Genomic DNA, 56,695 nt, shown 5'->3' with positions numbered 1-56,695 from the left:
CTTCAAGACCCTGTTGGAGGGAGTTAAGTGCCTGGACTCCCTTTTTAAAGGAGATCCATCTAAAGGAAGGTTAATTACTTAAAATGTTCAGATAGATTCATCAGTGTCATTCAAAACAATAAAACTAATTAGGTAAACTATACTACAGCTCATTATATGGGGTTTTCCCACACATTCTCATTTACTGGTCTCAACAGACAAAAAAATAATAATAGAAGGGTAAAAACTATATTGATCTAGGATGCAGTTTGGAGAAGGTGGGTGCATATATGTGGCTCCAACCTGCAGAGAAGATGTTTAAACAGATGGTAGAGATAGATGACTTGGATCCATAAAATAATACACAGACCAAACCATTGTAACTTTCTTAATTTTGCCAAGCCAAATTAAGTGTTCTATTAAATTTAGAAAAAACACAAGATAAATGGAATGCGGATAATCTTGTCCATTCACCTTCTTAGTCACAAAAGTCTTCGGAAGGAAATTCTCTTGAATTGTCCTCACAACCACTTAAATGAAGTTGGCCAAGTAGGAATGACCTTTTTGGATTACTATCATCTGAGCTGTATGACTAGTTCCCCCTCTTGTGATGATGACAGTTTAATGTCACTTTTACATTCAACTGGTATTCTTCTTGGAATTAACCTCAAATTTCAGAGGAATAGCCATATTAATTTGTTGATGTAAAAAATAATCAAGAATCATGGTAATCTGCAATTTATCTAACACCAGAGGCATCTGTATACTATCTGGAAAGGTATCCTATTAGCACTTTAGGGCATGGTGAAGAATTTGTGATCCTTCCAATGCTACTGAATCTCAGTTCCCAACAGTCAGCACTGTCAATCGTGAAGAATGCAAGGATTTATTATTCAGCAACAAGGTTCCTTACCCCTTAGAAAATGGATGTTTTTTATTGCCAAGCTTTTCCCACTTAGATGCCTTCAGTTGGCTTTGGCCATGCTGTTTGGAGAATTCTGGGAGGTTCACACATCACATTAACTTTTAATGTCCTATGTTTGGTTTGAGCTTACATGTATGAACTGAACTATTACGGTAATTACCTCTACTTTATAGTTGTGTCATGTGTGAACCCAGCTGCTGAATTATGCTGTGCGCATATCCAGAAGAATTTGTGACCAGGTTATCTTAAATTCTAAGATAGGATTTTGAAGGAATATGTTTCTGGGAACAGTACGCTCAATTACTAGATCCATTGTATCCTTTCACACATTGCACGGATGAACTGTTTAATAATCAAGTGGACTTAGCTCAATAACGGGATTTCTTTATTTTTACACTGTATATCCTGTGTGATGAAATTATCTCACTAGTGATTTTTTTGTACTAGAAAGAGTATCTTTCATTCATTCTCAAGACACGTGAATTTGCCTGAATCAGCTAGGGCTGAGCTAAGTTTCTTTGTTATATTATAGCAGAGGATTTGAGTCAGCTTTAAACAAGCTGATTTTCTCTGTGTGGGTGATGAATGAAATTGGTATGAAGGATCATTTCTAATGCCTATTCACAAAAGAAGCAATTAACAATTTTATTCAGCAGAGACCTTATTTAAGATTGAAGCCATTATAGATGAAGCTATTAATAAAGATGTTTGCTGATGGCAGAAAGTGCTGGAATTATGATGGCAGAAAGTCATAGGGATGAATTAATATTGAACTCAACCACAAGCCTGCATTTGGTTTCCTTTGTAGGTACTTGTTTCAGCCTCTTTTCTCCATGGCAACGAAACCATCTCCAAAAAACAATCCAAACTCACGACATGGGGACGCACTTTTGGTAAGGAAGGAGCATTTCACTAATACTTGAAAAGGGGCCAGTTAAGTGTTGGGAGAGTATTATGGTCTCCTGCATAATCCTAGGCATGGAATTAAGTCCCATTGAATTCATAACTGAAGGCAGAACAGCACTGTCGTCTCAGTAAAGATAAGCAGATTCGAAGGTGGTTCTGCTTCTTTTGAATAGGCTCCACTTGAAATACAGACTTACTCTCCTAAATAGATAAATTAAAACAAGAGCTAAGAACTGGAGCTATGGCAAGCCATAAAAGGAACACGCTCTAATTTGGAATGCCACATGCAAATAAACTAAATTAAGTTCTTGGGTGATTCATTAAATGTTTCCAGTTAACTATGAGTTCATTTAGAACAAACATTGAAATTGTCCCTTAACTCTGCTATATATAAACCCACAGTCACCATCAAGCCAGCCTATTCCTTTTGGTAAAAAAACCCAGACCAAACCAAAACCTTCCCTGAACCTTCCTTGGGCAAAGGGATCTTGCTGAAGGAAACCATACCGTTTCCCCAAAGCTACAAATATTTTCTTTTCATGTTTCCAGAAAGTGTTGTTGCCACCAGGTTCTATAGGTTCTCACATTTGAATCAGTGTATCAAAATAGACATTTGCAGTTTTTCCTGAAAACAGCATGACCACACGTTTGGCATTTACTCACAGTAAGAACTTATTTCACTTGCTATTTTTGGCCTACCATCCAGACAAAAGAATTTCACAGGAGAAGACTTAAACATTACGTTTCCCTATTTGGTCCTTTAAGAATATTATCCATGCTCTCTCTTACCTGGAATATACTGGGTCTCTACATTCCTTCACCTCCTTTGGGGCTCATCTTCTGGTTCCTAAATGTGGCATTTGTTCCAATTACATTTTTAAAAAAAAAATTGGGATTACTAATTTTAATTCTTAAATTTGGTATTTCTCTTTCCCAATACATATAAAGAGATTACTCTAGATTAAATACAGCCACCAGAAATGTCTGATTCACCAGTAGTTATTTTTCTTCTATCTTTATGTATCTGCAAAATTTTTATACTGCCCCAATTAATCAACTTTTGGTGGTTCATAAAAAACTAGAATAAACAATCTATAACTCAACCCCCTTGAACTAAGCATGATACAACTTATAGGTGATTAGGGTCAGAGCTTTCCAGAATGGCAAGGATGAAGCTTTATTTTTAAATTTGGGACATGTGTTTATACAGTTTAAGTATTTGAAAAATTATGTGGGAAGCCAAGATTGTTAAGTGTTAATCTGGTTAAAGTTGCTTAGCAACCTTGGAGAAAATATTAGTTATGAACAAACAGCATAAAAGGAATACAAGCTTTGATGATAACAAGCCATGCATATGGTAATAGTCACAAGTTCTGCAAGGCATAAATTCTAACCATCCATTTCCAAACTATAAACAAGTCCTAATGCTTGAAACAGAATAGAAAGAGTATTGGCGCTTATGAACTTTGGTGTTGGAGACAACTCCTGAGAATACCACTGGTAGCCAAGAAAACAAATCAATGGATTATTGGACAATTCAACCCAGAATTTTCACTCAAGCACACATGACCAGGCTCAAATTAAGATACTTTGGGCATATGCGAAGACCCAGCTCTTTGGAGAAGGCTCTAATGCTGGGAAAGGTGGAAGGAAAGTGAAAAGAGAATGACCAGCAACAAGGTGGATGGACTCTGTTACAGTGGCAATGAGTGCACCATTGGAAGACCTGAAGGACCAGGTTAGGGACAGATCATCCTGGAGAAGATCTATCTACGTTGTTGCTAAGAGTCAGCGTCAACCTGATGGCACATAATCAATCAAATGTTTGAACAAACTGCTTCAGTCCTCAGGTGGTGTTGATCATTCTCATAAAGGGAAAATTTATGAAAGCTGGCTGGGTGACCTTGGGCCAGTCACACTCTGTCAGCCCAACTGACCTCACAGGGTTGCTGTTGTGAGGAAAATAGGAGGAGGAAGGAGCATTAGGTATGTTCGCCTTGAGTTATTTATAAAAATAATAAAGGCAGGTTAAAAATTAAATAACTAAATAAATAAATAGAAATTCAAAGAATAATAAACATTCTGGGGTAGGGTCTCCCAAACTGCAAGGTGTACCTCCCCTAGGGAGTCCAGGGGACCTGTGAAGAATCCTTTAGATCAGGGTTCTTCAACCTTGGCTACTCTAAGCTGTGCTCTAAGCAAAGCCGGCTGGGGAATTGAAGTTGAAGTCCGCACAGCTTAGAGTAGCCAAGGTTGAGGAACCCTGCTTTAAATTGTTACAATAAATCCACCTTTCCCAAAGTCTCTGTCCTAACAACCAGGAAACACACTGAGACAAGGAACTGGTCTCTAATATTTATTGCTAGTACTTAACAGGAATCCTAACAAACTGAAGAAGCGTGGGAAAACCCAGACATATAACCCCCAAGGGTTAAGGCGGTCCCGATCTGTGTCTCTTTGAATGGCTGACCAATTCATCAGTGCTACGCATGCGCTTGACAGTCTGGATGGGAGCCCCCTGCTCGCCATCCTTACTCATGACAGTCTCACTATATTGTCTTCATTGCTCAGTTGTGTTCATTTTGGTGTTTTTCAGGGGAGGTGTTTAGGGGAGGATTTTCAGTGGAGTTCTGTACCTTAAGATTACAGTAAAAGGAGGTGTGATGGCAAAACGTTTAGGAACCCGTTTTAGAGCAAGGATTTTCAATTTTTTCCAAGACATTGTTAATTAAAAACAACAATCCTGGAACCCCTGATCAAGAGGTAAAACCTTAGCGATAGAAAACTGGCTGGCGTCGGGTGAACTTTTCCATTTTGGCCACGGCCTCTGCTAAAGGTTCCCTCAGGGCTCCCAGATTCCTCCCTCGGGCTCCACGTCTTTTCAAGACGCCATGAGCGCTTGTCGCCTTCTTTTTTTAAGTGAGCCCTTTGTAAAGCAGCCCCCTAAGCTCTGTCCTCAGGCGGAAGCTCCCCTGCTTTTAACGGACATTGCATTCCGGCAATATCCCCACGTGCTAAACTGGCTTCTCCTTGGAATAAGCGCAATCCAATTTTCTCCGCGCTCAATCACGCGCATGCGCACCGGCGCCTTCTCGCAGCGCCCTTTTATCATCTTCGCGCAGCTCCAGTTTCTCCCTCGCCGCCTAGCTCCGGCGAGGTAATTTGAGGTCAGGAGGGCCGGCCTAGGACGCCTGCGCGAGAGGCCCGTTCCCGTAACGTTTCGGCAGCGCACGCGCACCGCACTCCTTGTCCTCACTCGGCTCTTGACGAAAGGGAATCACCCTCGGCAGCTTGGGCTGGAGTAGGAGCCCATCGCGCATGCTTAGTAGCCACCAGGGACGTACAAGGGGAGGGGGGCTCGCCGGATCGGGCTCCTCGCTCGCTCCCGCTGCGGGTTGCCAGGAGCGCACGCGCAGAAGGGGAAGCTTTCCCAGGCTTGGCGGCGGCGGCGGCTACTGTTTTGCCGGTAAGCGCCAGGGTGGCGCATGCGCGGTAGCTGGAAGGTCGCTGCTAAGGCCTGGGGTACCGCCGCCGTCGCTCCTGCTGCTGAGGAAACGAGGGCAAGTCGTCTTTTGGATGGTGGGAGGCTGCACCCCGCAGCCCCGCAGCCTGAGGAACCAGGGGCAGAGTGAGGAGACCCGCGCGCGGCCGGCAGGGCGGGGCGGAGGGGAGACAGTTGCTGCTGCTGCCGCCGACACCCCTCTAGACCAGCAGCATCCTCATCCTCCACGGCGAGGGCGGGCGGACGGGTTTCCGCGGCGAGCGGGCTGAGGTAAACTTTGACAGGCGGGTTGGCGCAGGGCTATGATCTCAGGCGCCCTCCCCAAGGCCTCAGATGACCCGCAGTGGACGCCGCTCAGGCCCTCTGGGGGGAGCCCTTCCCTTCCCTCTGCTACCCAACCCGGCCACTCCCGTCCTCGCCGCTTGGGCTCCGTGGCGAGGCGGGGACGGGGGAGCCCTGGAGTTTCATAACGGAGACCTAAGCCGACGGCAGCCTAGCCTTCCCTTCCCTTCCCCTGGCTGGGGCTGCAGAGGTGCCCGGTTGCCGTCGCCGGGCTTCCCGGCGTGGGCACGTGCGCGCGAGGGGATCCCGTGCGCCTCCCTTCGCCCGTCCGCCGTGTGGCGTGGTGGGGTTGCCCCGACACGCCCTCCAAGTCCGGTCGCCCTTTTTTTGCTTCAACGGCGTCCCCGGGATACGGGCGGGGAGGGGTTTTCTCGTTTTCCCGCTTGTGGAGGGGCGGCTGAATTCTCCAAGGGTGGCTTGAGGACCCACACCCTCAGGGGCTTCGCGAAGTCAAATAAATACATATTTTGAAATGTCTCAGTTTTAATTTCTAACACAGTAAATATCGATGGGTATAACCCACATAAACCAAAGCTCTTGGGGGATCCCGGATCATTTTTAAGAAGGTAAAACGGTCCTGAGACCAAAATGCTTGGGAACCGCTGACCTAGGGCATTGGGTCAGCCTGAAGTGGGCACCAATTCCTTAGCTCCCCCCCCCCTGCCCCGCAGTTAGGACCCATCCCTGCCCTCTCTTCTGCAAGGGGGTAGCTTGATATGGGTACTGTCAGCAATAGTAACTTCTTGGTGCCATTGTGTTCGTTTAATAATTGGGCCCTATCTCTGCTCCTCCTCTAATCTTGCTGTGCTTTTATGTGTATATGTCTAAATTTGCCTACAGTGGAAAATCGGTGTAGAATAACTGACTCCTTCATGTTGAATGGTTAGGAAGCTGGGAACACCTTAAGTAAATGCTATGGAATTCAGCCACACACTGTTTGCCTATACAATATATGGGTTCACAGAGCACCAGCTATCACGCAACACTGTGTCTCTTGCTTAAAAGTATCTTTTAAGTGTTCCTGCTTAAGTGAGAACCTATTTGTATTTGAGTGTGCAGTTTTGATTGTCTTGAATCTTCAGCTGTAGTTTTGTGTATGCTTTCAAAAATCCTTAAGATGAGAATAGCTTGAAGATTAATAAAATGTCAGTTGTATGGTTTTGCTGTCCTGTTACAACAGAGCCAAGATCTTGTACCACTTTTATCTCACCAAGCTCAGTTAAGTTCATATATATGTTCCAGTGGTCTCCCATGCAGGTATGACCAAGTTCATAGAAGGCTAGTTTCAAACATTCAAGGACATGATAACAAATTACTGGACACCATTGTCAGTATATGTTAAAATGTTTTCATATCTCATAAAGCAAAACAGAACACTATCTTGTTTCATTTGTGATAAGGAAGACTTTTTGAGTTCCAGTACCTAGTACTTTGAGTTATAAGACATAATAGTCAGGATTAAAAGCAGTTTTCAAGCAGTGCAAGTAAGAACTAGAACAGAAATACTCTATTTCTCTCAGCCTCATAAGGACTGATGCCATCATTTCTCTTCTGTGTGCTCTGTTTTGCTGTAAGCCTTGGTGAAATTCAAGGTTGGTCACATTACAAATCTTCATATTGTTTTGAACAGACAATATTGTTTAATGAGGATTAAAAGCTGGATGCCCAATTTTTCCTGCACCAAGGGCCACACTTGCTATTTGCCATGTTGGAGGTCACATTTCAAAAAATTGTGTATAAGACAAAGACAAAAAGTAAAATTGATTTCTTTTAATTTATGTTTAAATTTAAGTAATGTAATACTTAAATTAAGTGTTTAATATTTTTCCCTTTCTATCATATTAAAGATTAGAACTTGGTACCTATGGGCATTTGTGGGGCTGCAGGTTATGCACATCTAAATGTAGTTTATTCCAGCATTCACTGTAATAAAGTAGAAGATGTTAGGAACTTTTAGCTGTGTAACATAACTGGTTTATTTACTGTGGCCATTTTATTTATCGTGAGTGTGTTTGCATAAAGGAGGGGGAGAATAGGAAACATTCTGAACATACTGTATTGCATTCAAAGTTCCTGGAGAGGGTTGAGAATTTATGTCAAGCTTTTATTTAACAGCACTGCTACCACATATCATTACAACTGCTCACATTTTTCTGTCAAAAGTTTGGAAATTATTTTTTATATCTTTTTAATGATATAATCTGAATCACTAAAACCAATCTGAATCACTAAAACCAATATCACTGCAGTATTTTCTGTTATTTTTTATTTTATTTATTCATCAAATTTTGCCACCGCCCATCTCCCGCCAGAGAGTATCTTATGTTTAGCACAGTTAACACTGTGAATTTTCAAGGATAATAGCTACTCTGATAATGTAATGAATATAATGTGGTTATTTAAGTAATTATAAAAAATAAGCATTAGGCTGGGCCAGAACAATGGTTCAGTAAGATCAGAATTGTTTGTTCTGTTACTAGTTGATCATCTATTGTATACGGTAAAAAATGAAACACTCAATTGGAGTAGAATTGCAATATTCTTTAGTATTAGTCTCCAGAGTATTCTTTAATATTAGTCTCCGGCATCTTGTACATGGAGGTTGTAATGCTGATCATATTGAATATCAGTATTGACTCATTAGTTTTCCCATGTATTCATTTGCAACTTTTTTAATTGAATTAATTTAAATTAAATTTTTAAATTTAGACAGCCAGTTTGGTCTAATGGTTAAGGCAATGGGCTAGAAACCAGAAGACTGTGGGTTCTAGTCCTGCCTTGGGCATGAAAGCTGGCTGGGTGACATGGGGCCAGTCACTCTCTCTCAGCCCAACTCACCTCACAGGTGAGTTGGTGAGTTGTTATGGGGAAAATAGGAGGAGGAAGGTGTATTAGGTATGTTTGCTGCCTTGAGTTATTTATAGAAATAATAAAGGGATAGAAAAAAAAAACCAGTTCCAACAGCAGTCCTAAGATCAGGAATAACTATCACTGAATTCAATGGGACTTACCTCCAAACAAATATATTCAGCTTGATACATATATTATAAAAAATGTGTTAATTCTGCCATCAGTTATTTTAGCTGAATTGTACTACACTTTTATATTTTGAGCATATGTGCAGATTTCTTTCAAATTACTTTTATCCCACTCATAATTTGTACATCCCATCAGGTTCTGTGGCTTTCTTCATAAACATAAAAAAAGCAAAACAAATCCCCCATACTGAATTGGTTTGTTCTGCACAATGTTAGTTTTATTATACCATTTTAAGATGGAACCCTCTGGAATTGTTTTTTAATATTCTGTTGTAAATAATCATTTAATGCAGTATTGGAGTATTTTCTTTTTTGCATTATCTAAAGCATCTTGGTTTTATCTGCAAAGTGTCCAATATATATTAATTTTATGAGGTTATTTTAATAATATTTATTTTGAGAACATATATGTAGCATTGTGAAGGGATAGGTTATTTGTAGGTGACTGGGACAAAGCATTCACCCTCTATCACTGAACTATTAGTTTTTATTTGTACTGCATGATGATTTATGTCTGGCTTCCTTTATTTAACTATAGTTTCTCCTCCTTTCAGATTAGATTCTATAACCCTATCTGGAATAAAAGATCTGAGTATCTTTTTCATACTCAGTATAGGAAGCCAGCCTGCTCCTTGGTGCATGCCCTTACAGGATAAGGTTGCAGGATTATGCAGGTGGGCAAAGTATGTTAAGAACAACAGGATTGGATTTAGGTTTATGTATTCATTTAAAGAGTAAAAGTGAGGAGTATGTATGCTTTTCAATTAAATTTTGATAACTTCAAATAAAAAAAAGGAAGTCTTGTCTACCATGATCAAATTAGAACGCCAAAGAAACTCAAAGTATTATGGAGGATGCAGAGTAATTGGCAAATCGTTGATGTATGTGTCCATGAGCTGTTTCTGTGGGTATTTATGATATTGCTTAGGTTTGTATAATTTGACTTCTTCATTTCTCCGAATGCTTAAAATACTGTACATAAGCAGCTTTTGACCAGACTGTCTCTCCCTTTACAAGAATTCAGTAAGTTTTTTCTTAGATCTAGCAAATTAGTTTGTTGCTATGGTCACATCGATTTGTGAAATTCCTCTCTATTCTTACCAGATAGAAACTTGAGAACTAAAGCTGCTGGCAAACACAAATAGAAAAGCTGCAAATCTCTGAAGAAGTTGAATAGATCTCATGCTTGGGAGAGGAAATTAGTGTTTTAACTTTTATTTATTTATTTTTATTGAAATACAAGGGAGAAATGCATATTTAGTGCAGTATTATGCAGTATATGAAAACAGATGAAGCTTTCTCTTTCATTTCCTATCTGATACCCATGTAATTATCCATTCCTCTATTACATACTGTCCATTAAGCCATATCTATTGTGAGCAATTATCACTTCTTTGTCCATTCAATTTTAGAGTTGAAAGTGACTATGAAACATCAAATTTGATTCCCATTTTTAAATCAGAGTTGTTAGATATTTATAGGACAAGCCAGGATAATAAAGTCTATTTCTCTAGGTGTTTACAACAATGTTTCGGTGACCATTGGCTACCTTTAATATTATAGGGGGTCCTGATGGGGTGATGTGATGATGTAAAGTGGATGGAGCAATGATGCAAAGTGGCTTGAGAAATATATTTGGAGTTTTTTTCCCTTAAATACATAAATCTTCTTTTATAAATACAGCATATTTTCTATACTGTCCATCTGTACACCCACACTACCAGTTTCTGCTAACTCTACAACCAAAGTTCAGCAGAATAATTGGTGGCAGATTTTTGGTTGCAGTTTGCCTTTCTTTGATTGAAAGCCATTTTTACATTATAAATTCTTCTAGTAGTCCTATGCGTCTTTACACATCTAAAAGCACAGACAAATACATGTTGTGCTAAGTGTCATGAGTGAGGATGGCGAGCAGGGGGCTCCCATCCAGACTGTAAAGCGCATGCGTAGCACTGAGGAATTGGGCAGCCATTCAAAGAGAGACAGATCGGGACCACCTTAACCTTTGGGGTTTATATGGCTGGGTTTTTCCCACGCTTCTTCAGTTTGTTAGGATTCCTGTTATGTACAAGCAATAAAACATTAGAGACCAGTTCCTTGTCTCAGCGTGTTTCCTGGCAGTTAGGACACTAAGCCATAATATGGGTTATCTGGTTTATCCTAGAGTAATGTGTGAATACAGCTATTATATAATCTCTATTTCCATATGTATTGTTCCCTCCCCCCCCCCCAATCATTCTGCCAAAGGCCATTTTGGCAGCATGATTTTGACGATTTTGGGGGAGGAGGTTAAGATTGTCCTTCTTCTAGTCCCTTTCTTTCTTATTTATTTATACATTTTAAAGAGAAATCTTGTCAATAAAACTTGAGCATTGTTGCTGGCATGATCTCAGGAAGCTGGGAGATGACATCTCTGGCTCTCATATTTCACAGCTGGTAGGATTCCTGCAAAGTATATGCAGTGGAAAAAATGGTGTTAGATAAGGCAAATAAATTACCTCTTCCCAAATCTACTTTCCCAGGGAAATAAACTTTAATCTCAGCCATAAAACACTTAGAAGGGCAAGAAATGTTGATAGAGCTAAAAGGTACTGATCGGTGAGCAAAGTCCCTGGGAAGCAAGGTCAATATAAGATAAACCTGTAAAGGTAACTCTCTAGAAACAAAACATGCTCATGAAATACTGCCCCTTTGTTCTCTCAAATACACCATTGTCTGTATAAAAAGGCCCTCATTAGCTCATATTATTTGCCCTAACTACCTCACTGACCTCACTAAACACATGATGAACTGCTGTATCCAGTCAAATACTTTGCTGATCTATCTGTATGTGTATCTTCTAATTTCCATAACTCTGTATAGAGGGGTTGCATTCCTGTCCTTTTTTAGGTTAGCCTCTGCTCCATCCATTACTGTGATAAACCATTTATATTCAATAGTAGAGTATGTTTGATCCCCATTAGAAAACTCTCAGGAGAAATTTCTCCTACATATGCATATACATTTGTTTTTTTAACAAACCTATATATGTCTATTCGGAGTTAAGCATATTGAGTTCAAGAGTACTTCTGTATAAGTGTAAACAGGTATATATTCTTTTCTTTTATATCAAAATATGGAATAAGTACGTACAAGTAGAAGCATTTTGTTTTGTTTTATATCCCGCCTTTATTATTTTTATAAATAACTCAAGGTGGGGAACATACCTAATACTCCCTCCTCCTCCTCTTTTCCCCACAACAACAACCCTGTGAGGTGGGTTGGGCTAAGAGAGAGGGACTGGCCCAAGGTCACCCAGCCGGCATTCATGCCTAAGGCGGAACTGGAACTCTCAGTCTCCTGGTTTCTAGCCTGTTGCCTTAACCACTAGACCAAGCTAGCCATGCAATTATATAAAACATAGAATTGCAGTTCTCTAAGAAGATGCATCAAATTCCATGAAGTATATATTAACTATACCAGCATTTCTTGTCCTGTTGCCTTCCTGACTTTTTGAGCTATAAAACCTACCATAGTAAATGATCTATGATGAGGATTATAAGCACCTGTAGGGAACCACTTTAGAGACAGCTTAATTAGATTTTGTGGAAATGTTACTTTTGTTTTAAAATGTAAAAATGACATAATGTAGCATAAGTTATTTGATAAATTGTAACAAAATCTAATTATAGGTTTTAAATTATGGATATATCTGAATACAGCTTTTAAAATTAATCCTTCTAATTTCAGTAATCTTGGTATAAAAAGCTAAATAAGTAGTGTCGAAGTTATTGAGAACATTATCAGATGGTATTAATTAACAAGTTGGTATCATGTCAACGCGGTGGCGCTGCGGGTTAAACCACTGAGCTGCCGATCGGAAGGTCGGCGGTTCGAAACCGCGCGGTGGGGTGAGCTCCCGTTGCTCGTCCCAGCTCCTGCTCACCTAGCAGTTCGAAAACATGCAAATGTGAGTAGATCAATAGGTACCGCTTCGGCGGGAAGGTAACGGCGTTCCGTGTCATGCTGGCCACATGACCCGGAAGTGTCTATGACAACGCCGGCTCTAAGGCTTAGAAACGGAGATGAGCACCGCCCCCTAGAGTCGGACACGACTGGACTTTACGTCGAGGGAAACCTTACCTCTACTATCATGTCAAAGACTAATAATACTGGTTTTTGAATACTTTAGTAGATTGTGCAGCAGTTTGAATTTGATTTAGAATAAGGGCTTCAGAATTTGCAGGAGTTGATAGAGGTGGAAGTAGTCCGAGTTTAAGTAATTACTGTTTCAAACAAAATAACTTATTTTTCCCAAGCCTTAGTTTAGTAATTTCTCTCTTGCTCATGTGCATTTGTGTTGATTAGTGAGACTTGTCCCCAAAAAGACAAAATGAAACAGCAAAGTTAATGGTAAAATATCCACAGTTTTTGAAATATTTTTTGAGACTGAACTTTATTTGCAAAGAAAAATGTATTGCATTCTCCAGATTCATAAATTGTACTCTCAGTATTTTTTAAGAATAGTAAATTGGCAAATGATACTACAGGCTGTTGACAGCTGTTTGTATAGAACCTTTAGAACCAGTATCAGTACCTCTAGTCTGTAAGCGCTGGTTTTAGTTTTTAATTTTTTTCACTTGTTACTGTTTTTCTACACCAGAATCTGCAACTTGAGCTGAAGAATGCTAATATACCCAGGAACCAAGCTGTCAGTTTTGCCACACATGCATGTTTTTGGTTCCTTTGTCTGATCTGAAAAAAGCTAAACTGAATGGCACCTGGTTAATACTTAAGTGAGAAACAACCAGGAAATCTGTGAATTTTTGGAATTTTGGTTAACAGTACTGCAGAGTTAACTTCATGGGATAACAGGTATCAAGTTGGACTAACAGGAGTCTTTATCTTGTGCTATAGACTCATAAAACAAACAAGCAAATACATGGAAGTATTGCTTCACATAATCATAATTAATATATGTTATTCAGTGTTAAAAGGTATTATGCAAAATGCATTTGCTTCAGGTAGGGAACACATCAAATGTATGTTGTTATTCTACTCTGTTAGTGAACATCTTTTCATAGAACCATGCCTTCAGCTCTGATTTATGATGACAAAGCTGGTTTTGTAGAATTGAGGACCCTGTGGGTTGAAAATAAACAAAGATATATTGCTAATCAAGTTCACTAGTATGTGCCACTGTGGGTTGGCTTTTCCTTCCTTAGTGGCTTAGTGTTTGAGTAGGAATCCTGTGCTATTAATAAGTGCATGAAAATGAATTCTGATAAGACTGTAAGGGTTACAAGAATTGAAATTCTTTATTTTTAAATAGCTGTTAAATTCCTGAAAAATGAGACATTACTTGCTCTTTTGAGGCTGCATTGATGAAAATAATAGTAAAATATTTTACAATAATTGTGCCATTGTATTTTACTTAGTAGTTTGATAAATAATATGGTAAATCTAAAGTGCTTCAGGAATTTATTAGGAATTGAATACAAATATTCAGAAGTAAAGACTTCCCATTATTACATATTTCTAAGAAATGGAATAATTCTTCATTTGTATTTTTGACAAGGAATCATTGACACATGTTTTTACTTATAGTGTTATGTTAAATTTATCACTACAGACTTAAAATTTAATGAGTTTTTTAAAAGATTATATATATATATATATATTGTTTTAAATACTACACTTTAATTTTAAATTATAAAGTAAATGTGCAGGTTGAATACAAAAATAGATTATGATTTGGAACCAGTTCACAGGCTTAGTTCAGATCTTCCATTATTTCTTGAAAGCAATGGGAAAAAACTAGTAATAGTCTTCTTGGAGCTTTTTTTGGAATGACCCTGTTTGACTTTGGAAGTATTGTTTAGGATTAATAGTTTTAAAATTATGAATTGTAAAAAAAAATGAATGTTTTTGGAGTTAGACGTGCAGAGTAGTGGAAATGAAGGTACATTTCTGATATCCTACAATAAGTAGGCATAATCTTTAAAAATAATTTGCCTAGCTAATGAGTTTTAAAATATCACCAGATATGTAGTGTAGTGTCTGATAAAGGCTGTACATTTGTTTACTAATACCACCAGATGTGTAAATATACTGTAGTAGGTTCAACTAAGCAAGCCTCATGTGGTGCAGGGTGGTAGGCGGCAGTATTGCAACGGAAACTCTCCCCATGACCCGAGTTCGATCCTAGCTGAAGCTCGATTCTTGGGTAGCGGGCTCAGGTCAACTCAACCTTTTATCCTTCCGAAGTCGGTAAAATGAGTACCCAGATTGCTGGGAAAGGTGACGACTGGGGAAGGCAATGGCAAACCACCCCGCTATAGTCTGCCAAGAAAACGTTGCAAAAGCGGCGTCCCCCCAAAGGGTCAGACATGACTCGGTGCTTGCACAGGGGACCTTTCACACACAGGTTCAACTAAAATTGTGAATCTTGTCACTTGTAGCTTGACTTATATTAATTAGAATAAGGATGTTAACTATCACCTCTCTAGTTGACCAGTTTTAAGATATTCTTCTAGCCTGCAGAAAATGTAATTTCATTTCATTCTGTTTTTATTTAGTATATTTGATTTATTGATTGATTATTTGCCACCAAGTGAGCATTGACTCTTAGTGACCACAAATATTTTCTTCATTCTGTTCTGTCCCTAACCTGGTCCTTCAGGTCTTCCAGCATTGCACCCATCGTCATTGTAACTGAGTCCATCCACCTTGCTGCTTGGATGTCCTCTTTTTCACTTTCACTCCACTTTTCCCAGCATTAGAGCCTTCTCCAAAGAGCTAGGTCTTCTCATAATGTGCCTGAAGTAACTTTGAACCTGGTCATGCGTGCCTTGAGTCAGAACTCTGTGTTGATTTGTTTAATGATCTATTTGTCTGTTCTCTTGGCCATCCATGGTATTCTCAGGAGTATTCACAAACACCAAAGTTCAAAAGCATTGATACTCTTTCTGTCCTGCTTCTTCAAGGCCCAGCTTTTGCTTCCATAGACTGCCACAGGAAATACCATTGCTTGCACTTTTCTGATCTTTGTTAGAACATTTGCATGTTGTCATTTAGTTTCACCTTTTCTGAGACAGCTCACAAAGTTCATAAGAATAATGCCAGCAGAAAACTTAATTTCAGAACAAAAAAATAAAATTAAACTTTGAAATCAGGTTTTTCAAAACTGAAAAAGCAAAAGAACAAAAAAGCAGAAGAACATTCTAGGGCAGATTAATAACATTCCTCAAAATCCTGGAAAAATAATTTTTTAGCTGAAATTAGAGATAACCAAAGTGCCATTTGATTATCCTAAGCTTATTTGCAGGAAATAAAATAATAAAACAATTTGTAACTTTTAGTGTTGTATGTATAGTTCAGTTGCTGTTAACATTTATTATCCATTTTTAACTTCATTCTTCAATCAATCAATCAATCAAATCTTTATTAGAGTCATAGACCAGAATAACATTTTTAATAAATTGTCACTGATGACAGTTTTTAAAATATATGTATGTATATATTAAAAAAGAAAATATATGGATAAAATTTTAAAAAGAAACTGTTTAAAACTATAGAATATGTAGGATATAATTGTCACCTCAGACCTGATTTAAATTCTGTACTGAGATAGCATATATGTGAGGTTTGCAGGATTTTTCTACCTGGCAAAGCACTTTATGCACAATATAAGTTTATGTTGCTTGGAATATTGCAGTGAAATTTTGCGTTCCTATAGAATTGGTTTCAGTTCTGAAGAACTTCATACTCTTCTGTCTGGGTTTGGAAACTTCGGTTTTGTTCTGTCATATGGTTGCTTCCTCAAGTTGCTTAGCAGATGATTTTAAACTATAGTTACTGTCCAAAAATAGTCTGTCATATGGCATGAGAGCGTGATGTAAAAAAGTAAACAAAATCACATACCAAAATAAACAAAGTCCTAATGGTTTAGAGCAGTTCCTGTTTGTTCTGCACTGACAGGTTGCCAATATAGTCCTATCTCTTTATTTAGAGGGAAAGCTTCACTGTGCTTATTGGAGTTTATTACCTATATGTTTTTCACTTGTGTTTTCTAGTAGGTAAAAATTTGGTTTGCAAGGACAAATCCAGAAATATTTGTTCTGGCTTTGTTGTAGTGACATTTCTTGAGAGACAATTGTGTGGTTTCCCGGTAGCAGCTCTCGTTCCTGGAAGAAATCAAATTACTCACCAAGACAGTGAGAGAAAGAGAGAGTTACCATGCTAGCTCCTACGCAATGATATCATAGAATAAAATCTTCCTTTAAAACAGGGATACACAACTTTTTCAGGGGAAGGAGTACATTTCATCTAAGAGTGGTGTGCAAAGCTGGTGGTTGAGGCTAGAAAATACACAGACAGAATAATAAATAAATTCGTGCATGAATAAGTCTAAATAAATAAATGATTGGCAGATGGTTTTTATAGACTGCAAGACCCACTAATTATCTTTCAAAACTAATTCTGGGCTTTGTTTGCTGCTCTGTCTGCACAAGTCTGCTGCAAGCTTGCCCAGGCAAAGCAAGAGGGAGTTTTTACAGCACTTCCGCTTTGCCTGTACAAACCTGTGGGAGCGCTGTTTTGATAAATTCATGAATAAGTTGACAGTACCCCTGCAGATGTGCTCAGGCAAAGTGGGGTTGCTGTCAAAACTCAGGCTGGCCTTTTCTCTGTGTTTTGCTTGCACAAGCCGGTTGCTGGATGCCCAGGCAAAGCAGGCTCAAAGTAGGACAATAAAGTCCCTAGTAAGTTTTGATAGTGCTCCCACTGCAGAGTTGCCTAGACAAAGCAGGAGCAAGTTTTGACTCCCATTTTAGCTGTGCAAGCGTCCTCAGTGGCTTATGCCCCGTTCCTGGGGTTTCTGACCCACAATTTAAGAATCAGTGATATATGCTATTAATTAAGAACAAAGAATATAATTAAACTAATAGATTATAAAATAACAAGATTCTTGTTAAGTAACTTTTAACACACATACTTATATTCATACTTTTTCTCATATGCATGTGTCAGGTGTTGCCAAATTGAACCCAATAAATAAATAAATGTTGAACAAAATTGTAAAAGAGCTCTTCCTGGTGGGGGGAACTCTTATCTATCTATCTATCTATCTATCTATCTATCTATCTATCTATCTATCGCCCATCTCCCCCAAAAGAGGGACTCTGGGTGGTATCTCTAGTTTCCATCAATGAAAAACCATGGTGGGAGACACATGGAGAGTGGGAATCCGTCCTCTGGCTGTCCTAGGAAAGCTGAGAAAGAAGGATGGGTTCAGGCCACTGGGTTGCTCAGGAGATGAGGTGGTCCCAACTTTGGGTTTCCCAGGACTCCTTCCTTCAGTATGCTCTCCAGTCTAAATAAATGCCATCCTTCAATTTCCCCCTGGAAACTTATCCCTTCCAACAAATGGTGCTGTAGTTTAAATTCCTCCTGCTCAGTCAAGAAAATATGCTCTTATAAGGTTGTGGGTGAGAAAGGGAGATGATAATGTTAGAATGGGAGAGCGCAGAGTTTGGATACTTTTTACTACCATCAGCAGTCATGAGTCAGATCATGGGAAGAGGAGGGGAAGAAGTCAAATGAGGGCATAGAGAGGGGGCTTGTGGCATCAGTGGTGTGAATGAGCAAAGAAGAAAAGAAACTAGGGACTGGGAACTTCTGTAGCCTCTAAGTGTTCAGGAATAAACAGAATGAGTAAACAAGCAGGATGGAGAGTGATGGTGGTTAGAGCAGAGAGATGACTTTAGGACCATAGGCAGCAGGAAGTTCATCTTGGCTTTAAAGAATCGAGAAACATTATAAATTTCCTATTGAAAATTAAGCAAATTGATGAAAGAGAAGGCTGACAGATCAAACCAAAAAGACTCCCCAGGCAAGTAAAAGAATGCCCTCCTGCTGGGAATTATACTCAGTCGCTCCCCTATCCTGCTTCTAGGAAAGGAGGCAAGATCTTCTTTAGCCTGAACTTTTCAGTTTGAATTATTTAGTAATGATTTTAATTGTTTATATGAGATTGTAGCTGTTCATTTTTTATTGTTAGTTGTCTCGACTGTCCTCTGGGCAGAAAGGAAAATATAACTTGTATGAATAATAACAAGTGTATTTTCCTTTTTAAGGAGGCCCATAGGGTCCCTTTGCTGCTATCCTTAGTTGCAGTTACTGAATTAGATCAATGTTTTACTTTTCCTCAATTTGATTATTTCCTATTTATATTTTATTTTATTTTATTTTTAAAAAATGAGTGGTTGTAAAACAGGACTAGGAATGCTCATTGTATAAAAATGCTGCTTAAGAAAGCATCAGCCAAGTTTTCCAAGTAGCAAGTCTGTAGTATACTGCCACAGTTATATTACTTGTTTCTCATTCCCCTCTATATTTACATCTATCCATACTATTCAGTTGTTAATTTTAATGCATGAGTTCCATTCTGCTGTCAATAGGGTATATCGTATCATATTTGTTATTCTTTTGAGTTCAGAGGCCAGGAGCCAAAGAACAGTGGAGGATACCCAAAGTAGCTTTTGATTTATGTTTCCCAAATACCTGCTTCCCCTCAATCTTAAAGCTTTTGGAAAACCTCTTTTTAAACTGTTGAGAGTCAAGAGGCAGCTGCTATTAGGTAGTGGAAAGGATAAATGATGCTTATGGGATAGCATGAACCATTAGGCATACCTGCGATAATAGTCTAAAGTTCTAAGCATGATATCAGTACATGCATAAAGTGATAGCTAAACATAGCTCTAAAATAGGGTGTGCAATTTAATTTCTGTCACAGTTCAAAATGTGGATAGACTGAATAGAACAAAGAAGTGGACAGTTAATATGATTACTTCTCATAACTTTCCTTTTTCTGTCACATTTAAAACGACAATTTGATGGCAAAGTTTGAAAGAGTTTGAAAGCTATATCCAAGGTGTGGAGTTAAATGAGTTTCAGTCCTGCTGTAAAGACTGATGCTAGATGTAATACTGACATCACACATTTTTTTTTCTGAAGTTATATCATATTTGACGAAACATTCATACTGTTTTTTCAGAGCTTTAAAAAACAAGCTTCATGCCCTATTCAAGGTGCTAGTCGTGATGTTTAAAGCCCTATATAGCATAGGACCGATTATTTTATTTATTTATTTATTTATTATTTTAAGATTACTAGAGGGGCTGCCTTCTCCCAAGAACATCTGTCCACCCCACATGCTCCTACAGGTACAGCATACTCCAGGTTTATTCTTTTAAATGTTGTCAACTTATGGGACCTAAGAAGTGTGCCTTTTCTGTGGTTGCCCTTTTTCTTTGGAACAATCCTCCACCCAATATATGACAAGTCTGGGGTCTATTTGTCTAAGAAAGCTGTTAAGACCTGGCTCTTCCCCTAGGCATTAGGGGTCAGTTGAGTGAGAGTCACCTTTTGGTTCTATTATATTGCTTGGTCATCATTTTATATTTTGTATTTTATATTTGTATATTGTATATGCTTAATGTCATACGGTTGTGTGGGTTGGTTTTTTGTTTTGTTTTTTATGCTGTATGCTGCCCAGAGTCACACTGTTTGACTGGGCAGCATACACCTTATACACCTTGTTGATAAATAAATAATGAATAAATAAATGTAACAATGACTGTATTCTAGATTTTATCATGTTTCTTTGTGCATATTTGTAGATACACCGATTGACCAAAAGAAAGAATTCTATTCAAACAGGCAATAAGGGCTTAATTCCTATAACAGAAAAAATAAGTCAATAGGACAGTAAACTATTGGACTGGAAAGATATCAGCACCTCCACCCCCAGATTGTTTCATTTTCCTGTGTTTAATTTATACCAATTCACTTCTTTTTAAAAAAATAATACTGTTGTTTGGCTACTCCTATTGGTAGAAGGATATAGTAAATGAAAGTTAAACATTCTCCTGTTTTGTTTCTTAAAAGGGAGCTCAAAATTGCGGTTTAGTGTTTGAACAGCAGTGGTAATGAAGAGGTCTTTCATTTTAAAAATAATCAGAGCTATGAGGAATAAGGTAATTGAATAAAACAACAGTTATTGAAGAGGAAACTGGCAAGGTGGGAAGTAGGATGTCTAGGAATAGAGACAGCTGTTTTGTAAACAGGTTGATCATTATTAGAATAATTGTATCTGTGATAAGCTTTACTGCTCTATCCATACCTTGTCCTTGGCTTCCCATAAAAACTCCATAGTGGGGATTGGAGCTCAGAGGTTTATGCAATAGTCTGTGCTGCCTTGTGAAGTATATCAATTGGAATAAATGAATGAATCAATTGGAATAAAAGAGGGCAACATAATTTTCATGCATCTAATGTTTTGAGGGACGCGGTGGCGCTGCGGAGGGACGCGGTGGCGCTGCGGGTTAAACCGCTGAGCTGTCGATCGGAAGGTCGGCGGTTCGAAACCGCGCGGCGGGGTGACCTCCCGTTGTTAATCCCAGCTCCTGCTCACCTAGCAGTTCGAAAACATGCAAATGTGAGTAGATCAATAGGTACCGCTTCGGCGGGAAGGTAACGGCGTTCCGAGTCGTCATGCTGGCCACATGACCCGGAAGTGTCTATGACAACGCCGGCTCCAAGGCTTAGAAACGGAGATGAGCACCGCCCCCTAGAGTCGGATTCGACTGGACTTTACGTCAAGGGAAACCTTTACCTTTACCTAATGTTTTGAGGTGTTTTATATGCTGATGGCAGCCAAATATTCAGCCCCCAGAAGTTTTCCTGTTGTCTGTAACTGTGAAATGTAGAAAGTAGTACCCTGTTCACTTTGTGTTATGTGTTAAGTAATGTTGGGCTGGATGCATTCTGTGAGTCCAGCATGGAAATAAATCATGCTGCATATTTTTAAAAGAGTGAATGATATGAGAAAATAACATGAAGATACTAGTACCAGAGGTGCATATTGATAAAGTGAAATTCACATGTTAGCTGCATGAGTACCTCAGTGTGTATCAATATTAGTCCAGAATTGCTGTGCCATGTGGGGCTTTGAAGGTAGTAAGTATTTTGAATTGGGCAGCAAGCTCAAGGTCAGTAGTATCGTACAGTGGTGGTGGGGCTGCCCTGCTAGCAGTCTGGCCACTGAATTGTGGACCAATTGCAGCTTCCAAGTGATCCCCAAAGACTGCTTTGCATAGAGTGCATTGTACTCATCCAACCGCATGGTGATTAGGACATGAGTTACCACTTTCTGGGCATCCTGGACCAGGTAGGCTCACAGTTGGCATACTGGCCAAAGCTGGGAAAAGCATCACTGGCAACCATCTCCTCCTTCTGCTTGTTTAAATAGAAGCCTTGTGTCCCAGAAGACTCCTAGATTGCACCTAGACTGCCTCAGTGTTTATTGATGAAAAGCAAGTCAGTATTGGTTGGGTTTAATTTTAGTTTGTTTCACCCCATCCAGACTCTGACAGCTTCCAGTCACCGTTTCAGGCTTTCTACAGCATGTCTGGCTCCATCCAGGGTGATAGTATATGGGTTTCATTGGCATACTAATGACACTTCACCCCAAGCCATCAGATGATCTCTCCCAGCTGCTTCAAATAGATGTTAAATAAACATAGGAGAGAGCCCTGATCCCTGTAGCATCCCACACAGGAGCAACCAAGGATTCAAGGTCTGCTTCTCCGTGATTACTGACTGGAACTGCTGACTCAGGTAGGAATGGAACCACTGTAAAATTGTGCCCCTGAATCCCAATCCTTGTAGCCAGTCCAGCAAGATACCATGGTCAGGGGTGCTCAGTGATGCCAAGATGTCCAATAGGACCAAGAAGGTACGCTCTAATTAATTAGAGCTAAGCAACAGCATCTACCTGGGCACCATCTTAAAATAACTGTATAGATAGTAATATAGTTAGCCAATATATAGGAACTTATATAGCAACTTTGAAGTGAACCTTCTCAAGAAATTTCATCTTGTTAGGTGGGCCTTTCTGTTCATTAGTTTATGAAAAAGAATAAATCAAAATGGTCATGAGGTTGGTATGATTTCTCTGTTGGGGGAAATATTTGAGGCTTTTATATGTAGGAGAAAAATAAATGGGATGGGTATGTATAAAATTATATATATGATATAAAATTCTTCATGGTGTGGAAAAGGTAGATAAAAAAGAATTTCTCTCCATTTTAGAATATGAGATCAAATGAAATTTAGAGGCAAAGGAAGACATTTCTTCCCAGACTACACAGTTAAGCTGTGCAATTCCCCTTCACAAGGTTTAGTTATGGCCATCAATTTTGGTGACTTTTACATTTTTAAAGTGGTATTAAGATTGAAAGTGAATGCCATTTGCTGGGGGAATATAAGTAGTGCTTCTGCATCTGATTGGTCACTAGAAGGACAAATGCTGGATTAAATAGTCCTTTGGTCTGATCCAGCAGGCTTTTCTTACGTTATTAAATATATTTTACTAGTGTTATTACCAGTACTATGATTAATATTGGGTGTTCCTCCTTTGGATTAAAAAAATTAACTTTTTTCTTTTTCTTTTTAATAGTAATAAGCTAGAACTTAACAGAACTTCTATGGGCAATCCAATCTGAAGACACCTGTATTTCAAAAATTGGCCCTTCTGAAATCAGTCTTTCTAGAATCTCACCATTTATCATCCAGAAAGGAATACACGGTAAAATATTGGTAGTTTAAATTTGAATAATTATGATATGTATCATTTATAGAAACTGGGTGCAGGAATCTAGGCTAGAAAATGTTAAGGCATCATTAATGGGATTTTTGAGCCTTTTTAAAATAGCAAACTTTGATGTCTTGAAAGAAGTTGCTTTCTTCTTGGCTTTTATGGCGGCACATCATCAGGCATTGTGAGAAAGGGAGCTGTATTGAAGATACTGAAGCCAAAAGGCTCTTGACTGTTTGGAGCTGGTTGCATGGCTCGTTGTAATCCATCAGAAAACAAGTAATAATTGTGAATTCCATTCCCTTTTATTTCCATTTACCTACAGATCAGAATTACAAATGTCTACCACAAGACTAAAGTGTGATGTGTTATGTTCTTTACCATAAGCACCCATAAAATGAGCTCCATTGCAGACAGGTAAGTTATTTCCTAGTTTTTAATTTTAAGTTCAACATTTATATTCTTAATAGTTACCCATGTTCTAAATCAGAATTTCAAAGTAGGGCAGGTGAAAGATTTATCTTCAATTTGTTACAAATTAGAATTAAAGTTTCACGTTGTTCCAAGACATGACTGAGACATGAGTGTGGACTAAGGAAGAAGCTTGGTAGGATGTGGAGGATGTATCTCTTTTTGAATTGTTAATGCAGCTGCATCATTTGTAAGACTCATGTAGCTGCTTCTGAAGCAGCTTCTGGCTATCTCTGCATGAACAGCACTATTCTGTGCAAGGTTACTGTTCTCTAAAACCTGTTTTTTTTTCCCCAGAGATGATGGCAGCATTTTCGATGGTCTTGTGGAAGAAGATGACAAGGATAAAGCAAAGAGGTATGTTTTGTGAAATAGCTAGCATGAAACCTTTTATTTGTGATCAGGGTGTGTAGTTTATGCACTGAAATTGTATTCTGTACTGTACAGAGATAGCTTCTTGATGCAGTTTCTTGCAAGGTGGGGAGATGTATTGCTGAAGATTGTATTGGGATATGGAAAGTAAATGGATTGACTGGAAATATTACCTTTTCATCTTCCCCTCCTATTGTGGACAGTGTGGAAGTGGTGATATCTGTTTTTCCAGAAAGTCTTACATTGAATAGTAATTGATTTTTTTTGAAAAATTACTGTAAGGTAAATGCTAAGCAAATAACATTTTTTTCATTTTGCACTCTCAAGGAGATTCCAGGTTTCTACTTCTTTTTTTTTTTTTTACTCTAGTGTTTCCATACTGCACAACTATTTGGAAAGAAACCAGTTTTAAAAAAAATCAGAGTGGACATATCAAAGCAACTGGTGTGTCTAAAGCAAACATTTCAGCTCCAGTAAAAAAAAAATTACACTGCTAAGGTTTTCACATAATTATTTCATTTTTTAAAACCCATTATACTCTGCCTTTCAGTCTGAGAAGCTCCCAGAACAGTTTACATAATAACTAAGATCACAAACACTACTTACAGATTTAAAAAACACAGCATGCATGGAGAGATGGATGGGGAGGGCAAAAGAAAAGGAAGTGGCTAGAGCACCAATTCATAGGCTACAGTGGAAGTAGGCTGCTCAGAGATGACGACATCACCTCAATTGTTAACCCTCAACACCAACTGGATCTTGTCCAGCTGGCTTCTATTTAGAGGGAGGTGTTCAACAAAGATCTTGGATTCCCACTGAATGCTCTCACTACAGGTTGGTGGTCCTGATGATGCCTTCGAGAAAGGAGAGGAATCCCCAGCCCAGTTTGTCACAGCAACAGTGAAGGAAGATGACAATTCCTTGCAGTTTATGTCTTCTTGATTCCAAAATACCTTATCTTGATGAATGGTCCTAGAATTTTTTCCTAGACTTTTTCTATATATTTTAAAATAAACAATTAGAGGAGAAAATAGGTTTGCTGAATCGAGGCTTAGTCACACTTTTGTTTGTTTATCAATTTGTATGTATGTTCTCATGAAATCAATAGGAGGATCTTTTTAGTGGTGAGCATGGTGGGCGTGGAATGCTTTGTGATTACTTCTGAAACAGGAGATGCAGGATTTTCAAATGGAAATGTATACTTCCTTCTTTCTTACCAACTAACGGTTGGGAAAGAGCTGTGTCAGGTTGTGGCTAATGTACTTTGGAACATGTGGAGATATGTAAAGGGACTAAGGGGACTTCAGAAGGCGTAGATTCATGACTGCTCTGATATTTTCCCCTGAAATAATCAATTTCCAGTCCTATTGCTGATAGGATTGAGTACTTTTTTTTACCCACGAAGCTTTCCATGGGATTTATTGTGGGATATCCATCTGGCCAGCATGGCTCGTCTCCACTATATTCATCATTCAGCTAGCCTGTGGCAAGACCTTGGATTCTTCTGTTAGTCACGATAGAGTTAAATTTTACTGACTTCAGTGTGGCTGTAACATGTCTTCATCAGGATCCACTGCAATTAACCATCAAGAATTTGTATAACCCCCTTTTTTCTTATGGTAGTTATATATTTTTTTAAACAGAGTATCAAGAAACAAGTCTGAAAAGAAACGCAGAGATCAATTTAATATACTCATCAAAGAGCTGGGATCCATGCTTCCAGGCAATGCTCGAAAGATGGATAAATCCACTGTATTGCAGAAGAGCATTGACTTTTTAAGGAAGCACAAAGGTAATTATTAGAAGTTACATGAAAGCTATGAAAGCTATTTTTTTTCAATCTACAGAAGTACTAACATTCTATTGTCCTTTAAGCCTCTGTGCAGCTCCAAGGGAAATTCCTCTCAAATAATGGTACTACAGAATCTAGTATATAACGTTTTAGACAGCCTGGCAGATGAGTAATTGAGAAGCCACTGAAACTCATGCTTTAAATGGGTAGACCATAAGCAACAACCACCACCAGAAAATTTCTAGCCTTTTCAAAAATGAAAAATAATAGGCCTGTGCAAATCCTTTGAAAGAGGTACTTCACAAGGTGTAAGAATACATGAAAAGCGCTCCTCTCTGAATTTTTAAAGCAGCCACATCTTTTTTCCAAGCTTGCATAGCTGCTTTGTAAGTAGCTTCTGACTTTCTCCACATACATCTGTATGCATAGCCTCTTTGCTTCACTTTTTTCTAGACAAAATGGTTATGCATGTACATAGACAGTCAGGATCAGCTTACAAAGCAGGTGGGTAAATCTGGAAAAGGATATGGCAATTTTAATGACTGAAAGAGAGGTGTAGCAAAGCACCTCTTTTCAAGGGATTTCACAACCCTAGAAAATACACAAAATATACCCAGAATATTTATTTAAGAATATTCATTCAGTTTTTTCAGTTTTGTATTACCTTGTTAATTATGTGAATATGTAATTGTAATGGGGCATGGACTTGTACATATGCACACAGGGATATGATGAATTGGCCCCTTGATTCTCATGAAGGATTCTCTAGATGTGTAATCCTCCCACTCCTCCTTGTGAAAGCCTAGATAATAAATGTTGCTGTTGTCCAGTTCATTCCAGAGAAAGTCCCTCTCTGTGGGTTTTTACTTGAGGGGAATTGAAAGACAAACCTCCTATCCATTTTCTCAGCTAGCAGCGTGTGCTATAGTTGAAGTTCTTCCAGAATGAGTGGACTGATTTTGTAAAAAATGTTTTAAATGTTCACTTAGGTTACAGTGGAAGGTGTGATAAACAAATATAGAAAGGAATTAAGAAAAGGGGCTGCTCAGAATAAACATGCACACAGAACCAAGGCAGAAAAAAAATGAAGGCTAATATAGGCATCTTCATGAAAATCAATTTCTAATAAAATTAAGAGAGTGGTTTGCAATAAACAAAACGAAGATTCCAATTCACGTCTACTCCCACTAGTCCCTAAATTGCTAAATATTTCCTGTATCTCCAGTTTCCAGCTCCCTGAGAATTAGAGCTTTGCTTACCTGGCTTTGTGCCAGTTGGAAAAGAGCTGCTTCACTCCTCCCCATAAGAAGGAAGTTGCACCAAAGGCAAAATGAGGTTTCCCTGTCCTCTTTTTAAAGTCCACCTTTTCCTGCTTCTGACTGGTTCTTCTGCTCATCATTTGGATTGATAGGTTTAGGTTTAATTGACAGATCAAATGTAAACGTTTTCTTACCCTTTCATGCCTGAGCCTCTTGGGATGAGATTTCTCCCAATTCACTACAGCAGTTCTATCTCATACAAATTGCTTCAAATAGATTTTACATTTAAGACTTTTTGGCTGCAGCCAGAATTTAGAAGTCAATTTTAGTTGTCTTTTGGTAGCTGGAAATAATATTTTCTATCTAAAGAGCAATTTAAGGTCATGTAAGATATTGCATTAGCTGGATGGAATTTAGGACTTTAAAAACGGATTAACAACTGATGTGGAGAATGGACGTTTACTATTGGAAAATAATAGTCTTGTAGGAGTCCTATAGGATCCTGGCCAGACACTTTGAAGCAAAATGCAAACTGAGCAATGTTGCAATAATAAGAAATGAACCTTTTGTTTTTCATCTGTTTGACTCAGTCTTCACATTTTTAGTGTTTACATATAGTTTATTGCCTTCTCCCTATCTAGAACGCCTGGATTGTTAAAAATCAGCATACAAAGGTGGATATGTGGAGTAGATCATCTTTATAGACAGAAAATTTCTATTCTTTTGTAGAAATCACTGCCCAGTCAGATGCCAGTGAGATTCGACAGGACTGGAAACCCACATTCCTTAGTAATGAAGAATTCACTCAGTTAATGTTAGAGGTAATTTGTTTTCATCTTAAAATATGTGATTAGTCTCTTACTGTAATTACTTCTTTGTATTATATCGGTATAGTTGAATATAACTTTCAGCTTTACATTATACTTAAATTGCATTTATATTAATAGTATGTTAAAATGTGTTCCAAAGGAATGTCACTTATGCAGAATGCTATGGAGGGAGGGGGGATACCTTGATTATTACTTGGAATATAATATTTGTATATTTATAAGATTAAATTGGCTCTTAGACTAATTTTGGACTCCTGTTTTAAAGTGTCCTGTCACTTTTCAAAGCCCGGAAGATTGGGTCTAGGATATGGGAAATGCTGTCTGTTTTTCAGTGACATGCCTGACTATCGAAAACTTTGGAAGACCTTTACTTTGTTGTTCCACCATTGTCTGAGAGGGCATGCAGAATTAGCTATTTTTTGCAGTGGTGTCTAAACTCTGGTATTCAATTAGGAGTCAGTTCCAAAAGGCAGCAAAGGCTTTTTTTTTCCCCTGAGAATTCATGACATTGTAATTTATTACTCTAGTTCCCAATTTCCTATTTCTACTGTTTTAGTTTCTTCTGGTGTTTTGAAAAAATGTATTTGTTGGTATTTTATTTGCTTAAGTTATTTGAATTTCAGCCTTCTTAATTTTTATCTAAATTAAACTCTACCCCTGTTGAGAGTCTTTTAGACTGAAAAATAACATAAAAATAGTCTCAGCATAATACAGTGTACATTTTCCCCAATCTAATCCAGGATCTTATGTTTAGATGATGTTCAACATTGCCAACTATATATTCACTGTGGAAAGCAGGTTTACTTTTGTGTTCAATTAAGTTATTTTCCTTTTTCTGAATGTTAACTAAATTAACAGTTAGAGACCAGTTTATCTCTAACTGTTTCTTTTGTTTAATTTCAGGCTCTTGATGGTTTTTTTCTAGCAATCATGACAGATGGAAGTATAATATATGTATCAGAAAGTGTAACCCCCTTACTTGAACATTTGCCAGTAAGTACACACTTTCAGAGAGATACCAAAGTTATAAAATCATTAGATGGACAATTTACCATCTGCCATTTAAGAATCTGGAATTTAAACAGCATTCTCATCTTTTTAAAGATTCTGTTGTTTTTCTAATAGAACTTCTACCGTCTTACTCTGTCTCAGCTTTCCACAACCCTGGTGCCCTCTAGGTGTGTTGGACTTACTCTCAAAAGCCATGCTTCCTGTGAATTATGTGAGTTGAAATCCACTGCATCAGGAGGGCATCAGCTTAGGAAAGTCTGCTCTGTCTTTACTATACCTTCTCTGAGGTCAGTGCTGTGAAAGTATGACAGGAAGGTTTATGGAGATCTCAGAAAGTGATAGACCCCAACTCTGTCAGGCATAAAATCACGGCCTGCTCCATTCAGCAGTGTTTGTCCAGCACTATGGTATATTAAGCAACTGTGGCAGTTGCAGTGTTTGTGTTTTGAGATCACTGTGGTATAGGTAGGTATATAACCCATACAGTCTTGGTCTCCTTTGAACAATTAGGGAGTGCTTGTTAAAGATCCTCATAGGAGGCCTGACATGGGCTTTTTCTATCGCATCTCCCCTCTGTTTGAATAGTAAGGATGGCCCACACCCTCATGGCCTTCCAAAAGCTTGTGAAAACATAGCTTTTCTGGAAAGTCTTAGGGATGAATTATAACCGGTGATGCTGTATTAAATAATTTCAGCTTGTCACTTTTAGTAATCATTTGGCAAATGTGGTTATGTATTTTATTATTTTAAGTAATTATAATTTTGATTTTGTACTGTACATTCTATAAGCTACCTAGAGTCCATTACATTTCAGGTGGCAGACAAGCCACATAAATAAATAAAGAGAAAAAGGACAATGAAAGTTTTAAATCTGTAATTACTTCATATATGCGAACACATGCTGTCAAGTAGCATATAGGAATGCCTATGTAAATCCAGCAAGTTCTTCATGTTTCTGAAATGGTCTCTGGGCCAACAGAATATTAATAAATTATTGAAGGAGCAGGTATGATGGCATATAGTAATCCACAGTGCATGTAGCCTCCCCTTAAAAACTACTATTAATATTTCTGGTTGAGGCCATGAAAGGAAGATACGCAGTTGAAGATCTTTAACCTACCATCCTAATATACTCCTAGTTAGGCTGGCCATTTTCAAAACTTGCAGTATGCTCACATTTTGGATATCAATGAATAAGATGCAGTGTATATAAACATGTATTCCCTTTAAATGCTCACTTATATTTGTATTTATGGCTAAAACCAAATAACTATTTTAAGATATGCCTTCTAGTTTTTCAAAACTTTTTTTTCTTTGAACAGAATCTCATGCAATAGCATAAACTGGCTTCAAAAGAAGGCTTCAAAGGAAGTATGACATATTAAAAGATGGCATGTTATTTGGCAAAAATAAATCTGAAATATAAAATTTATTGCAGTTTTTTATATGCTAAATATTGGAAGAGTAGAAAAACAATTGATAATAAGAAAATGGAAGGATAGATGCTTGCATGTGTGAGTTGAAATATGTAAGCAAATACATACTTCTGTGCTGTATACTTACTGATCCAAGTCCAAAGTATTGTACCAGTAGTTTCATCTATCCAGAGGGGCAGTCTCTAGTGGTTGTCCACATTCATTGGTACAGACTGTTTTTGAAACTGAAACCATTTGTACTGTGGCATGAGGATTTGCTGCTGAAAGGAAACAAGTACAAAATCCTACTGACCATACATGAATTTTTCAGAGCACTTGAAAATGAACACTCTGAACCAAATATTTCATTACTTGAAGTCCAAAAGTCAAGGGAGGTTCTTGTATCCTGTATATTTATATAAAATTTACAAAAGAAAGGTTTCATAATAAAGCAGACAGATGCAGTAGAAAACTATTTTTTACCTCTGTCTTGACTCCTTGTGACTACATGGACAGGCCCATGCAGTTTACAAGGCAGCATTTTTAGAAGCTTTGTCATGGCCTTCTTCATGGGACTGAGGGAGTGACTTGCCCAAAGTCACCCATCCAACAGTCAGAGCTTCTTCATTAGAGGTTTCACAACAGCAACTACAAAGCTGGATAATATAATTCCTCCAGTGAAGAGTTCACCACTCTCTACGGCTGTGGGATCAGATCTCCTATAATTCTCCTAATCTTTCAGAAAGGGCAAAAGAATCTAGGACAGAACAAATGTTGGGAATATAGTAACCTTTTTTAGCTACATCTAAATTAAGAATGATGTAGCATATCTGATGATGTGCTACAGGATATATACTTCAATTTTTTCTCTTTGACAGCTTGATTTTATATTAAAAATTGAGATTTATTAATGCTACATTTTAGTTTTCACTTCATTTTTTTTCTCCTTTAGTCTGACCTTGTGGATCAGAGTATATTTAATTTTGTCCCTGAGGGGGAACATTCAGAGGTTTATAAAATACTATCCACACATCTGTTGGAAAGTGACTCATTGACCCCAGAATATTTAAAATGTAAGTTGAATTTTTAAATTATTTCATAGTTACAAGGAAACATCCTAAAAACTGCATGTTTACAAATATACAACTCGCTGAAAAGATATTTATTTATTTATTTGTTGGGGTAAGAATTCACTGAAGTAATTCACATGTCAAATAAATGAAAAGGATAGCATGACACAAAACAAATGACACCTACAACAACTAAAGTGTTGTTGTTTAGAGTGTCTTTGTTCAGTCAGGTACTATTTCCTTACAGTTCTTTATTCCCTTGACATCAATTTTCCTTTTCCCTACAACAGATTTTTGTGGCTCCTGAGCCTTTTTTGAGTCCCATTGCCTTTGGTACTTTTACGCTTCTCCAAATAGTAGGGTTCCCTCAATCCTGATAGTATCTTCTCATTGAGCATAGATATTGCTGTTTTTGCTATATAAAGATTACACACTCTAAATTTCAGAAATACAGGGAATGACAGGAAACTGTATTTATACACTGCATCTTCTAGGTTCTTGAATATTAAGAGCTCTGACATTCTCTGAACTTCCTGTTGGATTGTCTGAAAGTGGGGTATTGGTAGAGACTAGAAATACATGTTAGGTTTAGCAAGGTGAAGCAGAATAATTTGGAAAGAATTTCATTTCCCTAGCATGGAGTGAATGAGTCTGGATCTACTCCATTCCAGTTCTAGACCTCAGCTGGATTTCAGTCTCAGTCTTTTCAAGACTCAGTTGGTTGTCCCAATCACAGTGTTCTTTTGAAGGGGAGTGGATCCTTTTATTGTTTTTTTTTCTGTGGATTTATTTCTCCAATATTGCAGTTTTGGAGTTTTTATGGTGATGATTTCTGAGCTGCATTAATTAACAGATTTGACTGAGTCCTGAAATATTTTCTGGAAAATATCAGTCAGTTAATTCTTTGCAATTCTTTCTCAACCTCAGTAACCACTTCCTTCAGGAAAAAGCATAATTATTCTTTATATATACTCTCTTCCCTTGGCACAAAAACATTTCAACTTGTTTGATGTGTCTATATGTAGACACATATGTCTATATGTAAATATAATAAATTATCATTGCTGCAAACTTTACATTTTTTTTTCAAAAGTAACATAACTACTGGAACTTTAAAAAAAAAAGACAGGTTGAAAGCCCCTGTTCCAATTTCTATATTTGGCACACATCATAAATCTTTAGCTGGAAAAAAAGAACCCTATAGCTGGTGGTATAGTGGTAAATATTTAACTACCAGCTCTGCCAGCTATATTACCGTCACCTTGCCAAACAGTTGATTGTCACACTAGGTATCAGGGCTCAACTCTGTTCTCAGCTGGCTTTCAAAATTCCAGAACATTTAACAACTGGCTCTCATGAGCCAATATGAGCCAGCTCCAGCATACCACTGCCTACAGCTATTTTTGTTTTTCCTATTCTATATCAGTGGACAACAGAGCTCTATTCAAAATCTTTGAACATGAATATTGGATCATATTATCTTTGGAGAAACTCAAAGAAGATTGGGCTATTTGTACATTTTTATAGTGGTCTATGGACTGGAATGAGTGGTCTCTGAATATTTCTATCAGTGATTTATCTGACTTTCATAAAAGCTGGTCATTCACAATTTAGCCCATAAGGAAATGACCATTATACAGTACATAATTGAAATTTACAGTGCTGATAGTTCTATAGATAAAAAAATCGTAATTTGAGCTGAGAAAATATGTAAAAACTGCAGTTAGATTGATATTTGTCTGGATATAAACCTATGTGAATCTGGTGGGACATAGACTTGCAGAGGCATTAGTTTATAAATATGAAAGATCTAGGCATTGTGAAAAGATATTGAAAATAAACAGTGAAATGCCATGGGAAAAGCAACTTCTTCCATTGTTCTCATTTCATGGAAAAATTTGCTCAAATAAATCAGCTTTTAATTTACTATAGTTTTGGTATTTCATTATGTGTGAAGGTACATTGTTTTATTGTTGCAGCAAAAAATCAACTGGAGTTCTGTTGCCATATGCTTCGAGGGACAATAGACCCGAAAGAGCCACCTACATATGAATATGTAAAATGCATAGGAAATTTCAAATCCCTGAGTAACAGTAAGTTAATTAAAGCACATACTATGTTTTAATAAACAATATTTTCACAACTTTGACAACCTATGAAACAATAAAACAAATATGAAATATTATTTGCTTTTTTGCAATGAATAGGCATAATACTGAATTACTAACGATGATGATAGTAATAACAGTGCTATTAATAATACACTGAAATGAGGTGTATATGTGCATGAAACTCATTTTATAAAATATCAGGCAATGAAAGATTAATACCAATAATTTATATTTTAAAAAATGAGTTTCCTGAAATGCTGATTATTTTGGAGACATTGCATTATACTGCTCATATTACTAATTTTTTTTGAGCTGGAAACTAGAGTGTATAATGAGGATGAAGAAAGCGGATTTCTTCTGATTTCAAGGCTGCCATCTTATGTCCCTTTATGTGGGAGTAGAATTACCTCATAGGGTTGTTGTTGTGGGGAAAATAGGAGGAGGAAGGAGTATTAGGTATGTTTGCTGCCTTGAGTTATTTATAAAAATAATAAAAGTGGGACAGAAGAATGAATGAATGAATGAATAAATAATTTTTTTTTACCTGAGGGACCATCTCATCCCCATCACATCAACCCACCCCACCCGGGCATGCAGAGGGGGCATGCTACGGATCCCATCAGAGAATTTCATCTGGCGGGGTAGCAGAAGCGTGCCTTCCCTGCAGTAGCCCCTGCCCTTTGGAACATTCTCCTCCTGGAGTTGAGGCAGGCCCCCTCACTCCTGTACTTCTGTAAAAATTTAAAAACCTGGCTTTGTCATCATGCTTGGGGCAAGTTTCTCTTGGGGATGGCTAGCTCCTTAGAATTGCCCTGTTTTGCTTATGGATAGAGAGAGAATTTTAACCGTCTGGATTTGATTATATTTTAATATATTTTATTGTTTGTTTATAGTTTTGTATAGTATTTATATTATTTTGTAGTCAAGTGTTTTTATTGTAAACCACCCAGAGTCCCTCCTTGTGGGGGGAAATGGGCGGTGATAAATTTGATTGATTGATTGATTGATTGATTGATAGATAGATAAAAATGGACCTTAGAGTGGAAGGTTGGAAACAAAAGTACCTTTAGTCCAGTAAAGAGTCTTTCTATTAGAAGGAAGTAAGAAATGCCTGAAGACTGCCAATATTAGAATAGCAAATGCAGCTGCCACCATATCTTTTGCAAACCAAGGTGCCAGAGTTACTTGTCTGAGGCAGCAGATCTCCAAAGTACCTATCCCTGAAAGCACAGTTAAGTAAGTAAGTAAGCTCAACATGAACTACCTGCTGCTCTTTTGAGGTTCTCCAGATCACTTGCCTGAGATGACTGCCTTACTCTACCTATTTGTAGGTCTGGTCAGACTGTAGCCTAATAAGCCAGTTACTCTTCACAATTAGTTCTTGCTTCTTCTTGCACTCCTGTAACTGCTGATGTGCTTATGCCACACTCTTTTACAAATAGCTTTGAATTTGTGTGGTCTTTCAGTTCCATACAGTGGAAATGGTTGGTAACATTTCAGTTTACACGTATCTCCACCCATTTTTCTTCCAATAGTTGCATAATACAATGAAAATGTACCTATCTCTTTCTCTCTCTTTTTTTAGAAAACTTTATTAAAGCATTTTCAAAATGTACATAAAAACTAAAAAGATTGAAATAAAGAAGCCTACAAAGAAAAAGAAGCAGAACTAAAAAGGTGTGAAAAAACTCAAAATGAACTACTACAAAGTGACTTCCGACTTTCTACAACAAAGATATACATAAATCAATATCAGTCTCTTACTCCAATTCATATTATGGTAAACATTATTTCTATAAAGCATTTAGATTCTCATGATTACATTCCCTTCTAAAACAAGAACACCCTCCCAATTAAATAAAAAGATATAAAACCCTTCAAACATAATTTGGAACCTAATATAGTAACAAACACCATCCTTCTTCAGTATAATTTGCTCTTATCTGCCAACTAAACTAACACTGACCAAAAATACAAGGATTATCCAAACAGCATAAACATTTATCTAAACCCTTAAAAAACCATCCTGATAACCACATTTAAACAATAACCTAAGCATTTACCAAAAATGTAGGAATTTTCAAAACAGCATAACCATTTATCCAAACCTTTAAGAAACCGTCCTGATAAACACATTTAGACAATTATCCCACTTCAAAGTAAACCAAGGCATTTACATGTCTCAGTATTATGTACAGAGCTTTCTTCTTGTCAGTTTCAAATTCTACAACCTGCTTTAAAAAGCTCTAATGTTTGTCCAAAATCTTCCAGCCTCTAGAGTTTAATTCTCTTTCTTGATTGTGGTGTGGTGGCAACAGTCTTCCTATCTTCAACTTTCAACAACTCAAGTTTCCTCTGATTATTTAAATGTAAGTCACCAATTCTCATCTTTTTCTTTGGAGAACCACTTTACTCTTAAGGTAGTTTTCAGCCTTATCAGTTTCCCTCGATTCTTGTGACAATTTGGACTCCACAGATCTGAGAAATGCTCCAAGACTTGAATAACAGCATTGTAGAGATCTTTAGATATCAAATTAATTTCCTCCATATTTCTTAACAGTAAGATAGATTGTGGTGCCCTTTGGTGCCTCAGGAAGGTAAAGTCATTAACACTGTAATGGAACACTCTCCAGCCTTTTTATCTCCGGTATGTCCAATCAGGAAAATAAAAAGTAATAACAAACAGCATTCCTGTCATGAGTACTGATGGTGAGCAGGAGGGGGCCCCTATCCAGGGGGAAAAGCACATGCGTAGTTTAGAGGCTTTGAACTTCCCTTCAAAGAAACTCAGAGCAGACCCGCCTTGAGTTTTGGGTTTGTCTGCGTGGGTTTCCCACGGTCTTTCAGTTTGGCAGGATCTTCTGTCTGCTAGAATAGGACAATAAACACTAGAGACCAAGATACCGTCTCAGTGTGGTTCTTCGCCCTAAGATAGGACAATTCCAATGGGAAAGTGAAAGCAAATAGATCAGAACTCCAATCCTCAGATTCAGCGAAGTGAGAATGAGAAAGTTCTATATTCCTCAAAAATTGCTTTATTAAACAACCCCCCCCCAAATTCTTTAAATCTTAATTTAACAAATTATATATAAAAAGCCAAATTACCAAGTTAATAATTTTCAAAAATAATGAGTCACCAAGAGATTCCGCATTTCTTTGTTGTAGAAAGCCTCTCTTTGGTAAAATTCGTACAAAAAAACCCGAGTGCTATAGAAATGGGGTGGGCAGCTTTAAGATCCATTTTGGCTTCAGAGTGGCTTGGGAAGAAGATGATGGCCCCACCTCCCAGCTGATGGCTTACCAGTTGATCACGAAATGCCGTTCTGTGGTCTTCTGGCTATGACTAGCCATCTGGGGAACACATGGGGTGATTCCTGGAGTTCTCCTTAATCCAGGGAACGATTCTGGGCTCCAAGGAAGCCTGCCTGAACCCAAGAAAAAAAAAAGCCACTCTGACAGGTCAATCCATGGATAATGGAAAAAACTAGATCAAACCACCATTGTCCCCACCGGAAGTCCCGCTATCTCATGTTCATACACCTGAACATCTTTTTGTCTGAATGGACAGAACTGGCTCAATAACCCTTTGAATAAATGTAGTTTTATCCATATTTGGAACATTGGAGCAAAAAATGTGCAGACTTGGCACTTGTAATATGACCCCTATTTTGCTTTGTGCTTGGATACATTATACATGTACATGTAAAACATGCTATTTATTTATTTTACTCTATTTTGCATGCTGCGAGATACTCAGAAGCGGTATCTGCAGAAGTCCTCATTTTGATCGTATTTGTTCTTCTCCATTTTGGCACCATCCTTTAGCATAGTGCCTCCAGTGGGAGGAGATGGGTGGTGACAAATGTGATAAATAAATAAATAGTCATTGTTCCTTGTTGTTTCTGCTGTTTGCTGTTAGTAACTGGGTGCGAGAGTAGAGAAGGCCGATAGCAGTTTCAAGTGACAGGCCAGGCCTTTTTTCTTCAGAGAAAGGCAACAGGTAAATAATGGCCAGGTTGCAGCTGATAGTAACTGTAGTAGACTGCGGTAATGAGAACTGCTGAGAAGAAGACATTTAAGCAGAGCACATGGCAAGCAGGAACTGGTTTTCCTTGTGTGTAAAGTAGTACACACAAATGGCTGTAGTTGGTTAGAAAGAAGGATTCAGGGTACTTTCATCAAATGGAGGAAACTATTGACCTGGCCCATCACACTCTGCTGCCTGAGACCTTTGCTTCAGTCTGCATTATGGCCGAGGCTAGAGAACGGAAACCTTTTAACTATAAGGGCCAGTTTCTCTGTGTGAATGAGCAAAATCTATATTTATTACATTTCTCTTTTACGTGTTCTGTTTCTGCAAGACAGCAGTGAACTGTGAAATGCTGTAGAATATTTTAGATTTTAACCTGAAGTGTTTGGGAAATTTAAATTTCCTGTCAATTGAAATCAAGTAGTTATTCTGTCTAATGAACTAATTTCACTAACTAAGCAAAGGTTTTGTTTTATTAACACTTTAACTGCATGATTAAATTCTCATTTAAAAACTGCAGTCTTGCTTTATATATTCTTTCAGGGGGTGGTGTCTTATATTTTGAACTATTGTTTATTTATATGTGTTTGTGCTGACGCTTTGAAACTATTGTAGTTTTAATCTCTTTCTCTTCTCCATAGTGCCTAACTCTGCACATAATGGTTATGAAGAAACCATCCAGCGACCTCATAGGCCTTCTTATGAAGACAGAATTTGCTTTGTAGCTACAGTTAGGTTAGCTACACCTCAGTTTATCAAGGTTCGTTAAAATTTTCTTGTCAAAATCCGTGTTTGCTTGTTCTTTGTATTTAACTTGCTCTGAATTATTCTTATTTAATAGTTATTAAAATAACAGTGTTCCAAACTAGAGAGGGTGTTTTGTTCTAGAAGAAGAGCTTTTGTGAAAAACTGGAGATGTGAATCCTAAAACATCTACATCCAGCCTCTGTTTGCTGCATTTTGGTAATGTGTGCTGGATCAAGTCCAAGTGTTACCTTAAGCATTTAGGTCCGCACTCTTTAGTACTGGAACCAACGCAGATGTACCTTCCCTGTAGAAATGTTGAGATCTGTGTGGTTGGGCTTCCATCATGCAAAATCAAATTGCCGGAAGTGGATTGTAAAGTCTGTCCTCTTTCAAGAAGAATATAGCACATGAATTATCAATTGAAAATGGCACATCCACGTCAACAGGCTTATTCCCAGCTCTGAAGAGAAGTAGGTGGAAGGCCGGGGGTGCCTGTGGTTCCTTTGTTGGCCCCATGCGCAGAATTCCTGTGATGATGAGATGTTCATCCAGCAAAACAGGCAGTAGCACATGCACAGCAACTTTCATTAACTTAATCAGGTTCATTGTCTGGATGACTGTCCTTCAATTATATTAGATCAGAACAATTCTGAGAGACTTACTTTTTTCTCTCTTAATGTTTTAGGAAATGAGCACGGTGGAAGAACCTAATGAAGAGTTCACCTCTAGACATAGCTTAGAATGGAAGTTCCTTTTCTTGGATCACAGGTGCCATTTCTTAGAAATGTAATACTAAATGGTAGCATTTTATTACCATCAGCGGCCATTATTTGGCATTAGCTGTGTATAGCAAGCAATGAATATTTTGTTGATATTGATGAATATTTTTATTTGATTCTAACCACACATTAAACAAAATTATATGGCTTGTTTCTTCTCTTTCTGAAAACCAAATAAATAATCCTTGTGTCATTATCCAGGGCACCACCAATAATAGGCTATTTACCATTTGAAGTGTTGGGGACATCAGGCTATGATTATTATCATGTGGATGACCTAGAAAATTTGGCAAAATGTCATGAACATTGTAAGTAATAAGATAATCATACTAAATTATCATAGAATGTAAGAGTTGAAAGGAAGATAATCTAGTTTAAACCCTGCCCAGGGTAGGAATCCAATACTACATCCTTAAATACGTTAAATGCTAAGCATAACTGCCCTGTAATTAAACCTCAGGAAATTCTACTTGCTTAGAAAGAATGTACCAATGGTGCAATCACTATAAATAAAACTTTTCATAGTACTATTTTTCCATATTTTTAAAGAAGGCTTCCTTATCTATCTATCTATCTATCTATCTATCTATCTATCTATCTATCTATCACTAACTCACCCCGGATATGGCATATCTTCACTATTATATTTTAAAATTTGTGTTGAAATGCCATTTTTGCCTACTCTTTTTAAATTGACATATTTATATGTGAATTTGTACAATTTTTTTTATTAATCCAAATGTTTAAAAAGGTCTTAAAATTATTCATAACATCATCTGAATTAGAAAAACCTTATTTTAAGCAAGTTAAAGATTGGTTTTTTAAAAAGAGTCTGTTCAGCACTGATCCTTTCCTGCCTCATGGGTATGTTGTCTCCTTGTATAATAAGTTCCAGCGAGTTTAAACACTTTGTATTTAGACACTTAGATTCCCAACAAGAAAATTTAAACAAATGTTGTAAACTATTTTAGACCACATTCCAGAGTTGGCATCTTGTGACGCTGACCTTTATCGTTTCATCTTATAGTAATGCAGTACGGGAAAGGGAAATCCTGCTATTACAGATTCCTCACAAAGGGTCAGCAGTGGATTTGGTTGCAGACTCATTACTACATCACTTACCATCAATGGAATTCTAGGCCGGAATTCATCGTATGTACACACACGGTAGTAAGGTAGCGTAATTCTGCATAACTTTTTATTTCAAGTGTTTACAACCATTTTCTACTTCTATTCTTCGTTATTTCAGTTCAAGAAAATGGCTAGTGAAAAATACCTGAGTTAGTCAAGACAAAAAGTATATGATTACATTAATTTAGAATCCTAATTATTTCTTTGTTTTAGTATAGACCTCTATAGTACTAAAAGCATAATGTCTTAAATGGTGCTAATGCTTTTGTATTTTGATAATATACTGACATTTTCATTTATTTATCTGTAGTTATGCTGAAGTTCGAGCAGAAAGGCGGCGTGAACTTGGCATAGAAGAATCCCTGCCAGAGATAATAGCAGAGAAAGTAGGTTTTCTGCTCTATATTTGTTCTTTTCACTGACATACCTAAATGGTTTAAAATTAATTTGCATTTATAAAATGAACTGGATCTCCAAAAAATGCAATCACACAAAAGTCATATATGAGTACACATATAAATACATTTATTTCTATTTATTATGTTCATATGACCAGCAATAAATAAAAAATAATCAGGGATCCAGTAACATTTTATTTGGTTAGGTTCAAAGAAATGGAAGAAAAATAAATCACAGATACTGTTGTGTGCAATGTGGTGGTGGAAAGATGTGTACGATGCTCTTAAATGCTGTTTCTACAATTCTCATGCTTCCACTAATATCTTCCAGCTTTAGCGCACAATGCTTTTAAGGGTCTCCAGCATTTTTGGTCCGGAAGACACACATGAAATTTTGAAAAAGTTATGTGGGCACGACAACAAAATGACGGCCTTGTGCTCATGTTCATTTCTAAAATGACTGCACCTTCTCTCTCAGAATGCTTCCATCCCTCACAAATTGGCTATTCCCTTCTCTCTCTGACTCAGTTCCCCAAACCTCTATCTTGTCTTTCTGTGTCTCACATTCACATTCACATTCACATTCACATTCACATTCACATACACAAACACTCACTTTCCACTTCTTTTTTTCCATTTATGGTCATACAGTTACATACTTTGCACATTTTTTTACTGAATTTTAAGAAAGCAAGTGGAAACAAACACAGATTGTAAAACATGGCTGGGACAGAAAGGTATTTGGATTGCTTTGTGGCATGCAAAACTGGAATAATTTAGAATAGATGAAATGTATGTATGCCATTTGAATTTTGTTGCTGTTATGAAGGTCTGTATCTGCATAATTTAAAGACATAACCCAGTTTTGCTACTGTGTTGTTTTAGATGAGCTAGCAAAAGCACTTTTTTTTTCCAGAGTCAGGATTCAGGTTCTGACAATCATATAAACACAGTGAGTCTCAAAGAAGCATTGGAGAGATTTGATCACAGCCCCACACCTTCTGCATCCTCTAGGAGTTCCAGGAAATCTTCTCACACTGCAGTTTCAGATCCTTCATGTGAGTGTTGAGAATTGAAATCTTTTTCCTATGGTTTACTACTTACGGTCTATTTATGGTATGTTCCGTTTAAAGCTAATAGACTTGAAAACCAAAGGACAATCGATTATATTTGGAGGCTGTTTTCAGTTTAAAAAGCTTTATAATGTTCCAGTGAAAGACTAAGCATTTATCTAAGCATGTATGTTTTAAGTTGATGGTTAATAAAATTATCTTTCAATTTTACATTCGCTACTACTTTAGCAACCCCAACAAAGATGACAGTTGATACTAGCACTCCTCCAAGGCAAAATTTATCTGCACATGAAAAGTCTGCACAAAGGAGGGCATCGCTTGGTAATCAGGTACTTCTTTAGAAACAGCATTTCTTCTCCAAAGTTAAGAAATACTGCTTTCATTCTTTAAGAAGGAAAGCAAAAACTAGAAGGTTACCTCATCATCCAGTTTACACTTAATCATTTTTGAAGCTTTCAGATATCTGGGGATTTTGCCCTGCGGTCTCTCTATACATTTTTATAGTCTTTTTGTTAATGTCACCCAGTACTTCTGGCTGTTTAAACATTATAGAAGATAATATATATTTGAATGGAAATTAGATTTAAATACATTTCAATTTGGTATGTTGAAGATGATGTCTTTCAGTTTAACAATTTGGTTATAAATGTTGTGATGTTCATGTCCTTTTCTGTTTGTACCTCTTTCATGTAAAATAACCATTAGCTGGGCGCAGGGAATCGAAGATGTTTATAGAAAGTTATATTCCCTGAGGGCAAGAGGGGAAGGCACACAGGGAGAAATCTTTGAGGTTTCTTCTTTGAGTGTTTGTTCTCTGTTGGCCTCTGCGAGACATACATCCTTTACATTTGACATTTTATTTATGAGTATTTCTGCTAGGGCAAATCAGAGGCAGCAAAGAGAACAGTAAATGATTTTACATGACCCAAATTCATTCTTGTTATTACATGACAGGAGGATTTGTTTCTATTCAGTTTCGTCAGCAGAAACAAAAAAATTAGGCATGAGTTTTTAAAGTATTTCCCTGATCTCATTGCCATTAAAATTATTTTTGAAACTAAATTTTATGGTTTATTTTGCATTTTAATAAGTAATTAGATGTTACAGAAATGTAACTGAATAATTATGATACCTGCATATATTTTTCAATTTTAGTCCTTAAATTCACAATCTATCGGACAGCCTCTGGCGCAAGCAATGATGACCCAGCCTGCAACTTTACAACTTCAGCAAGGCATGTCTCAGGTAGCAACTAAATCTGAATGCCTGTTAAAGCAAATAGTGATACTTTGTGCAGGGTACCAAAAATATAATACAAACTTTATTTAATACAGAATTTAAAAGGTCTCATTTGAATCAAACTCAATTCTTATAGACACATCCATGTAATTTTTTTGGCAACTGAACATTGAAATGTTCTTCTAGATTTTTTTTTAGTGCCTAATCTGACCTACAGTCCTGGTATTTCCAAGAGGTTTCCCACCCAACTACTAACCATGGCTGATCCTACCTAGCCCCCCAATCCAGAGAGGATTGCCCAGGTGCTTTCAGCACTTTACTGAACTTATTATGGGTATTTCCTTACTTTTTGCCCCTTAAGAGCGTTTACCAGAACTTGATAAAGATTTGGAAGGCTACCAGTGACTCATTAATTGATTTGGGGAACTGAACAGCATGACAGGTAGTGCTATTGGTTTCAGCTGAAACACTGGATTGTCTGGATTGTGTGAGTTTATTGTCTGAACGTCATCCAGGCTTGTGTGAGCTAGTTATGAATATATTACAGCAGTTCTGCTCTTCAGTCTTGCTGTTCAATTGTGCCCAGTAGCCCAATGCAAGAACTGCAAAGAGCAAACAACTAAAAAAGTATTTAGTCCACTTTTAAATAATCATTTGGGCATAGAAGATAATTGAGATTCTATCCATTTGGTAGAAGTCATTTCATTAGCAAATCTGTAATAGTTTTATTTATTGCAATCATGTGCTAAATCCATAAGCTTATCTCCCTAGGTGGATCAGCATTCCATAAATAACAGATGGCTATATTACACGCTACAGTTTTATTCTGTTCTGTCACATCTTGCATTGGAGCTCTTATTTGAAACCTTTTAGTAGTTATCTGACTTCTTTTCCCTTGGTTCAGCTGGTCTCCTTTTCTCTTAGTTTACTTTTTAGGTTTCTCTAAAAGGTCAGTGTTCTCTATGTTGGATTTTTTTGTTTGTTTGTTTTAGTCAGGGTTCATTCATAAATACTTTAGCTGATTAAATTGATTTTAATGTATAAAGAGCTAAGATGCAGGATGCTTATGTAATAGTTTGGTACTTTTCTTATGACATATTGATTACTGATTCAGATCTTTCTTTTTTAAAATTCTGCTTTGTAGCCAATGCTTCAGTTTTCTGCTCAATTAGGAGCTATGCAACACTTAAAGGACCAATTGGAACAAAGAACACGAATGATAGAAGCAAACATTCATCGCCAGCAAGAAGAACTACGTAAAATTCAGGAACAGCTCCAGATGGTCCATGGACAAGGACTCCAGGTTAGTTCAAACTAATGGGATATAAAGATGGATAGTGCTTGCACAAGTGTAAAAATGACATTTGATTTCAACAAATAAAATTGTGGTAATATACCTATCAGCTAGAATAAACTACAGTATTATATCCATAAAACTTCATGATAAAAGCCAGCTATCTATATTTTGATAATTCATTAATTTAGAAAAATTTTCACAAACATCTTAAGTTTGTGAAAAACACAAGAATTAATGAAACATAGGAATTGTACTTCAGCTAGTTCTTCAGTGTTGCTAAGTTTTCTCCTTTTCTGGAGAAAAATCCACATATTTTATACTATAACACTTAGTCAATGCTGTTAGTATGAATCATATGGAGAATTGGATACAAATACAGGTAGTCCTTGCTTAGCAACCACAATTGGCACTGTTAATTTGGTCATTAAGTGAAGCAGTCACTAAGTGAAACACCACAATTTTACAATTTTACTTCAGCTTTCCTTTTTTAAAAAAATAATTTTATTAAAGATTATAATTGCAGTAGTAAAAACTAATACAAACTAAAAGAAAAAAGAATAGAAAGTAAAAGTGCAAAGGAAAAGAAAAAAATGTAGAGAAAGAAAGAAAGAGAAGTAAGAATATAGTAAAGAAAAAGAAAAGAATATATAAAGAAGTGACTTCCAACTTTCATCACAAGAAGTATAAACAATTTTATCTAACTATCAATCAATCAATCAATCAAATTTCTATCACTGCCTGTCTCCCCCAAAAGGGGGACTCTGGGTGGTTTACAATAAAATAAACAATTAAAACCATAAAACATAAATTACAATACAAACCATCATTATAAATAGATAAATATTTATTTTAATAACTTTTCACCTTTTAATTTACAACCAATAATCTCTTCATCCAATATCCCATCTCTTATCTATAAACAAATCCATACAGCATCATCGTTTCAGTCCTGGTGTCAGCAAAAGTCCATTAAGGGTTGCCAGAAATAACAACATATCTATTTTAATCTTGATCAAATAAACCAATTTTATATTCCTTCCTTTTACTTCTAACAATCTTAATCTTTAGTCCATTCAAATAACGTCCTAGAACTTGATTTAATTTCTTTTTTACCCCTTCTCACAAGATTCATCCAAGCTTTAACAAACCTCTTTTGTAAATCCATATAAAAGAATTATCCAGGTTATTCTCTTTGTTTATTATTTATAATTCCCTTTTGATTTTTAAAGCATCAGCCAATTTCTTTTGTATGTCTAATGAAACACTTTTTTCCATGACATTCTTGTAGCTTGTCATTTGTAGATCTACTTTCAGTGTCAACTCTGTCTCGATCTCTGTCTTGTCAGATAAAGCTTGTTCCTCTTCTGCCATTCTTCCAAAACATCTTTTGGACACAGTCTATCCATAGAAGCTCACATTGCTATTGGCATTGTTGATATTAACTTCTGATTCCATTTTTCAAAAGTATCCTTCAGTATTTCCTATGTTATAATATTTTGTGTCATTCTGTAGCTGTTAATCAGGTTTATGTACTCTTCTCCTTTAATTAAAATCTTTAGTTCCCTCTACTGTCCATTAAAATCTTTAGTTCCCTCTAGTGTCCAATTTTTGAAATTCTTTATCTCTTCTATGTTCAAAACAAGTCAAATTTCCCACAGGAAGAATTCTTATAATTAATTCCAAATAATATTTCAAATTTATCTGGACCCTTAATCCATTTATAACTTTCTAAAATCAAAATCTTAATTAGCTTTTTGCTGTTTTATTTCATTTTTTTAAGTTCTTCAGCTTGTGGTTAAAATTTTCTTTCATTAAGGATTGAAGGCAGTGTTTTCAGACTTGTCAATCCAAAGGTTTCTAATAGTTGAAAAGTAGTATATAAGCAATTTCTCAATGTGATTAGAAAAGAAAGTATGCAAACTTAGTGTTGTTTTAAAGGCGCCGACTATGGTTTGAACAAGATGGCTATTCCCTCATCTTCCAGTACTCAAAACCCACCGGAGATTTGCTGTCTTGCGATCTCTTTGCAATGAGCAACTGCCTGGAGCACTTGTGGGTGATCTCCCATCCTCTCTTTGGAGATATTTGAAGAGACAGTCTACTCACCAGCTCTTCGTTTTTTGCTGCAGTTGTTGGCTCCGTTTTCTTCGTCTTCAGTCTGCTATTTCATCTGATTTTACTTCAGTTTTCCTTTGCTTTACCGACCTGCGAAAGTTGTAAATGGTTGCAAAGTTACTTTTTCATCACTGGCATAACTGCAAACAATCTCTAAGTGAGCCAGTCGCTAAACGAGGACTACCTGTAGGGGTTACTAACAAATATTGACTTCCTTAAAAGTTACATTATCGCATGTTCTGCTATTAATTACCATAGCCTTCTTCAATCTATTGCCCTCACAATGTATTGGATACATTTGTTGACTAAAAGTATCCCAATATATCTGGAGGATACTAGGTTAGACAAATTGAAAGAAAGTAGAAAGGTATGTTGATTCAGAATATATGCTGTTAGGGACTTTATCAAATCAGTAACGTAAACCTATATGTGTTTGGTTAGAAATAAGCCCCATTGAACTGAATGGCACTTATTTCCAAGTGTATTGGTTGGATTCACTTAACTTCTCATAAATAATGTTATTATACAAAATAATCATTTTTTAAAAAAAAATCTGGCACCAAAGAAGCTGAACAAAAATAATGAATTGTGTGTTTTGAATGCTTGGTAGTATTTTAAATATTGACATGAATTATGTTTCTTCCAAAAGATGTTCTTGCAGCAATCAACCCCTGGGTTAAACTTTGGTTCTGTACAGCTAGCTTCTGGAAACGCATCAACTATTCAACAGATCACACCAATAAGCATGCAAGGCCAGGTTGTTCAGACTAACCAGATCCAAGGTGGCATGAACACTGGACATATTGGTTCTCAGCACATGATGCAGCAACAATCTCTGCAAAGTACCACAGCACAGGTAGTAGATAGGATTCAACCATATGTTGATGTTTTGTAGAGCTGTGTAATGCTTCAGATTCAATTCCAAAATAGTGCTTTGGAGCACAGGGGTGAAGTGAATTTGGCAAGTCTGTGCAACTCTTTTAAACAGTCCTGTTTTTTCCGGAAATCTGCTGTTACGGGGTTTGATCCTTTTTGGGCCTCTGTGTGTTCTGAGGCACCTTAATGGAAGTGAAGTCAAAGCACTGCATACTCGAATATATAATTATGTCTCACATACATCTCTTGTGCCTATGTGATGCCACCAGAGGGTGCTTCTTTAGCAGCACTTATAACTTCAAGAAGCAAACTGATTTCTTTGCACAGGGAAATGTTTAGAGGGCAGGAAAGTATAACTCATAAGCCAAAGCCAACTTCAGGAGAATTGTGTGGGGAGCATGCAGTAATGTGAATTGCTTCTTCAGATGAATACCTTACTTTGACCCTTTGATGTTTAATAAACATTCTCTTCCATTCTTTTGATTAAATCTGCAGAAATAGTTAAATATCATATGCTTTCATCTTTTTAAAAGTCTTATACTTTCCCGAATCAGACTCCTAGCTAATTAGCAATTCCATCACAAGACTTGTATTTCTAGTGCTCTAATGTTTATAATCACAGCTAAGCTCAGCAAAGAGAATGCATGAATACTATAATTGGCTCATAATTAGCATTTTTTATTTAATCTAGACTACTGTTCCTTACCGTTGGGATAGTGATAGTTTAAATCTATTGAATGTAGCCGAATAATTGTCCTGACAAAATATTTTACTTCTGCAGCATAATCAACAAAGCGTTCTCAGTGGGCATAGTCAACAGACATCTCTAGCTACCCAAGGCCAGAACACGCTGTCAGCTCCATTATATAACACTATGGTGATTTCCCAGCCAGCTGCAGGAAATGTGGTCCAGCTTCCTTCTACTTTACAGCAGACTAATAACCAGAATGCTGCCATTACCACATTTGCCCAGGATAGGCAAATCAGGTGAGTGTTAAGTGACACGAGGGGGCCTGGCAATAGAATTTTGCCTTATAAAATATTTCTGTACCAGCCAACCATGCCTTTTCTCATTCTTCATGCAATGTAATTATCTGGTTTCTTCCCCCTTCCCAAATCTTTTGTGACTACTGAGCATGCTCTGATAGTTTCCAGAACTTTCTCTTTCTCTTGTTTTTAAGGAGCCCCAGTTCGACACTACAGCTGTTGTAATTCTGCACACAGCTTTACTTTTTAATGTAGCCTTTCCTTGTGTAAAGGCTTCCATTTATAGTAGGATTGTATTGCCTGGGAATTCTGGACAGCAGCATTGGAAGGTTGAGGAGGCCGGTATATATGATGGTTCCCTTTAAAGGAAGTTTTCTTTATTGTAAAGAGAGATGTGGAAAGATTAAACTAGGAAACAAAAAAGAAGTATCAACTTAATAGTGATACATTGTCTAGTATGGGTGCGGACAACATTCTGTTGGCTGGTACAGCACTTCATATTTCTTGGGAAGGTGAGACCCACCGTGGATGGAGTGATGATGCACCGTAGGTAGATTAGTGTCATATGTGAGCAGAGGTAGCATTTTCCAGATACTTTTCTTGTTTTTCTTTCTTTTAAAACTATATTAAGCTCATTTTAAGATTTCCCACACAATTTTTGTGTTGCCAACCTTAAAATGCTACTCCCTCTCCAAAAACAACATGCTGCCAATTTTCAGCAATTGTGGTCAGAGAAATCACAAAAAATAGCTTGGAGGCAGAACATTAGAGGCTTTGTGGCTTCAGGTGGCCCACCCTCATCTGTCAAGGCAACTAACTGGATGTCATTTGCTGAATATATCCGGTAATGATAAGATACTGCTTTCAGGCCCAACACTGAATTGCTTGAAATTATCTAGTTGTCAAGCTGGGAAAGAGGCTTTTTTGGTCATGGTGCCATGCCTTTGAACTGCTCTTCCCAGGGACAGCTTCCTATGCCTATGTCTCTTAACCATTGAATATGTTGATTTATAGTTCTGCCAGTATATATTTTCAGTGTTTAAACCTTTTAAAATTTAGTTAGCTAAATGAAATTGTATTTATGTGAAATTAATTATATTGAAAGGTTGCTGATAAAGTATAAATCTATCTGGCTGGATATAGCCCACAATGCTGGATTCGATAGACATTTGTTCTGTCCCAACGGGACTGCCATTTTGTTTGAATTGAACTGACAGTACAAGCCAACAGTATTAAATTAAGTCTATTTAGAGTACTTGGGAGGGACAACTGATATTTCTTTGCTTTCACAGATTTTCCCAAGGTCAACAGCTTGTGACAAAATTAGTGACTGCGCCTGTAGCATGTGGAACAGTTATGGTACCGAGTACCATGTTTATGGGGCAAGTGGTAACTGCTTATCCAACCTTTGCTGCACAACAACAGCAGCCGCAGACATTATCAATGCCGCAGCAGCAACAGCAGCAGGGGCAGCCCCAGCAGCAACAAAGCCAACAGGAGCAGGCCCATGAACAACTCGCTACACTTCAACCACCAGCTCAGACTCAGCTGACCCAGCATCCCCAACAGTTCTTACAGGTGAAGCCAGAAGGTTGTCCCAGAGAACCAGTTCTTTGAACATCCAGTTCACTTAAACTAGAGATAGCTTCAAAGAACTTTGCAGAACGGTCTCCTGTAGACAGATAATGCCTCACAACTTTGGTGCTTGTGTGTGTGTGTTTAGGTACTGTATATAGCACATACCCTTCAGAGTATATAATGCAGGGCAGACATTATGAATTGCCAAAAATGCCAGGTTCTGTGCTTGAAAGGGTGGATTTTTAAATGGTTTAGGTTCAAATATTCAGGCAAGGGATGTGGCTGGGCTTATGAATTGCTTTTCTGCACTAAAAGCAAATGCCTTCAATGCGCACCTCTCAGGCATTCTTCTGATTTACAGTTAGAACAGTTGCTTTTAAAAAAATCTTTTTGGTTTTTGCCACATGAAACTACTTGTATGTATCTACGTAACAGCTGGCTTTTGCTAGTAGGAGGCAAGAGTTAATGTTTGTTTATTTATGGTCCAAAATGCAACATAAAGAGGTAAGAAAAATCCAGAATTGAACATGTACCTGCAGTACTTATTAATAGTAGTAGGAAGAAAGGAAAAAAAGAAAGTTGCAGGAAAATATAACCCTGTTTTTGAAACTAAAAAGTATTTTAAAAAGAGCTTGGACATGGCATGGAAGCCATCTGTTTAGTGCTCTGAATTGTATCTTTTGTTCTGCTGAGTGGTGGATAAAACCCTAAGTGCCAAAGCTAAGAATGTTAGGAGAAATGAAGGTGCAATGGTTAAAAAAAAACAAGGAAGAATTTTATAGGGTAGATATTCTGGGATGTACCCTAATGTGGACACATGAGAAAAAGGGATGCATCCACACAATCCCCTTTTTCTGTCATTATAATAACATAGGTTGTGGTTAGGTTATAATAACGCATCATAAAGTGAAATGGTTAGGTAACATGCTAGTTTACTGACAGAGCAGAGATGCTTAACCCCCTCTCATTTGTATATTTGTAGACATCCAGATTGCTTCATGGAAATCAGTCCACGCAACTTATTCTCTCTGCTGCTTTCCCACTACAACAAAGCACTTTTGCCCAGTCACATCACCAGCAGCATCAGTCTCAGTCACAGCCACAGCAGATGCCACGCCACAGAAATGACAGCATGACGGAGGCTTCTAAAGTTCCTCCCCAGTAGTGTGGGGGCTTTGTAATTGCACTGGAGATGGTGAGGAAGAAGTTGACCGACTTTGTGATGCACAGTATTGAATATTCTTTTAACTTTTTGGAACGTATCTGCTGAGGAAAGTTGTGCAAAGTGCTGCTGGAGTTTCAGTAGGCATAAAGCTGGAAAATACAATGGGGACAGGGACATGCTGACTTTTGCCAGGGTTATAATTGCTCTGGTTTCTGTGTTTTGCTTTTCTTCAAAGAGGCCATGAGTTAATTTGTCCTGATCAAATTCAAACTGTTTTGTGGACTAAGATACTTATAATTAAGTTTGCTCAGATTAAGTGTTATGATGGACATGCTGTTGCTACAGCTGTTTTTTTTAAAGTATGCCTGCAATTATGCTCCAAAACAAAGTTAATTTTTTCATAGTACAGGACAGTAAATATTTTCAAAATATTGTATGGAATCTATCTTCATTGTACAGATACTGTAAAATACTGTGTATATGTCTGGTAAAAAGCGAGAGCAGGATATTTTATATGATGCATGAAACTTGGTTTGAATATGTTTTTCCCCAAAATTTCACCAAATGTTCAAACTACTGTTTTCATCTGTTTATACCTGTTTGTCTTCTCCATTGTAGAATCTGTACGGTGCACGATCATTTATTCTCACCTGTAATGGGGGCACAATCTCCTGTTCGTAGTTTATGCGTAATGTCCAGTTTGTTCCATGAGGTGATATTGTGCGCTGGTTTGTGGAATTTTTGCAAGTTAAATTATTGATGAAACTCTTTGAACTGTGGAGGTTCAAGGCATTCAGTTTCATAAATACCATTTGTCATGTATCATTTCATGAATATTTTTTTTCTTTGAAAAAAATAGGAATTTGCACTGCTCTGTTTTTGGTGGTTTGGAATTTTGATTCCCCAAAGCTGTTTTTTGATATAATACATAGTTGCAAATATTTATGTAAAACATATGGTTTAAAATATGAACATAATTTTCACAGATGACTCAAATATAGGAATATTTGCACAAAAATATATTTAAATTTAATAATTGTAGGCACTTTTTAACTTCTCTGCAGTGGGAAATGTGATTTCGGAATTTGTTGGAATCTTTTTATTCTCCTGTGAAATGTTAACCTTCATTTAATCAGAGATGATTCAGGGTCATTTGAAGCAGAACAAATAACAAAGCCTCCACAGTGCCTTGATTTTTATTCAGGTACAGTATGCTATACATACTGAATTACCTTATCTTGAATTTATGACCATATTTGAAGTTCTAGTTCACGGACAAAACATGCTTCCTAGCTAAGTCTCTACTGTATGTCTACATATAGGTATTTTAAAAACTGTACAAATTGAGAATTGAAGTGTTGTTAAAATGTGGCACTCCCCTTCTCAGCCATTCAGTAAGGGGATAGTTGTAATGTAATTACTCACATTTCACAATCTGAAATGATGCATCTAATTGTTTTATAAATTTATGCCAAAACGTGTATGTGAGTAACGCATAACCAACTTGTAAAGCAGTTTAAATTGAGTTATGCTGAAACTAGGTGGAAAATATAAATAAGAGATAAAGTCTTACTGCATTAAGACTTCAGATGACAAATTCACTTCATAAAGATAATAAAAAGATCCAGCTGAAATTCTGATTTAAAAATAAATGTTTAATATATTTTATGGTACTAGTTTTAAAATCCACGTCTGCAGAGCAAAATGAGTTTTAAAACAGAGATTGGGTATCTAAAAGGAAAAAAAAAGTATCGGAATGTCTGATTCAAGAAAGATTGGGTAATAAAGAGGAGCTTTATTAATGTAACCAAAGTTAGGGTGAGAGGCGCGAAGAATGTAGTGCTGGTTAGACAAAGCAAAATCTTGGTAGCAAATTATACCAACCATTATCTTAAGATTACTTTGGATGCTATTCAGATGTCATGCTAAACAAGCAGCTTAGCTTAGTGGTAAATGTGCCCATGTGCATCTGCTGACTACTAACTAAGCTGTAGACAAACTTAGCATAACGTTCAAATGCAAGACTCTGCTTTCATCTGCATTGAAAAAACCGGAGAATGAAGCCATGGTTTGTTTTAATGCCATTAATGGCCTCATTTCCTGGTTCTTCTGGGCAACATGCTAGGCTTGTTTACAGCTTGGTTAGCTGTAGCTGCACTTCTCATGACAGCACCAGTGGATATGCCTGAACATATTTGCTACTAAGCCAGGCATATGGTTTAATGGGCTACATAAATGGCTCCTTCAAGTCATTTTCATTGCTATAGTCTTACATGGTTTCAGTCCTCCCCCCACATGCATCACTCAACAGTTTAATAGCTTGTACCAATAATGAAAATAATCAAGTTTTAAGATTTTTTGAAAGAATCAAAGAACCAAAGAATTGGATTAATCCTACTCCCTCTTGGCAAATACTGGAAACCAGTAGGTAACTTACCTAGGAAACTTTGTAGCTTTATTATTTACATACATAAGAAATGTGGAAATAGTTCTGTGAATTTAATTGCGAATAACTTTGTTCTGCCATAAGTTGTTTGTTGTAATCCCAAACCAGACTGTGTTGAACAAAGATTTTTGGATGTAGTATATGCTTTTAGTAAATGATTGCCTAGTTGGGCTTGAAGCTATTTAGAATATTGTAGCATCAAGTAAGAAAATTGGGAGGGCTTTGAAATTGCTTATAGATCAGGGCTTTAGTCTAAGAATGCAGAGCAACAGTCATGGACAGGTTATTTGGTACAGATTTTCTTTGCAACTTTTCTTGAGAGAGAACACAACTATCAGTAGATGTGACATGTTTATAATGATTTTCTGGGAGGTTGTATAAAAGGTAGCTAATGGAAGAAAAGTAGAAAGCAAGTAAAAACTATTTACTAAAGATTTTTTTTTTGTCTACTGCACTCCGGACATACTTCAATGAAACAAAAATATTTTGTAGAAGGTATGTTGGCATTTATGTTCATTTTCTGGCTGATGATTCTGTCTGAAGAAGGTCTTCTGCTTCTGTGGAGGGTCAGGGTCCCCTAAAGAGCAGGAAGGTTCAGCTTTTGCTCTCAGTGATAATTCTGATGTTTCTGCAAGGCTAATTTTTAATCTTAGAAGTTATTTGTAAGTGTGATTATTCTACCATCTGGAATTTAATATGGCCAAATGTCTTTGCTGGGGGAGGCAGGGTGGATGGAGTGGGCATAGCGAGTTGTGAATTCATGATGTGAGTAATGCACTTAACCTAAAGCAGGGGTGGGCAACTTGGGAAGGGTCAGGGGCAACAGTACAGCTTCTTGACCTGCTGGAGAGCTGCAGGAGGCCTTCTGTTGACATGGATACAGTTTGTGGCTTTTGGTGAGGGAGTGTTTGAGTGAGAAATGGAAACAGGAGGCCTCTGGAAGGCAAACTGCCCCCATTCCCACCATCAAACTCTGAGACTGAGCCAAAATTCATTCATTTTGCTATCAAATTTTGGCAGTGCAATTTTGGCCCATTTCTCAGGGTGGTTACGTGGTGTCAAGGGTGGGACTGGGAATAGTTTTTTTCTTCTGCTGTTCCCATTCCCATTCTTATTTGTTTGAAACAAGGAAGGATAAGTTGTTTTGGCAAAATTCAGACATTTTGCCATTGAATTTTGGCAGTGCAGTCACAGGGTGCTGGGAGGTTTCAAAGGAGATACTGGGAGTGAGGGTGCAGCAGCCTGCAGGATGCCAATCTCTGTGCTAAAGCAACCGCTGAACCCTTCCAGCAGGAAGTCTGACAAAGTGCTGCTGAAAAGAAGAACAGTTGTTTAGGTTTGCTTACATTTTTGGGGGTGGGGGGGAGAAAGACTCCAAGATGAGCTTCTGGGAATACTAGAGGGAATTGTATAAATATTTTTATATGATATTATATTTAATATATATACATATATATTTCTACACATATTAAAAGAATATAGTCAGAGCTCTCCATATGCCTTCCATTATTTTTATGTAGAAGTTTACTTGCTGGTGCAATGAATGATTCCACTCTGTCACAATCTTCTGTAGGCTTCCTGCCTGCTGCCAGCTGACAAAAAGAAAAATGACTGAACATCCATACAAGTACAAAGCTGTCAGTTAACATTTTGTTAGTTGCTTAAGAATCTGTTTAAAAAGTAATCCTGTTAACCACTGTGGCTAGAGTCACTGGGATTACGAAGAAGTGGCGTAACCACATACAGGGTGAGGTGTGAAATAAAAAACATTTTTAAGTGGAAAGCGTCCGGCCAAGAAACCGGCACTTAAAAATGCACGTTGATGCATGGGGTTGATTGGCAAGTCAAAATTGCTTGCATCTCCGAAATGCCGCGCTCTTGTTTCTGCAAGTGGTGGTCACTCTCCTGTAATACTTGAGTATCATATTAAATTAGGTAGACTAAAATGTGTGCAAACTTAAGCACTTTATTGGGGGGAAAAATAGCATTTTGAAATACCATTTATTATTCTAGGCAATGGGACTGTTCACAAAAAAGGGGGTGGGGGTCCAAAGGAGTCAGAATGTAGACTATTGTCAAAAGAGGCATTGCTGGAAAATGTTTCTTCACATTTAGACTAAGTCTAAATACATGATTATGCAGACATGTAATATTGCTTGGCTTTGTAAGGATATGGATAAATACCTAAGCTTTTTCAGAACTGATTTTTTTTAAAAAGTTGCACAATTGCCAGAGAATTATCAACAGGAGGCTTTTGTATAATTCTAAGTGGTCCTTAGGATTAAATGTGTAGAGGGTTTACAGATGTGGCCTTTAGTAGACTGCTTCAGTCACAAGTATAGTTTGTATTTTTAGCGAACACCCATTTTTGTTGTGTGTGTGTGTGGTTTTTTAAAAATGTTATGGTGTCACGTGATGTCAGCATGCATGTCAAACTCATAAATCGATCGTTGGAAATGTATTGTTGAGATATACGTGTGGTGGGAAAAGGAGGCCTAGAGGGAGCAGATATGATTTGGAAGAGAGGAGAACGGTTTCTTCTTCCCTAGCCCCCAAGTAAAAAAAAGAAATTGGAAACATTTTCAGGTGTTGTACACAATTGTTTGAAGTTGAATGTTGAACAGTCATAGTGAGTGAGGCAAGCTCTGAGAGACATTTTAAAAATATAATTTGGTTGTTTATGAAACTGAGTAGTTTATTGATATATATATATATTTTTAACACTACATTCCTCTGTCTTTAATAAACAAGTACTTTTCAGTCTATGTTGCTATGCTTCATGCTTTCTCATCCGCATGGATATTGCCAACAGCATGATAGGCCATACTGCTTAGATATTGTACCTGCCAGTAACACAAAACAAATGAAACACTGTGTATGAACAAAATACTGTGTTGCCTGATACACAGATCCCAGCTCTAACTGAAGTGCTGCACTAGTAGACAATCAAAACCTATGGAAGACTTTGGGGTGAGGGTGGGGGAATGTTCTTAAAGATACAGCTGCTTTGAAAGTGTTTTTTATTCTTAAAAGTATTTATTTTTTAAATTGTCTAATTGGATACTTTTCAGTGTTGATTTCACATTGTCTTGGTTTTGCATTTTTAAAATTTGGCATTAGATTTGTATATGTAGGAAACCTGTGTGCTTTTCATGATCTGACATCAGGAAACT

General features: G+C 37.3%; 1 protein-coding gene across 1 annotated transcript; it reads left to right on the top strand.

The window, feature by feature from the left end:
• Window positions 1-23,196: 23,196 nt before the first annotated feature.
• CLOCK (clock circadian regulator) lies at window positions 23,197-56,285 on the top strand. The gene is made up of 21 exons (XM_063310711.1): window positions 23,197-23,321; window positions 23,656-23,747; window positions 24,099-24,158; window positions 25,817-25,965; window positions 27,954-28,045; window positions 28,958-29,047; window positions 31,433-31,553; window positions 33,530-33,643; window positions 38,333-38,451; window positions 39,124-39,206; window positions 39,419-39,525; window positions 40,245-40,392; window positions 40,659-40,734; window positions 41,663-41,804; window positions 42,048-42,148; window positions 42,975-43,064; window positions 44,203-44,361; window positions 47,120-47,326; window positions 48,128-48,333; window positions 49,626-49,911; window positions 50,894-56,285. The coding sequence occupies exons 2-21, from the start codon at window positions 23,701-23,703 to the stop codon at window positions 51,074-51,076; spliced, it is 2,580 nt and encodes an 859-aa protein (XP_063166781.1). The 5' UTR covers window positions 23,197-23,321; window positions 23,656-23,700; the 3' UTR covers window positions 51,077-56,285.
• The last annotated feature ends 410 nt before the right edge of the window (window positions 56,286-56,695 follow it).

The sequence above is a fragment of the Candoia aspera genome, chromosome 8, assembly GCF_035149785.1.
Source record: "Candoia aspera isolate rCanAsp1 chromosome 8, rCanAsp1.hap2, whole genome shotgun sequence".
NCBI classification, from domain to species: Eukaryota; Metazoa; Chordata; class Lepidosauria; order Squamata; family Boidae; genus Candoia; species Candoia aspera.
This window is presented reverse-complemented; position numbering and strand designations above follow the sequence as displayed.

Coding starts and splice junctions, on each gene's coding strand:
- CLOCK (XM_063310711.1), top strand. CDS start 23,701: ATGTTCTTTACCATAAGCACCCATAAAATGAGCTCCATTGCAGACAG. Junction 23,748..24,098: donor ATGAGCTCCATTGCAGACAG/GTAAGTTATTTC, acceptor TTTTTTCCCCAG/AGATGATGGCAGCATTTTCG. Junction 39,526..40,244: donor GGCAAAATGTCATGAACATT/GTAAGTAATAAG, acceptor TTCATCTTATAG/TAATGCAGTACGGGAAAGGG.